The 64,981-nt window shown below is 44.6% G+C and overlaps 1 protein-coding gene across 1 annotated transcript; it reads left to right on the top strand.

Annotated features, from left to right (window-relative positions):
* Positions 1 to 20,765: 20,765 nt before the first annotated feature.
* Positions 20,766 to 56,671, top strand: LOC311114826 (NLR family CARD domain-containing protein 3-like; the record flags this gene model as incomplete). Its single annotated transcript, XM_084190058.1, has 9 exons — positions 20,766 to 20,782; positions 46,512 to 46,628; positions 46,908 to 46,992; positions 47,122 to 47,350; positions 47,775 to 49,569; positions 49,833 to 49,989; positions 52,943 to 53,112; positions 54,966 to 55,012; positions 55,400 to 56,671. 9 exons carry the CDS (start codon positions 20,766 to 20,768, stop codon positions 55,954 to 55,956), a joined length of 3,174 nt encoding a protein of 1,057 aa, XP_084046184.1. The 3' UTR covers positions 55,957 to 56,671.
* Positions 56,672 to 64,981: the final 8,310 nt, after the last annotated feature.

Genomic DNA, 64,981 nt, shown 5'->3' with positions numbered 1-64,981 from the left:
ACCGTGAGTGTTGCTTTACCACTCTCCATCACACCGTGAGTGTTGCTTTACCACTCTCCATCACACCGTGAGTGTTGCTTTACCACTCTCCATCACACCGTGAGTGTTGCTTTACCACTCTCCATCACACCGTGAGTGTTGCTTTACCAGCAGCTTCTGCCTTTGTTTGTTCACTGTTCTGAGCAGGATAGTCTTCTTTAGATCCCAGCTTTTTGAGAAAGTACAGTCTCTGTTGACTCTTTTTGTAAATCAGGTCTGTAGATTTACTCTACTGAAGCTTATTGTCTAAGTGGACAGTCAGATATTTGTATTCCTCTACAATCTCTATGTTCTGACCTCTGATAGATGTTGCAGAGGTGGGTGTTGTTCGCTTCCTGAAGTCTATCTATTCACATCTCTTTGATCTTGTTGGTATTGAGGACCAAGTGTGATTCATCACACCATCCTACAAAGTCATTTAGTACTGGGCCATGACAGAGGGAGGCCGTTCCTTCTCTTGCTAGAACAAAAATGGTACCTGCTGCGTGCCGACCCAGTAGCAACGAACCTACCGATTCTACTTGTAGAATAGCAATGCTTGTCAGTGGCCAATAACTTGACTTTGAGCCAGTCAGAGAGCACGAAACCCCATGTGGGGGAGCCAGCAATTATTTATTTTTAAAGAGGGCATTTTCTGCGTACATCCACAGATGAGCCAGTCACACTTCATATGCAATGTAGGCTATGGGATGGTAGCTAGATAAGTGCACAGACGCAATGCACACAACACTAAATACTTCCTCCAAGACAGCTAACCACTGTAGTTAGTATTGCCATTATAATTAAATCACAATGGATTAGATAGTTTCCATTAAACAGCTGCCTGTGTTAGCTGCCTAGTTAGTGCAATGTCCTTAGCTAGCTAGCTATGTTGTGCTAGCTAGCGAATATGCTAACATTAACTAGTTAGCTAAACATTTGGCTATGGGCTGGCACTGGCAATATGGGATTATGGAGAGTGCCTTAAATTGTTTCTTCATCATCTTGCTAGGTAGTTATCTAGTAGTGGCCATCTGGCTAGTATCAACAAGGGCTTTGTACAAAATAACGACATTAGCGCAGATAACTTGGAATCTAGACCATAAGCAATATGCACAAATATGCATTGCCAAACAACGCTACTACCACCTTCTGGTTTGGAGTATTTTAACAAGGCTGAGTGGCTGACGACTTCCAAGGTCTTTGCTGTGTGAACAAATACAGTGTGAATACATTAGTGAATACATAAAATATGTATTCACTAACTGTAAGTCGCTCTGGATAAGAGCGTCTGCTAAATGACTAAAATGTAAATGTAAATGAACACATAAGAGATTGACTGCCGACACTGTTCAGAGGTGCTAAGTACTAAATAAAGGTGAAATAAAAATAAATAAAAAACTGTCGGCAGGCAAACGTTTGACAATCCAACCGGTGTGTCTGAGCTTTTAGAGGAGGGGAGACACCCTTCTGTGCGTCTGTCACAGCTGAAGACTAACACAGAGGAAGAGGGCTGTTGGTCTGAGAGGAGGAGTGAAAAGGAAAGTAGGGGGAGAGATCAGGGCCTAAAGTGCTTAACAGTCAGGAGAGAGGAGTGTGAGAAAGCCATCAAGGAGACCACACCTCTGTTAAAATGAAGAAGCACCAGTAACTACAACCACAACCCCCTCTGCTTCCTCCCCTGGCCCCTCTCTACTATCCCCTCATTACCACTGGTGGTCCTGGAGGTAGAGCTCAGTGTTGCCAGATTGGGTAGTTTCACACCTAAAAGAAATGCGATGCAAGAAACATACAAATCCCGCCCACCCAGCTCACAGAGAAATCTGTTAAAATGTGGCTACTTTTTAGTGGATTGGGCAGGATTTTGGTTCTGATTGTGCTAGAAAGTGGCAATAGAATCTGGCAACACTGGTAGAGCTATACCGGCCTTGGGGTGGGGAAGAAAGCCTCCGAGCAGCCTCCAAGTATGCTTTTATATTTTCCTTTAAGTGGAAAACATCAGATTTGTTCATGTTTAGCCTCTGGAAGACTATACATAGACTGAAAACTCAGAATGGATCCTGCTGAACAACTAGCAGTGAGTAATGATAGGATGTGTCAACAGAACACTGAGGGATAGAGAGCAACTGGACATGCCTAGCTCTGGAACACAGTCCTAGTGGTGCTAGGCTTCTTCACTGGTTTATTTAGCTCTTAATGAAAGAAGAGAGAAGACAACGGAGGGAAAGACAAACAGAGAGGAAAGAGAAGGGGAAGCTGCTGGTACTTTGGGAGACGATGATGAGTTTGCTGAGGTGCCAAGATAATTCACTGTAGAACAGTAGAGGACTCCCACATACTCCCGCATAACTGACAGATCTCTGCTGCTAAGAGAGGCCCACACTCTCATACAGAGAGTACACACATAGAGCGTGATTTACCCTTTGGAGTCATGCACCGTATACCCTGACTGCACATGTACATATGCACGCACGCACGCACACACACACGCACACACACAGACAGAACTGATTTACTGGCTCCCTGAAGGCCTGATAAAACACTGTCTGCATGACCTCACTTCCTGTTGCTGCAGCCAGCGGGAGGATGGATAGACATTAACCCGCTGAGTGGTAGAGGAGATGAGGACACATACACACACATTTCCACTCAGGGTGTTTTACTGGCTGGGAATCTGCCCGCCTGACCTTTCCCGTGTCATGCTTTAGGGGAGGTGGTCTGATCCTGACCTGTGACCCCCACATTGGCCCTCGAACAAATTAAATCAATTTGAACTTGGGGGTTAATAATGTTTTCCATCCTATCTATCTATATACAAGTTATAAAACTGAACCTCAACTCTCAGTCTCAATTACAGTTCCAGCAAGTTTAAGAGTGATGTCTGACGTGATGACATCATGAGGTTTTCCAACTTCTATCCCTCGTCGCTTAAATCATCCTTCAATTTGAATTCATCTTAAATAATTGTTTGCCCGCTGATGTCTGCCTTTAAATTATAGTATGGCTATATAGGAAATGCCTTTTTGGAAGTGAACCCCATCACTCAAGCTTGTGGCGTAAAGCGAGTTTTAGAAGATACATTTTCAGTGGACAACTTTCTTCTTTAATCGGTGCAATGTGCCGAGGAGTGAGGAAATACCTGGCCACAATTCCTGGCAAGCCCTGGGAGAATCTACTTCCATATGGACCATGACTTCAGATCAGTCCTTAGCAAAGCTGCACTGTTGAAAATGGTCAGACGGTAATTACTACGAATGGCTTCTTCAAACAGGTAAGATGACAGAGGTACCGGGAGTCCAAGGACAGACTCAGCGAGATGACGGAGCACGTGGCACCCTATTCACATTGAACTACTTTTGACCAGTGCATTATATAGAGAATAGGGGGTTGTAGGAGCTATTCATCATGTTTGTGTTCTATTGATTTAATCCCTATATTTACCTGTTTAGCACCTGACTGCCCCGCTGATTTACATTTCCCCCCCATTGAATATATAAAAGGCTGCCAGGTGAATGAGAAAATTAGCTGCAATTTTTAAAGGAACCGGTTGACTTTGTCTTTTAGCTAGCTAGGTCTTTTAAATTTGCAAAATGTGTAAGAGTAGGGGTGTTAACCCCGGTGTCCTGGCTAAATTCCCAATCTGGACCCTCATACAATCATGGACACCTAATTAATATTAATAATAATAATATGCCATTTAGCAGATGCTTTTATCCAAAGCGACTTACAGTCATGCGTGCATACATTATTTTGTGTATGGGTGGTCCCGGGGATCGAACCCACTACCTTGTCGTTACAAGCGCCGTGCTCTACCAGCTGAGCTACAGAGGACCACATCCCCTGCTTCCAATTGGCTCATTCATCCCGCCTCCTCTCCCCTGTAACTATTCCCCAAGGCGTTGCTGTAAATTAGAATGTGTTCTCAGTCAACTTACCTGGTAAAATAAGGGTAAAATAAAAAATACATTAAAATTGTGTGGGTGGGAACTAGTGTGCCTGAGAGCACAGACAATTTTCAACCGTTTCATATCGTACTCTTTCTGTTAGTGACAATGATTTAAGAAAATAACGAAAATAAATGGACTAAAATTATTGGATTTCTCTCTTTTATTGGATTGTGTGCAATGGAATTATCCCCAGGTCACTAGTAAGTGGCATCAATAACTTTTTGTATTTGCCACTACAAACTGGATGGAGGAGAGGGATGGAGGAGTGGGAGCAGGAGAGGTGGCCAGAGAGGGATGGAGGAGAGGGGCCAGGAGAGTGGGCCAGAGAGGGATGGAGGAGAGGGGGCAGGAGAATAGGCCAGAGAGGGATGGAGGAGAGGGATGGAGGAGTGGGAGCAGGAGAGGTGGCCAGAGAGGGATGGAGGAGAGGGGCCAGGAGAGTGGGCCAGAGAGGGATGGAGGAGAGGGGGCAGGAGAGGTGGCCAGAGACGGATGGAGGAGAGGGGGCAGGAGACAGCCACTGATGGGGGATGAGGGGGTAAGAGCAGTGTTGCTCATCAGAGGCGTGTACCACTGACACATACACACACACACCAGAGGAGGCTGGTAGGAGGAGCTATAGGAGGATGGGCATATTGGAATGGCTGGAATGGAATTAATGGAACGGTATCAAACACATCAAACATATGGAAACTCTTCCATTTATTCCATTCCAGCCATTACAATGAGCCTGTCCTCCTATACCTCCTCCCACCAGCCTCCTCTGATACACACGTATACATAAACACACTAGGCATTCATGCACCTAAGGGTATTCTGTTGATGCCTCTCTCTCTCTCTCGTTGCATCCAATGGCAGTGTACGCGATAAGCTAATGCAAGGAGCTGCTTGTGGATTTGCCATCTCTAACGCAGTTCCACCTCCTATTTGATAGAATCTAGCCCTTCACATTGCATTATCCAGTAACCACATCAACCTTTAATCCACATCTTATACTTTTCTCATATTTTGTGTGTTCTTTCTTCCATATGGGAATGAATGCTGACAAATAAATGCTCATATTATTTTATTGATGAATTATTCCACTAAATGAAAGAAGATAGAAATGAACTTTTGACCAATGCTAGCTGATAATATTTACTCTTCCATATGCGTTGTGTTCTTACATCTTCTTCAGTATGAGGTCTGGGATGTACACCATGTGATTTTCTTTGCCATATGCCTTTTTCAACAGCTTTTCTCTTTCTTTCTCCCTCTGTTTCTTTTCGTTATAGTTCCTTGCCACCTCGTCCAGGTGGGCTTTCACCCTCTCCTTATTCTTCCTCACTTCTTCCTTACTCTCTGCTTTTCTAGCTCTGAGCAGTTATTTTACTTTGTTCTTCTCCAACAAGTCTCTTTCTTTCCTCTCCTTTTTCTCCTGCTTTGCCCTGACTCTCTGGGCGCATTTAGTTTCCATCTGAAAGAGAAAGTCCATACATGTTGGTCAGTGATCTGAAATATTATTATTACTCCTTCTCTAGCATGCAGTCAACTTAATCTGTTGAATCTGATAGTATAACCATTAGGAGGTGACTTATGACCTCCCTGAACTGTGACTGGTTAAATGGAGTACTGTACCTGTGCCTGCTCTTGCTCTCTGAACCTCAGGACAGTCTGCATCTGGTACAGCTTTATGTACGCCTCCTTCATCCTCTCCACCACAACCCTCTTCTCTATTGCCCATCTCTCTTTGTCCCTTTGCATTTTCTCAATTTCACTACTCTTTCTCTCCCGCTCCTCTGTAATCTTCCAGTTCTCCTTCTCCATCTCTCTCTTTTCCATCTCCCATCCCTTCTTCTCTTGTCCATTCAGGCACAGAATCCTCATCTTTTCTCTTTCCAGAGCCTCTATCGCTCTCTCCTTCTCTCTCAGCTCAATTATCCACTCCTCTGCTGCCTGCGTGCTCCTCCTCTTAATCTCCTCCTTCTCCTTCATCCATCTTTCCCCCCGTTGATCCAAGAGGCTTCGTAGGCCAGCCTTGGCCTTGGCCCATCTCCCCCTGTCCTCCTTCCAGGCTACTAGGGTCTGATTCCTCTCCTGGTCTGCTTTGGCCAAAGCTGTCTCCAAACCATTTCTTATGAGGTTCCATCCATTCCTCTCTCTCACCCTCTCCTTCCCCACCCTTTCATTCTCAGCTAACAGTCTCTTCTTGTTCTCCACTGTCACCTTCCATAACTTGGCCAAGGACATCTTCACCTTTGATATCTTGTCCACCATTGTTTGTTTGTCGGTCGCTGCGCTTTCTCTCTGTTTGTCCATCACCTCTCGCTGCCTTTCATTCTCAGCTAACAGCCTCGTGTTGTCCACGGTCAACTTCCCTATCTTGGCCAAGTGCAGTATGTTCTGCACCTTCAGCTTTGCCATCTTGAGCTCCATCTTTTTTCTGTCTGACACTGCGCTTTCTCTCTGTTTGTCCGACACCTCTCTCACCCTTTCATTCTCAGCTGACAGCCTCGTGTTCTCCACGGTCAACTTCCCTATCTTGGCCAAGTGCAGTATGTTCTGCACCTTCAGCTTTGCCATCTTGAGCTCCATATTTTTTCTGTCTGACACTGCACTTTCTCTCTGTTTCTCAAACAACTCTCTCTCCAGCTTCCATTGGTAGCAGTTTACCTCAATAGAAGCCTCAGTCTCCCTTATCTGTCTCAGCAACTCTTCAATTAGCCTTTCTCTTTCTTGCTCTGGTTCCACCCTCACCTTGTTGACTTCCTCCAACACCTCTCTCTGCAGCTTCCACCGGTAGTGGTCTACCTTGTTACAAGTCTCAATCTCCTTTCTCATTCTCAGCAGCCCCTCCATTTCTCTTTGTCTTTCTATCTCTCGTTCCCCCCTCATCTTGTTGCCTTTCTCCATCTCCTCACTTTCAGTCATCTCTTTCTCCATCTCAATGACTTCTCTCTGCATCAATATGTATGGAGAAACATGTATTCCTTATTTTTTTTATTTTGTGTGAATCTTTTCCATGTCATTTTCTTAAAACTGTCTGGCCATGCCAGTTTTCCAACTTCAGTTACCTTCAGGCTAACTGGTATAATTTATTAAATGGTAATAAGTAGGCCTACCTTCACTGATTTCCTTAGAAGTCAAACACTTTTACACATTATTATGTTCTAACTCACCTCTCCTCCGCGATGTCTGTCCACTTATGAAGATTTAAAAAGATATACACTTGAGTAGTTATGGTGTGGTGAATGGATATGCTGGTTGTTTTCTTTGGTTTGGAACTTGTTGTAGCCAAGTTCTAATTCCAAATTCTATGGTTGTAGCCTAGCTTAATTGTTGAGTCATAATGAGATTGGAATGTTGGCTTGAATTCTGTATTATGGACAAAAATCTCAGAATTCTGAAGATTTTAGAATTATATTTAAAAATGAATGTTTGTCATACATTCTATATACATCATTCTAGCCCTTGGATGCTCTCTCAGAGTTATAAGTCTTATATTCTCAGCCCAAAATAAATGTGGTCTATTTCAAATTATTCAAAATAAGGATTACTTTGTAAGTATTGGTTGTCATGGTGCCGTGAGGAAGCCTAGGCAGAGAGCTCTGTTAATATGTGACCGACCCCCCCCCCCCCCCCCCCCCGCCCCACACACACACACACACTCACTTAAAGACCTTGAAGTTTGGTTTGGAAACAACATCACTATTTGTCCTGGCAATGAAGGTCTGTCTTCTGGAACACTCATGAAAAAAGAGAATGGTTTTCGTTTAAGTTGTCCACTTTAAAAACCCTTCAGCTTCTTCTCGCTGAGTTGCTTGAGGACACGGTAGCGCTGTGGCGAGGAGGCACAAGATAGGTCCTTAAAATAACATAACTAAGGCTACTTAACACTGTAGAAACTCTGGAATCACACTTTGTTGGCATAAAGACACCCACAATCTCTCCTTCTATCTCGGTACATTCTGTGTTGCACCAACGAGTGTTCAGTCCTTGCACACCATATAATGGAGGGTGTCATTCCAAAATACCCCTTCGCTGCATTGAACCTGCTAATTACCGAGGCAGTTGAACGTTAAAATGATTGAGAATGACTTTCACCACTAAATAAACTTCCACAGTTTGACAAAGACACATCAGGGGAAAACAGCTACTCATATTAAAAACCTTTCATTATGGCGATAGCTATTTGCTGCAGTGACTGAGAGCCAATTGAGGCCCAGTATTCTCAGTGCTTCTGGGGCCTGTGCAGTGCAGGTGAATGGTGTGCGTGTGTGTATGTGTGAAATGTAGGATTGTCTGAGCACAAACAGAGCTACTTATTTTGGCTACGCATGAAGCAGAGTTAGCAAACAGCTTGAGTGATGAATGACAGGCTGCTAGGAGAGGCAGAGAACCCAAAGATCCTTCCTCACTCACACTCCCAGAAAAATATTTTGAGTTGCTGTGGATCCAGTGGTTTGTGTGTGTGTGTGTGTGTGTGTGTGTGTGTGTTTGTGTGTGTGTGTGTGTGTGTGTGTGTGTGTGTGTGTGCGCACGAGGCAGGCTGCCTCTGCCAACTCCTAATGAAAGTGTTGCTGAGGAGGAGAGTGATAACTCTAAGACAGATGTGCCTCAGCTCACCTGTGTGTTTGTATGTGTGTGTGTGTGTGTGTGGGGGGGGGGGGGGGGGGGGGGGGGACAGGTGAGAGCTCCAGCCTCTAGCCCAGCCAGACTAGAAAACACTCATCTGAAATTGGACAATAAACTACAGTTTGTAATGAAATACAGGAATGTGTCTTTACCGGTTACTGCCACATCACTGAGCTTTCTACATCTGAATGAGTTTTCTACAGAGATGAAGCACAGTGGTCAAACAGCAGTGTTGACACTGTGACTATGGTGGGGCTGTTAAGCATGAAACACACTGATAATCTCACTGCCGATATACTGCCGATGAGTACTTACTTTACATTACTGACTTTATTGTCCCCATGGGGACATTTTGTTGCACTATCATGCACATTTTTAAAGTGGCGTTTATACAGTAGACAACAAATTGACAATACAAACTCATAACAGTTACATACAGTATATTTCAATGAAAGAGACTAGCCTGCTGGCCTTACTGGTGGATAGGAACATTAGCCCAAGCTGTTTAGGAGGGATATCACACCTGGCACAAATGTTTGTCTAGTTCTGTTTTTCCTGCCGGGGTGTGCCCTATACCTGCACCCAGAGGGGAGTAGTTCAAAGTTCAGGTACGGGGGTGGCTTGGGTCTAAAATGTTTTTGTGAGCATTGCTGAGGGCTCTGAACTTAAAGATCTCATCACCTTGCTTGCTGTGGTGATAATCCTTCTCAGCATATTTTTCTGTCTGACAGTGGCATTGCCAAACCAACAAACAATGCAAAAAGTTTAAATACTAAGATTTGTAAAACACAGTCAGTATAGTACAGTTAACATTAAAAGATCCCAGCTTTTTGAGAAAGTACAGTCTCTGTTGACTCTTTTTGTAAATCAGGTCTGTAGATTTACTCTACTGAAGCTTATTGTCTAAGTGGACAGTCAGATATTTGTATTCCTCTACAATCTCTATGTTCTGACCTCTGATAGATGTTGCAGAGGTGGGTGTTGTTCGCTTCCTGAAGTCTATCTATGCACATCTCTTTGATCTTGTTGGTATTGAGGACCAAGTGTGATTCATCACACCATCCTACAAAGCCATTTAGTACTGGGCCATGACAGAGGGAGGCCGTTCCTTCTCTTGTTAGAACAAAAATGGTACCTGCTGCGTGCCGACCCAGTAGCAACGAACCTACCGATTCTACTTGTAGAATAGCAATGCTTGTCATTGGCCAATAACTTGACTTTGAGCCAGTCAGAGAGCACGAAACCCCATGTGGGGGAGCCAGCAATTATTTATATTTAAAGAGGGCATTTTCTGCGTACATCCACAGATGAGCCAGTCACACTTCATATGCAATGTAGGCTATGGGATGGTAGCTAGATAAGTGCACAGACGCAATGCACACAACACTAAATACTTCCTCCAAGACAGCTAACCACTGTAGTTAGTATTGCCATTATAATTAAATCATAATGGATTAGATAGTTTCCATTAAACAGCTGCCTGTGTTAGCTGCCTATTTAGTGCAATGTCCTTAGCTAGCTAGCTATGTTGTGCTAGCTAGCGCATATATGCTAACATTAACTAGTTAGCTAAACATTTGGCTATGGGCTGGCACTGGCAATATGGGATTATGGAGAGTGCCTTAAATTGTTTCTTCATCATCTTGCTAGGTAGTTATCTAGTAGTGGCCATCTGGCTAGTATCAACAAGGGCTTTGTACAAAATAACGACATTAGCGCAGATAACTTGGAATCTAGACCATAAGCAATACGCACATATATGCATTGCCAAACAACGCTACTACCACCTTCTGGTTTGGAGTATTTTAACAAGATTGAGTGGCTGACGACTTCCAAGGTCTTTGCTGTGTGAACAAATACAGTGTGAATACATTAGTTAATACATAAAATATGTATTCACTAACTGTAAGTCGCTCTGGATAAGAGTGTCTGCTAAATGACTAAAATGTAAATGTAAATGAACACATAAGAGATTGACTGCCGACACTGTTCAGAGGTGCTAAGTACTAAATAAAGGTGAAATAAAAATAAATAAAAAACTGTCGGCAGGCAAACGTTTGACAATCCAACCGGTGTGTCTGAGCTTTTAGAGGAGGGGAGACACCCTTCTGTGCGTCTGTCACAGCTGAAGACTAACACAGAGGCAGAGGGCTGTTGGTCTGAGAGGAGGAGTGAAAAGGAAGGTAGGGGGAGAGATCAGGGCCTAAAGTGCTTAACAGTCCAGAGAGAGGAGTGTGAGAAAGCCATCAAGGAGACCACACCTCTGTTAAAATGAAGAAGCACCAGTAACTACAACCACAACCCCCTCTGCTTCCTCCCCTGGCCCCTCTCTACTATCCCCTCATTACCACTGGTGGTCCTGGAGGTAGAGCTCAGTGTTGCCAGATTGGGTAGTTTCACACCTAAAAGAAATGCGATGCAAGAAACATACAAATCCCGCCCACCCAGCTCACAGAGAAATCTGTTAAAATGTGGCTACTTTTTAGTGGATTGGGCAGGATTTTGGTTCTGATTGTGCTAGAAAGTGGCAATAGAATCTGGCAACACTGGTAGAGCTATACCGGCCTTGGGGGGGGGAAGAAAGCCTCCGAGCAGCCTCCAGGTATGCTTTTATATTTTCCTTTAAGTGGAAAACATCAGATTTGTTCATGTTTAGCCTCTGGAAGACTATACATAGACTGAAAACTCAGAATGGATCCTGCTGAACAACTAGCAGTGAGTAATGATAGGATGTGTTGTCACGGTTTCGGCCGAGACTGCTCCTCCTCCTGGTTCGGGCAGGCTTCGGCGTTCGCCGTCCCCGGAGTACTAGCTGCCACCGCTCTATGTTTTCGTTATTTGATTGCTTTTGTCTGTCTGTTACACCTGTGTCCATTTGTGTGTTGATTACGCGTCGTATAAGTTCCTTGTTTTGCACTAGTATGATTGTGTGTTGTTTTCACTGTCATGCTGTTCGGAGCTACGTCTTTGCACTCTGTTTGTTTTGTGTTTAGTGTTTACGCGTGTATGCGTAATTCTCCCTATCCTCTTGTTTTGTCGAGGTCGTGTTACTTTTGGACATTTGGCTTTGGATTATTAAAGTCTGTTGGACTTAACCTCTGTGTCCTGCGCCTGACTCCTCCACCACATCCACATCGGTTCCCTCCTGACAGAACAACACACCAACATGGAGTCAGCAGGAACAGCGGCGGCACCCGAATCCCTGGAAGACCGGATCAACTACCAGGACACCATGATCCGGCAACTCAGGGCCGCCATGGAGGATGTGTCCAACACTCTGCGCCGATTGGTGAATCGAGAGGTGCCCACGCACTCTTACAACATCCCATCACCAACGGCCAGTCCTCCTCTCTCAGCACCGGAACCCAGTGGCATTCGGCTCTCGCTCCCGAGGGCATATGACGGTTCTGCAGCCGGGTGTCAGGGATTTCTCCTGCAGGTGGAACTTTACCTGGCCACCATACACCCGGCGCCCTCGGGATACGAGAGCGTCTCCGCCCTCATCTCCTGTCTATCCGGCAAGGCGTTGGAGTGGGCCAACGCCGAATGGAGGGGAATAGACGCCGCAACCATCACCTACGCAGAGTTCTCCCGCCGCTTCAGGGCTGTCTTCGATCATCCACCTGAGGGGAAAGCGGCGGGAGAGCGTCTGTTCCACCTCCGACAGGAGAAGAGGAGCGCACAGGAGTTCGCACTGGAGTTCCGGACACTAGCAGCGGATGCGGGGTGGAATGAGAGGGCCCTCATCGACCACTACCGGTGTAGCCTACGAGAGGACGTTCGTCGTGAGCGGGCCTGCAGGGACACCAACCTGTCGTTCGACCAGTTGGTGGACATTTCCATCCGTCTAGACACCCTGCTGGCTACCCGCGGACGTCCCGAGTGGGGGTCGTCCATTCCGCCCTCCAGCACCTCCGGGCCGATTCCTATGGAGCTCGGGGGTGCTGGCGCTAGAGAGAGGAGGAGAGGTAACCCGAGGGGGGCCATCCCCTGCACCACCTGTGGTCGTGGAGGACACACCGCGGCCAGGTGCTGGGGAGGGTCTCCTGGGAGAGGTGACAACAGGCCACACACTGGGGAGTCATTTCAGGTGAGCAGGCGCCCCACTTACCCAGAGCTTTCTGTTGGTCACATGAGTATTCCTGTGAGATTTCCACAGGTGGCACCTCATTCCCAGCATAAGGCGCTAGTAGATTCAGGCGCAGCTGGGAACTTTATTGATCGGGCATTTTGTTGTAGGTTAGGAATTCCCCTTCGGCCGGTAGAAGCTCCATTTCCTGTCCACGCATTAGACAGCCGGCCGTTGGGGTCGGGCCTGATCAGGGAGGTCACAGCACCACTGACGATGACGACGCAGGGGGGTCATGAGGAGATCATTCAGTTTTATCTGATTGACTCTCCTGCGTACCCCGTGGTGTTGGGCCTTCCCTGGTTAAGCACCCATGATCCTACCATAGCGTGGCAACAGAGAGCTCTTATGGAGTGTCTGCCCAGTGTGTAGGGAGATGTTTAGGTGTTTCCGTAGGGGCGACCTCGGTAGAGAGTCCGAACCAAGTGCCCGCACTGCGCATTCCCCCTGAGTATGAGGATTTAGCACTTGTGTTTAGCAAATCGAGGGCAACACGGCTACCTCCTCATAGACAGGGGGACTGTGCGATAAATCTCCAAACAGGAGCGGCTCTGCCACGGAGTTGTGTGTATCCCCTGTCTCAAGAGGAGACAGCGGCTACGGAGACTTACATAGCCGAGTCCTTGGCACAGGGATACATACGGTCCTCCACTTCCCCGGTCTCCTCGAGTTTCTTCTTTGTGAAGAAGAAGGACGGGGGATTGCGCCCGTGTATTGATTACCGTAGTCTCAATCAGATCACAGTTAAATACAGTTACCCACTTCCACTGATTGCGACGATGACGGAATCGTTACGCGGAGCGCGGTTCTTCACAAAGTTGGATCTCAGGAGCGCGTATAATCTGGTGCGCATTAGGCAGGGGGATGAATGGAAAACAGCATTTAGCACCACCTCGGGTCATTACGAGTATCTCGTCATGCCATACGGGTTAATGAATGCTCCTTCAGTCTTCCAATCCTTTGTTGACGAGATTTTCCGGGACATGCATGGGCAGGGTGTAGTAGTTTACATCGACGACATCCTAGTGTATTCTTCTACACGAGCCGAGCATGTAGCCCAGGTGCGCCGAGTGTTGAGAAGACTGTTGGAGCATGACTTGTATGTCAAGGCAGAGAAATGCCTGTTCTTCCAGGAGTCCGTCTCCTTTTTGCGTTATCGGTTGTCCGCGTCTGGTGTGGAGATAGAGGTAGACCGGGTATCGGCCGTGCGTAATTGGCAAACTCCAACAATGGTAAAAGAGGTGCAGCAGTTCTTGGGTTTTGCTAATTACTACCGGAGGTTTATTCTGGGTTTTGGACAGGTTGCAGCTCCCATTACGTCCCTGCTAAAGGGGGGTCCGGTTCGTTTGCAGTGGTCGGTTGAGGCGGACAGGGCATTTGTCAAACTAAAGAACCTGTTCACCTCGGCTCCTGTGCTGGCGCATCCGGATCCCTCTTTGCCATTCCAAGTAGAGGTAGACGCGTCCGAGACCGGTATTGGGGCAGTTCTGTCACAGCGGTCCGGCACGCCACCTAAACTCCGCCCCTGTGCGTTCTACTCCAAGAAGCTCAGCTCGGCGGAGCGCAACTATGGTGTTGGGGACAGGGAGCTGTTAGCCGTAGTCCAGGCCCTAAAGGTGTGGAGGCATTGGCTTGAGGGGGCTCAACACCCTTTCCTCATTCTGACTGATCACCGTAACCTGGAGTACATCCGGGCAGCTAGGAGATTGAACCCTCGTCAGGCTAGGTGGAACATGTTCCTAACCCGGTTTGTTTTTAAGATCACATACATCCCTGGGTCCCAGAATGGTAAGGCAGACGCCCTGTCCCGGCGGTATGACACAGAGGAGAGGTCCAACGAGCCTACTTCCATATTGCCGGAGTCTTGCTTGGTGGCTCCGGTGGTATGGGAGGTCGATGCGGAAATCGAGCGGGCACTGCGTACCGACCCTACTCCCCCCGAGTGTCCTGTGGGGCGGACGTACGTGCCGCTCGAGATTCGTGATCGTCTTATTTATTGGGCTCATACATCACCCTCCTCTGGACATCCAGGTATTGGCCGGACCGTGCACTGTCTTAGCATGAAATACTGGTGGCCCACGTTAGCTAGGGATGTGAGGGTTTATGTCTCCTCCTGCTCGGTGTGTGCCCAGTGTAAGGCGCCTAGACATTTGCCCAGGGGTAAGCTACATCCCCTGCCCGTTCCACAACGACCATGGTCCCACCTATCGGTGGATTTCGTAACCGACCTACCCCCCTCCCAGGGGAATACCACCATTTTGGTCGTAGTGGATCGGTTTTCCAAGGCCTGTCGTCTCCTTCCCATGCCGGGTCTCCCTACTGCCCTACAAACCGCTGAGGCCCTATTTACCCATGTGTTCCGGCACTATGGGGTCCCTTGAGGATATAGTGTCTGACCGAGGTCCCCAGTTCACCTCCCGAGTTTGGGGGGCGTTCATGGAACGGTTGGGGGTCTCGGTAAGCCTTACCTCGGGGTATCACCCAGAGAGCAATGGGCAGGTGGAACGTGTCAACCAGGATGTGGGTAGGTTTTTGAGGTCCTATTGCCGGGACCGGCCGGAGGAGTGGTCTAGGTTCATTCCCTGGGCAGAGATGGCCCAGAACTCTCTCCGCCACTCCTCCACCAATTTAACACCTTTCCAGTGTGTTTTAGGTTATCAGCCGGTCCTGGTACCATGGCACGAGAGCCAGATCGAGGCCCCTGCGGTGGACGAGTGGATTCGGCGCTCGGAGGAGACGTGGGACGCCGCCCATGTCCATCTGCAGCATGCCATCCGTCAACAAAAGGCGAGCGCCAATCGCCACCGCAGTGAGGGACCGGTATACGCACCGGGAGATCGAGTCTGGATCTCGACTCGAAACCTGCCCCTCCGCCTGCCCTGCCGGAAGCTGGGTAAGGGTTTGTGGGGCCCTTCAAAGTCCTGAGAAGATTGAACGAGGTGTGTTATAGGTTACAACTGCCTATAGAGTATAAAAATATTAACCCCTCGTTCCATGTGTCTCTTCTCAGGCCGGTGGTAGCTGGCCCACTCCAAGAAGATGAGATAGGAGAGACCCCTCCGCCCCCTTTGGACATCGAGGGGGCCCCGGCGTACAGAGTCCGGACCATCTTGGACTCGAGGCGCCGGATGAGTGGTCTCCAGTATCTCGTGGAGTGGGAGGGGTACGGTCCGGAGGAACGGTGCTGGGTGCCCAGGAGGGAAATACTCGATCCATCCCTCCTGACTGAGTTTCACCGTGGGCATCCCACGCGCCCGGGTCCGCGTCCTCCTGGCCGTCCCCAAGGGGGGGGTACTGTCACGGTTTCGGCCGAGACTGCTCCTCCTCCTGGTTCGGGCAGGCTTCGGCGTTCGCCGTCCCCGGAGTACTAGCTGCCACCGCTCTATGTTTTCGTTATTTGATTGCTTTTGTCTGTCTGTTACACCTGTGTCCATTTGTGTGTTGATTATGTGTCGTATAAGTTCCTTGTTTTGCACTAGTATGATTGTGTGTTGTTTTCATTTCATTCCGATCTCCTCTGCATTATTGTAGCCATTTGCTACAGCCTGTCAACTATGCCTCTGCCTATCCCTGTTCTCTCCTCTCTGCACAGGCTACACAAACGCCTCACACCGCGTGGCTGCTGCCTCTCTAACCTGGTGGTCCCTGCACGCACCCCACACCTGGAGTTCCAGGTCTCAGGCAGCCTCTGGAACTGCCGTTCTGCTGCCAACAAAGCTGACTTCATCCCAGCCTATGCTAACCTCCAGTTCCTCGACTTCCTGGCGCTGACGGAAACATGGATTACCACTGAAAACACTGCTACTCCTACTGCTCTCTCCTCGTCTGACCATGTGTTCTCGCATACCCCGAGAGCATCTGGTCAGACGGGTGGTGGCACAGGAATCCTCATCTCTCCCAAGTGGACATTCTCAATTTTTCCCCTAACCCACCTGTCTATTTCCTCATTTGAATTCCATGCTGTCACAGTCACTAGCCCATTTAAGCTTAATATCCTTGTCATCTATCGCCCTCCAGGTTCCCTTGGAGAGTTCATCAATGAGCTTGACGCCTTGATAAGTTCCTTTCCTGAGGATGGCTCACCCCTCACAGTTTTGGGGGATTTCAACCTCCCTATGTCCACATTTGACTCATTTCTCTCTGCCTCCTTCTTCCCACTCCTCTCCTCTTTTGACCTCACCCTCTACTCACATACGCTTGACCTCATCTTTACTAGATGCTGCTCTTCTACTAATCTCACTGCAACTCCCCTCCATGTCTCCGACCACTACTTTGTTTCCTTTTCTCTCTCGCTCTCCTCCAACACTACTCACTCTGCCCCTACACAGATGGTAATGCGCCGCCGCAACCTTCGCTCTCTCTCTCCCACTACTCTCTCCTCTTCCATCCTATCATCTCTTCCCTCTGCTCAATCCTTCTCCCTCCAATCTCCTGATTCTGCCTCCTCAACCCTCCTCTCCTCCCTTTCTGCATCCTTTGACTCTCTGTGTCCCCTATCCTCCCGGCCGGCTCGGTCCTCCCCTCCAGCTCCGTGGCTTGATGACTCATTGCGAGCTCACAGAACAGAGCTCCGGGCAGCGGAGCGGAAATGGAAGAAAACTAAACTCCCTGCCGACCTGGCATCTTTTCACTCCCTCCTCTCTACATTTTCTTCATCTGTTTCTGCTGCTAAGGCCACTTTCTACCACTCTAAATTCCAAGCATCTGCCTCTAACCCTAGGAAGCTCTTTGCCACATTTTCCTCCCTCCTGAATCCCCCCCCCCCCCCTCCTCTCTCTTTGTGGATGACTTCGTCAACCACTTTGAAAAGAAGGTTGACGACATCCGATCCTCGTTTGTTAAGTCTAATGACACTGCTGGTCCTACTCACACTGCCCTACCCTATGCTTTGACTTCTTTCTCCCCTCTCTCTCCAGATAAAATCCTGCGACTCTTGACTGCAGGCCGCCCAACAACCTGCCCGCTTGACCCCATCCCCTCCTCTCTTCTCCAGACCATCTCCGGTGACCTTCTCCCCTACCTCACCTCGCTGATCAACTCATCCTTGACCGCTGGCCATGTCCCTTCCGTCTTCAAGAGAGCGAGAGTTGCTCCCCTTCTCAAAAAACCAACACTCGATCCCACTGATGTCAACAACTACAGACCAGTATCCCTTCTTTCTTTTCTTTCCAAAACTATTGAGCGTGCCGTCTTTAGCCAACTCTCTTGCTATCTCTCTCAGAATGACCTTCTTGATCCAAACCAGTCAGGTTTCAGGACTGGTCATTCAACTGAGACTGCTCTTCTCTGTGTCACGGAGGCTCTCCGCACTGCTAAAGCTAACTCTCTCTCCTCTGCTCTTGTCCTTCTAGACCTGTCTGCTGCCTTTGATACAGTGAACCATCAGATCCTCCTCTCCACCCTCTCCGAGCTGGGCATCTCCGGCGCGGCTCACTCCTTGATTGCGTCCTACCTGACCGGTCGCTCCTACCAAGTGGCGTGGCGAGAAGCTGTCTCCGCACCACGTGCTCTCACCACTGGTGTCCCCCAGGGCTCAGTTCTAGGCCCTCTCCTTTTCTCCCTATACACCAAGTCACTTGGCTCTGTCATATCCTCACATGGCCTCTCCTATCATTGCTACGCTGACGATACACAACTAATCTTCTCCTTTCCCCCTTCTGATAACCAGGTGGCGAATCGCATCTCTGCATGTCTGGCAGACATATCAGTATGGATGACGGATCACCACCTCAAGCTGAACCCTGGCAAGACGGAGCTGCTCTTCCTCCCGGGGAAGGACTGCCCGTTCCATGATCTCGCCATCACGGTTGACAACTCCGTTGTGTCCTCCTCCCAGAGTGCGAAGAGCCTTGGCGTGACCCTGGACAACACCCTGTCGTTCTCCGCTAACATCAAGGCTGTGACCCGCTCCTGCAGGTTCATGCTCTACAACATTCGGAGAGTACGACCCTGCCTTACACAGGAAGCGGCACAGGTCCTAATCCAGGCACTTGTCATCTCCCGTCTGGATTACTGCAACTCGTAGTTGGCTGGCCTCCCTGCCTGTGCCATTAAACCCTTACAACTCATCCAGAACGCCGCAGCCCGTCTGGTGTTCAACCTTCCCAAGTTCTCTCACGTCACCCCCCTCCTCCGCACACTCCACTGGCTTCCAGTTGAAGCTCGCATCCGTTACAAGACCATGGTGCTTGCCTATGGAGCAGTGAGGGGAACGGCACCTCTGTACCTTCGGGCTCTGATCAGTCCCTACACCCAAACGAGGGCATTGCGTTCATCCACCTCTGGCCTGCTGGCTCCCCTTCCTCTGCGGAAGCATAGTTCCCGCTCAGCCCAGTCAAAACTGTTCGCTGCTCTGGCACCCCAATGGTGGAACAAGCTCCCTCACGACGCCAGGACAGCGGAGTCACTCACCACCTTCCGGAGACATTTGAAACCCCACCTCTTTAAGGAATACCTGGGATAGGATAAAGTAATCCTTCTACCCCCCCCCGCCCCCCCCCAAAAAAATAATAATTGTAAAGTGGTTATCCCACTGGCTATAGGGTGAATGCACCAATTTGTGAGTCGCTCTGGATAAGAGCATCTGCTAAATGACGTAAATGTGCCCTTGAGCAAGGCACTTAACCCTAATTGCTCCTGTAAGTCTCTCTGGATAAGAGCGTCTGCTAAATGACTAAAATGTACATGTAAATGTAATGCTGTTCGGAGCTACGTGTTTGCACTCTGTTTGTTTTGTGTTTAGTGTTTACGCGTGTATGCGTAATTCTCCCTCGCCTCTTGTTTTGTCGAGGTCGTGTTACTTTTGGACATTTGACTTTGGATTATTAAAGTCTGTTGGACTTAACCTCTGTGTCCTGCGCCTGACTCCTCCACCACATCCACATCGGTTCCCTCCTGACATGTGTCAACAGAACACTGAGGGATAGAGAGCAACTGGACATGCCTAGCTCTGGAACACAGTCCTAGTGGTGCTAGCCTAGTTCACTGGTTTATTTAGCTCTTAATGAAAGAAGAGAGAAGACAACGGAGGGAAAGACAAACAGAGAGGAAAGAGAAGGGGAAGCTGCTGGTACTTTGGGAGACGATGATGAGTTTGCTGAGGTGCCAAGATAATTCACTGTAGAACAGTAGAGGACTCCCACATACTCCCGCATAACTGACAGATCTCTGCTGCTAAGAGAGGCCCACACTCTCATACAGAGAGTACACACATAGAGCGTGATTTACCCTTTGGAGTCATGCACCGTATACCCTGACTGCACATGTACATATGCACGCACGCACACACACACGCACACACACAGACAGAACTGATTTACTGGCTCCCTGAAGGCCTGATAAAACACTGTCTGCATGACCTCACTTCCTGTTGCTGCAGCCAGCGGGAGGATGGATAGACATTAACCCGCTGAGTGGTAGAGGAGATGAGGACACATACACACACATTTCCACTCAGGGTGTTTTACTGGCTGGGAATCTGCCCCCCTGACCTTTCCCGTGTCATGCTTTAGGGGAGGTGGTCTGATCCTGACCTGTGACCCCCACATTGGCCCTCGAACAAATTAAATAAATTTGTCCTTGGGGGTTAATAATGTTTTCCATCCTATCTATCTATATACAAGTTATAAAACTGAACCTCAACTCTCAGTCTTAATTACAGTTCCAGCAAGTTTAAGAGTGATGTCTGACGTGATGACATCATGAGGTTTTCCAACTTCTATCCCTCGTCGCTTAAATCATCCTTCAATTTGAATTCATCTTAAATAATTGTTTGCCCGCTGATGTCTGCCTTTTAATTATAGTATGGCTATATAGGAAATGCCTTTTTGGAAGTGTACCCCATCACTCAAGCTTGTGGCGTAAAGCGAGTTTTAGAAGATACATTTTCAGTGGACAACATTCTTCTTTAATCGGTGCAATGTGCCGAGGAGTGAGGAAATACCTGGCCACAATTCCTGGCAAGCCCTGGGAGAATCTACTTCCATATGGACCATGACTTCAGATCAGTCCTTAGCAAAGCTGCACTGTTGAAAATGGTCAGACGGTAATTACTACGAATGGCTTCTTCAAACAGGTAAGATGACAGAGGTACCGGGAGTCCAAGGCCAGACTCAGCGAGATGACGGAGCACGTGGCACCCTATTCACATTGAACTACTTTTGACCAGTGCATTATATAGAGAATAGGGGGTTGTAGGAGCTATTCATCATGTTTGTGTTCTATTGATTTAATCCCTATATTTACCTGTTTAGCACCTGACTGCCCCGCTGATTTACATTTCCCCCACATTGAATATATAAAAGGCTGCCAGGTGAATGAGAAAATTAGCTGCAATTTTTAAAGGAACCGGTTGACTTTGTCTTTTAGCTAGCTAGGTCTTTTAAATTTGCAAAAATAAAAATAAAAAGACACAATTGATGAAGGACGATGATTATGAAGACTAAATACATAAAATGTAAATGTTTGAGGACAGGGTTTTGTTCTTTCTGGATTCCACTAGAATGACGCTATTAGAGATCTCGCACATGAAGCCCTACCTAGACTGCAAGTGCCGGCATTTTTTCCTCTGGTCTAAAATAAAATATCGCAATGCCCCAGGGCAGTGATTGGGGACATTGCCCTGTGTAGGGTGTCGTCTTTCGGATGGGATGTTAAATGGGTGTCCTGACTCTCTGTGGTCACTAAAGATCCCATGGCACTTATTGTAAGAGTAGGGGTGTTAACCCCGGTGTCCTGGCTAAATTCCCAATCTGGACCCTCATACAATCATGGACACCTAATTAATATTAATATGCCATTTAGCAGACGCTTTTATCCAAAGCGACTTACAGTCATGCGTGCATAAATTTTTTTGTGTATGGGTGGTCCCGGGGATCGAACCCACTACCTTGGCGTTACAAGCGCCGTGCTCTACCAGCTGAGCTACAGAGGACCACATCCCCTGCTTCCAATTGGCTCATTCATCCCGCCTCCTCTCCCCTGTAACTATTCCCCAAGTCGTTGCTGTAAATTAGAATGTGTTCTCAGTCAACTTACCTGGTAAAATAAGGGTACAATAAAAAATACATTAAAATTGTGTGGGTGGGAACTAGTGTGCCTGAGAGCACAGACAATTTTCAACCGTTTCATATCGTACTCTTTCTGTTAGTGACAATGATTTAAGAAAATAACGAAAATAAATGGACTAAAATTATTGGATTTCTCTCTTTTATTGGATTGTGTGCAATGGAATTATCCCCAGGTCACTAGTAAGTGGCATCAATAACTTTTTGTATTTGCCACTACAAACTGGTGAGATGACAGAGAGGTACCGGGAGGCCCAGGTCAAGGCCAGACTCAGTGTAATAATTGATGGAGGAGTGGGAGCAGGAGAGGTGGCCAGAGAGGTGTCCAGAGAGGGATGGATGAGAGGGGGCAGGAGAGTGGGCCAGAGAGGGATGGAGGAGAGGGGGCAGGAGAATAGGCCAGAGAGGGATGGAGGAGAGGGATGGAGGAGTGGGAGCAGGAGAGGTGGCCAGAGAGGTGTCCAGAGAGGGATGGATGAGAGGTGGCAGGAGAGTGTGCCAGAGAGGGATGGAGGAGTGGGAGCAGGAGACGTGGCCAGAGACGGATGGAGGAGAGGGGGCAGGAGACAGCCACTGATGGGGGATGAGGGGGTAAGAGCAGTGTTGCTCATCGGAGGCGTGTACCACTGACACATACACACACACACCAGAGGAGGCTGGTAGGAGGAGCTATAGGAGGATGGGCATATTGGAATGGCTGGAATGGAATAAATGGAACGGTATCAAACACATCAAACATATGGAAACTCTTCCATTTATTCCATTCCAGCCATTACAATGAGCCTGTCCTCCTATACCTCCTCCCACCAGCCTCCTCTGACACACACGTATACATAAACACACTAGGCATTCATGCACCTAAGGGTATTCTGTTGATGCCTCTCTCTCTCTCTCGTTGCATCCAATGGCAGTGTACGCGATAAGCTAATGCAAGGAGCTGCTTGTGGATTTGCCATCTCTAACGCAGTTCCACCTCCGATTTGATAGAATCTAGCCCTTCACATTGCATTATCCAGTAACCACATCAACCTTTAATCCACATCTTATACTTTTCTCATATTTTGTGTGTTCTTTCTTCCATATGGGAATGAATGCTGACAAATAAATGCTCATATTATTTTATTGATGAAGTATTCCACTAAATGAAAGAAGATAGAAATGAACTTTTGACCAATGCTAGCTGATAATATTTACTCTTCCATATGCGTTGTGTTCTTACATCTTCTTCAGTATGAGGTCTGGGATGTACACCATGTGATTTTCTTTGCCATATGCCTTTTTCAACAGCTTTTCTCTTTCTTTCTCCCTCTGTTTCTTTTCATTATAGTTCCTTGCCACCTCGTCCAGGTGGGCTTTCACCCTCTCCTTATTCTTCCTCACTTCTTCCTTACTCTCTGCTTTTCTAGCTCTGAGCAGTTCTTTTACTTTGTTCTTCTCCAACAAGTCTCTTTCTTTCCTCTCCTTTTTCTCCTGCTTTGCCCTGACTCTCTGGGCGCGTTTAGTTTCCATCTGAAAGATAAAGTCCATACATGTTGGTCAGTGATCTGAAATATTATTATTACTCCTTCTCTAGCATGCAGTCAACTTAATCTGTTGAATCTGATAGTATAACCATTAGGAGGTGACTTATGACCTCCCTGAACTGTGACTGGTTAAATGGAGTACTGTACCTGTGTCTGCTCTTGCTCTCTGAACCTCAGGACAGTCTGCATCTGGTACAGCTTTATGTACGCCTCCTTCATCCTCTCCACCACATCCCTCTTCTCTATTGCCCATCTCTCTTTGTCCCTTTGCATTTTCTCAATTTCACTACTCTTTCTCTCCCGCTCCTCTGTAATCTTCCAGTTCTCCTTCTCCATCTCTCTCTTTTCCATCTCCCATCCCTTCTTCTCTTGTCCATTCAGGCACAGAATCCTCATCTTTTCTCTTTCCAGAGCCTCTATCGCTCTCTCCTTCTCTCTCAGCTCAATTATCCACTCCTCTGCTGCCTGCGTGCTCCTCCTCTTAATCTCCTCCTTCTCCTTCATCCATCTTTCCCCCCGTTGATCCAAGAGGCTTCGTAGGCCAGCCTTGGCCTTGGCCCATCTCCCCCTGTCCTCCTTCCAGGCTACTAGGGTCTGATTCCTCTCCTGGTCTGCTTTGGCCAAAGCTGTCTCCAAACCATTTCTTATGAGGTTCCATCCATTCCTCTCTCTCACCCTCTCCTTCCCCACCCTTTCATTCTCAGCTAACAGCCTCGTGTTCTCCACGGTCAACTTCCCTATCTTGGCCAAGTGCAGTATGTTCTGCACCTTCAGCTTTGCCATCTTGAGCTCCATATATTTTCTGTCTGACACTGCACTTTCTCTCTGTTTCTCAAACAACTCTCTCTCCAGCTTCCATTGGTAGCAGTTTACCTCAATAGAAGCCTCAGTCTCCCTTATCTGTCTCAGCAACTCTTCAATTAGCCTTTCTCTTTCTTGCTCTGGTTCCACCCTCACCTTGTTGACTTCCTCCAACACCTCTCTCTGCAGCTTCCACCGGTAGTGGTCTACCTTGTTACAAGTCTCAATCTCCTTTCTCATTCTCAGCAGCCCCTCCATTTCTCTTTGTCTTTCTATCTCTTGTTCCCCCCTCATCTTGTTGCCTTTCTCCATCTCCTCACTTTCAGTCATCTCTTTCTCCATCTCAATGACTTCTCTCTGCATCAATATGTATGGAGAAACATGTATTCCTTATTTTTTTTATTTTGTGTGAATCTTTTCCATGTCATTTTCTTAAAACTGTCTGGCCATGGCAGTTTTCCAACTTCAGTTACCTTCAGGCTAACTGGTATAATTTATTAAATGGTAATAAGTAGGCCTACCTTCACTGATTTCCTTAGAAGTCAAACACTTTTACACATTATTATGTTCTAACTCACCTCTCCTCCGCGATGTCTGTCCACTTATGAAGATTTAAAAAGATATACACTTGAGTAGTTATGGTGTGGTGAATGGATATGCTGGTTGTTTTCTTTGGTTTGGAACTTGTTGTAGCCAAGTTCTAATTCCAAATTCTATGGTTGTAGCCTAGCTTAATTGTTGAGTCATAATGAGATTGGAATGTTGGCTTGAATTCTGTATTATGGACAAAAATCTCAGAATTCTGAAGATTTTAGAATTATATTTAAAACTTATTGTTTGTCATACATTCTATATACATCATTCTAGCCCTTGGATGCTCTCTCAGAGTTATGTCTTATATTCTCAGCCCAAAAGAAATTTGGTCTATTTCAAAAATATTCAAAATAAGGATTACTTTGTAAGTATTGGTTGTCATGGTGCCGTGAGGAAGCCTAGGCAGAGAGCTCTGTTAATATGTGACCGACCCCCCCCCCCCCCCCCCCACACACACACACACACACACACACTCACTTAAAGACCTTGAAGTTTGGTTTGGAAACAACATCACTATTTGTCCTGGCAATGAAGGTCTGTCTTCTGGAACACTCATGAAAAAAGAGAATGGTTTTCGTTTAAGTTGTCCACTTTAAAAACCCTTCAGCTTCTTCTCGCTGAGTTGCTTGAGGACACGGTAGCGCTGTGGCGAGGAGGCACAAGATAGGTCCTTAAAATAACATAACTAAGGCTACTTAACACTGTAGAAACTCTGGAATCACACTTTGTTGGCATAAAGACACCCACAATCTCTCCTTCTATCTCGGTACATTCTGTGTTGCACCAACGAGTGTTCAGTCCTTGCACACCATATAATGGAGGGTGTCATTCCAAAATACCCCTTCGCTGCATTGAACCTGCTAATTACCGAGACAGTTGAACCTTAAAATGATTGAGAATGACTTTCACCACTAAATAAACTTCCACAGTTTGACAAAGACACATCAGGGGAAAACAGCTACTCGTATTAAAAACCTTTCATTATGGCGATAGCTATTTGCTGCAGTGACTGAGAGCCAATTGAGTCCCAGTATTCTCAGTGCTTCTGGGGCCTGTGCAGTGCAGGTGAATGGTGTGCGTGTGTGTATGTGTGAAATGTAGGATTGTCTGAGCACAAACAGAGCTACTTATTTTGGCAACGCATGAAGCAGAGTTAGTAAACAGCTTGAGTGATGAATGACAGGCTGCTAGGAGAGGCAGAGAACCCAAAGATCCTTCCTCACTCACACTCCCAGAAAAAGCTTTTGAGTTGCTGTGGATCCAGTGGTTTGTGTGTGTGTGTGTTTGTGTGTGTGTGTGTGTGTGTGTGTGTGTGTGTGTGTGTGTGTGTGTGTGTGTGTGTGTGTGTGTGTTTGTGTGTGTGTGTGTGTGTGTGTGTGTGTCCAGTGTGTGTTTGTGTGTTTGTGTCCAGTGTGTGTGGGGGTCCAGTGTGTGTGTCTGTATGTGTCCAATATGTGTGTGTTTGTGTGTACAGTACACATACTGGACAAACACACACACTGGACAAACACACACACACACACATACACACACACACACACACACACACTGGACACAAGCACACACACACACTGGACACACACAGACACAAACACTGCACACAAACTGGACACACAAACACACTCAAACTGGACACACACACACACACACACTGGACACACACACACACACACACTGGACACGCGCAAACACACTGGACACACACACAAAAACACACACAAACACTGGACACACACACTGGACACACACACACACACTGGACACACACACACACACTGGACACACACACACACAAAAAGAAAACACACACCGGACACACACACACTGGACCCACACACACACACACTCGACCCACACACACTGGACACACACACACACATTGGACACACACACACTGGACACACACACACTGGACACACACTGGACACACACACGGACAAACATTCTTACCACCGCTTGTACAAAGTTATATGCTGAATGTGTGTGTGAGTGTGTGTGTGTGTGTGTCCAGTGTGTGTGTGTGTGTGTGTGTGTGTGTGTGTGTGTGTGAGTTCAGGTGTATCCCTCAATGACTGTCTGTTCTTCTGCTTACTGCTACAGTGTGGAACATGGTGGAGCGAACACAATGAAACCTGGACTTAGAAAATGTGAGTGTTGACTGCTGTGAAGAATATGACTAAGAATAAGTCTTAATTCAAGTGAAGTCAAAGTCAAAGACCACTATCATTACTTACTTGGTCATATTAAATATCAGCTGTAGTTCTACAGAAGCACAAATCAGGGACACCAAAGTTTACAAAGAGTTGCTTTGACAATGTGTGTGTGTGTGGCGTGTTCCTGTTACATTAGAAATGTGTGTGTGTGTATTCAGTGTGTTTGTGTGTGTGTGTGTGTGTGTTCAGGTTGTGTGTGTGTGTGTGTTCAGGATGTGTGTGTGTGTGTTCTGTGTGTGTGTGTGTTCAGGATGTGAGTGTGAGTGTGTATCCGGTGTGTGTGTGTGTTTGTTCAGCATGTGACTGTGAGTGTGTATCCGTTGTGTGTGTGTGTGTGTGTGTGTGTGTGTGTGTGTTCAGGATGATGATGATTTCTAAAATTGTGTCTGGTTTCATCCATCAGATGTCTGTGATCTCACACAGGACCTAAACACAGTAAACAGACGCCTCTCTCTGTCTGAGGAGAACAGAAAGGTGACATGTAGGAGAGAGAAGCAGCCGTATCCTGATCACCCAGAGAGATTTGAGGGCTGTGGACAGGTGCTGTGTAGAGAGGGTCTGACTGGGCGCTGTTACTGGGAGGTAGAGGGGAGTGGGAGTGGGGCTGTTATAGGAGTGGCATATAAAGGAATCAGCAGGAGAGGAATGGGTAAGGACTGTGGGATTGGATACAATGACAAGTCCTGGAGTCTGTTCTGCTCTGGCAACAGTTACTCTGCCTGTCACAATAATAAGTCCACTACCATAGACGTCCCCTCCTCCAGCTCCCACAGAGTAGGAGTGTATCTGGACTGGCCAGCCGGCACTCTGTCCTTCTACAGAGTCTCCTCTGACACACTGACCCAACTGAACACATTCCACTCCACATTCACTAAGCCCCTCTATCCAGGGTTTCATCTTTGGGATCATGGCGCCTCAGTGTCTCTGTGTCAAACATAACATGATGTTTCACTCTAATCATGGTCATGTTCAGTAAGACACACTGGAGCAACAATGTAGAATAGCTCTCTAGTGTGTAAACATATATTGTAAATATTCATTAATACACACTTTTATTTTTCATTTTTTTATTTAACCTTTATTTAACCAGGTAAGCCAGTTGAGAGCAAGTTCTCATTTACAACTGCGACCTGGCCAAGATAAAGCAAAGCAGTATGATAAAAACAACAACACAGAGTTACATATGGGGTAAAACAAAACATAAAGTCAAAAAATACAACAGAAAATATATATACAGTGTGTGCAAATGTAGTAAGTTATGGAGGTAAGGCAATAAATAGGCCATAGTGCAAAATAATTACAATTAGTATTAACACTGGAATGCTAGATGTGCAAAAGATGATGTGCAAATAGAGATACTGGGGGTGCAAATTAGCAAAATAAATAACAATATGGGGATGAGGTAGTTGGGTGGGCTAATTTCAGAAAGGCTGTGTACAGGTGCAGTGATCTGTAAGGTGCTCTGACAACTGATGCTTAAAGTTAGTGAGGGAGATAAGAGTCTCCAGCTTCAGAGATTTATGCAGTTCGTTCCAGTCATTGGCAGCAGAGAACTGGAAGGAATGGCGGCCAAAGGAGGTGTTGGCTTTGGGGATGACCAGTGAGATATACCTGCTGGAGCGCAGACTACGGGTGGGTGTTGCTATGGTGACCAGTGAGCTAAGATAAGACGAAGATTTGCCTAGCAGTGATTTATAGATGGCCTGGAGCCAGTGGGTTTGGCGACGAATATGTAGTGAGGACCATTGAAGTTGACAGACATTGTCAACTAGAGTCATTCAGTAATAGAATGAATCACCATACTGTGTTGTAAAAACTGGTTTCATTTAGAAATCATTGATCTTGTTGTTATTGGGCTTCTTGGAGTTTGTAAATATTGTTGTCTGCATAATGTTTATTTGTCAAATTCTTGACACAACAATCTTGTTTCTGTATGAACTCAATTCCACTGAATGAAATGTACATGTGACAGATTTGACTAATAAAGGTTCATCAAACAGATGAAAGAAGAGGTTGAAATGTTGTCATATTGATCAGAATATGGCAGGACAGGAAATGGAATACAGTACTAGGGGTTGTGTTCAGTCCATAGAAATGGGTCTTATTCAGGTGAAGAGGAAGGCTTGATGTCACATGTCTCTCCCTCTCCCCCTCTCTGGCGCTAGACGTCACCGGTCTACTAACCACCGGTCCTGGCAACCCATCATTAGACACACCTGGCAACCTTCATTACTCACACCTGCTCCTCAACATTACACACACCTGGCAACCTTCATTACTCACACCTGCTCCTCAACATTACACACACCTGGCAACCTTCATTACTCACACCTGCTCCTCAACATTAGACACACCTGGCAACCTTCATTACTCACACCTTCTCCTCAACATTACACACACCTGGCAACATTCATTACTCACACCTGCTCCTCAACATTACACACACCTGGCAACCTTCATTACTCACACCTGCTCCTCAACATTACACACACCTGGCAACCTTCATTACTCACACCTACTCCTCAACATCAGACACACCTGGCAACCTTCATTATTCACACCTGCTCCTCAACATTAGACTCACCTGGCAACCTTCATTACTAACACCTGCTCCTCACCATTAGACACACCTGGCAACCTTCATTACTCACACCTGCTCCTCAACATTAGAAACACCTGGCAACCTTCATTACACACATCTGGCAACCTTCATTACTCACACCTGCTCCTCAACATTACACACATCTGGAAACCTTCAGTACTCACACCTGCTCCTCAACATTAGACACACCTGGCAACCTTGATTACTCACACCTGCCCCTCAACATTAGACACACCTGGCAACCTTCATTACTCACACCTACCCCTCAACATTAGACACACCTGGCAACCTTCATTACTCACACCTGCTCCTCAACATTACACACACCTGGCAACCTTCATTACTCACACCTGTTCCTCAACATTACACACACCTGGCAACCTGCATTACTCACACCTTCTCCTCAACATTAGACACACCTGGCAACCTTCATTACTCACACCTGCTCCTCAACATTACACACACCTGGCAACCTTCATTACTCACACCTACTCCTCAAAATTAGACACACCTGGCAACCTTCATTACTCACACCTGTTCCTCAACATTACACACACATGGCAACCTGCAATACTCATACCTTCTCCTCAACATTACACACACCTGGCAACCTTCATTACTCACACCTGTTCCTCAACATTACACACACCTGGCAACCTGCATTACTCACACCTGCTCCTCAACATTAGACACACCTGGCAAACTTCATTACTCACACCTTCTCCTCAACATTGCACACACCTGGCAACCTTCATTACTCACACCTGCTCCTCAACATTAGACACACCTGGCAACCTTCATTACTCACACCTTCTCCTCAACATTAGACACACCTGGCAACCTGCATTACTCACACCTGCTCCTCAACATTGCACACCTGGCAACCTTCATTACTCACACCTGCTCCTCAACATTAGACACACCTGGCAACCTTCATTACTGACACCTGCTCCTCAACATTACACACACCTGGCAACCTTCATTACTCACACCTGCTCCTCAACATTAGACACACCTGGCAACCTTCATTACTGACACCTGCTCCTCAACATCTCCTCTCTGATGACTTCCCCTTTATCCAGCACTCTGTTGGACGGGGTACCACCACTCAACAAACCCTGGAACTCTTCTGAACGCTAAGAAGACAAACTGACTTAAGCAATAAGGCCCTAGGGGGTGTGGTATATGGCCAATATACCACGGCTAAGGGCTGTTCTTACGCACGACGCAACGCGGATATTGGCAATATACCACAAACCCCTGAGGTGCCTTATTGCTATTATAAACTGGTTACCAATGTAATTAGAGCAGTAAAAATAAATGTTTTGTCATACCCTTGGTATGATTGGCTTTCAGCCAATCAGCATTCAGGGCTCGAACCACCCAGTTTATAATGAAGCATATATCACTCGTCAGCCTATCCCTCTGTGCTGGCACAGATCTACTCCTTACAGGAATCCTCTCAGGATGCCTCACCCTTGACCCTTGACCCATCCTCCTCTACTCTCTTCACTGCCTCAGCATAAGACACCTTCTGCACTACTCTGACTCTGGCCACCTCAACCTGCCTCTCTCGCACCGGACACTTCCGATCCCCAGCAACAGGGGCTGCCCTACAGTTGGCACACACAACTTTATCCCCCAAACTACCCAATCCTCTGTCCCACGCCCTCCTGCACACTTCCCACGTCTTGGAATCTCCCTCCTACACCCTGCTGTGACATGCCCATAACCGTTGCTCCTGAAACAGGGCAGTGGATTCGGCACAAAAGCTCTAACAGGATAACTTCTATATCCAAACATGACTTTGTCGGGTAAATACTCGGACTAAAAACTCAAAAGAACTGACAGTGACTCCTCTGTTTCACCACGCTCACCACCGGGTCTGCGTCCCACCAAACGGCATGCTCACCACCGGGTCTGCGTCGCAACAAACGGCAGGCAATACAAACACCAGGAATCTTCAACTTCAATTGCTCCACCTCCACTCTTAACACTACCCCAGAAATCACTCCTTTCAATGGTGTCCTGTTCCTAAGAGCAAAGCAAGAAACGGATCTTAACCCAAGTTCCGTGACACTGAGTGCCCGCTCCCTCTGGGCTGAAGAAACACAAACAACTATCACAAGTCCACTATGGGTTTCCCTCACTGATTCAAATGCACCCAACTCCTTTCCCACCCTGAAACTACAACTGGATCAGCCGAAAAGAAAGGATCCACTCTCTCCAAAAATGTCACTCCTACTGGACCAGATTCTTCTTTATCAGGTCCATCGATGCAAGGCTCGGACTCCAAGCTCTTCACAACACCTTCCACCTCACTTAACTCTCCCTCATTCACTTCCATTTCCCCTCCAGAACTCAGTCTGGCATACAGCTCACTCTGTTTGGACTTGACAACCACTTGACAACACAATCTGTCTTTTTTTATTTTCCTCCATATTCAGATTGACTCAACGTCTCTCTCTTCATCCTGTTCTTCCTCTCTTTTCCCCTCCATTCCTCCTCCCAAATACAATTAAACGATTTCTTGTAAAAGTACTAGACTTTTCCCAATATAAATATCTTTCTTGCCTCCTCAAGCGACGACATCTATCAAAAAGCCAGCGTCCACTGAGTTTACCAATTCCAAACTCCCGACCCAGCCTCCCCAATCTTCTATCCATCCTGTTGATAAAGATCTCTTTATCCATCCTCTGGCTGCTTTATAAGGAAATGGAGACTTTTTCTCGTTTAATTCACATTTTCTACCCATTTCTTGTGTTCTGACAAACCAAACCAGGTTGTAAAATACAAACCAACTGAAGGAGACTATCCAAAAACTGTATTTTAAAAAAAGTAACCAAATCCCACTGGTCCGGGTACCGTTTCATCTGGCAACTAGCGATGCCCATTCCACTATGCACCTGGGGTTATGGTACTGTTTCATCTGGCAACTAGCGATGCCCATTCCACTATGCACCTGAGGTTATGGTACTGTTTCATCTGTCAACTAGCGATGCCCATTCCACTATGCACCTGGGGTTATGGTACTGTTTCATCTGGCAACTAGCGATGCCCATTCCACTATGCACCTGAGGTTATGGTACTGTTTCATCTGGCAACTAGCGATGCCCATTCCACTATGCACCTGAGGTTATGGTACTGTTTCATCTGTCAACTAGCGATGCCCATTCCACTATGCACCTGAGGTTATGGTACTGTTTCATCTGGCAACTAGCGATGCCCATTCCATTATGCACCTGAGGTTATGGTACTGTTTCATCTGGCAACTAGCGATGCCCATTCCACTATGCACCTGGGGTTATGGTACTGTTTCATCTGTCAACTAGCGATGCTCATTCCACTATGCACCTGAGGTTATGGCAGGTAGCCTATATCTAGGCTACAATAGCAGCCAACAGTTAGTAGGACACATTGTTATGTTCCAGTGTGGTATGAGGGGAAATGGCTTAGCCTCAGGCTTAGGTTCAGCACCAGGTCCATTATCAGATCCGACCCAAATGATTGAGTCATTGAAACCCATGTCACCTTCAAACGCCTTCACACACAGCACTCCCTTAATGGGTTTGAGAAGGGTCAGGGCTTGACTGTTGAACGTGAGCTCAAGGTCAGCTCTTTAGTTGGCCAAACTCTCTTTATTAATTACTATTGTTAGTGTTGTTTTTATCTCACAACGTCGCTGGTGCATTGCATCAGTCAAGGTTGTGTGTATAGGGCTATTCTTTCTGATATCCACCTTTCATACAGAATGGCTCCTGGCTCCACCTGTAAGCTTTGTCCTAGCTGTAAAACTTCAATACGAGTAGTGTCAAAGAAATGCTAGTTCTGTGGTACAGCTAAAGGTAATGTTAGAGGACAAAGAAATGAAGGAAACATATGAATGGGCAAATAAGAAAATGAAAGAAAGAAGATATGAACCTTGGTTAATGCAGCAAACAAGCTGGTCCACTTTATTACGTTTTCCTCTAAAAATATTTCTGCATTTCCAGCGTTGGGAAATTATAGGTCCCTATGCACTTATTTTTAATTGTTTCATTTAAGACGGTATATCTAAATGTCATTATTTGACTGATATGTGTTGTTTCTGGAACTGATTTAGTCATTAATGATTCCAGGTACATAGGATTGTACCCCCTGCTACTCCTCAGCAAGAGGAAGAAGGATAACATTTAGTCGTCGCTCATCAGGTACGGGGTGTGTCTGTGTGTGTCTGTGTGACCCCTGATGTATACCTAGAGTTAAAGGACTAGTCATCACAATGGGATGATGAATCAGACGTCAATGGCAGCGATCCAAAGGTTATATGAGGCAATTGTGAAAGGTATTTGGACAGAAATATGCGTCTGTCTATCTAAAAATCTTATCCTTCAACCACCACATCTGTCAGACTGTAAAAACCTAATTATTCCACTTACGCAATATGTGACTTGTTTCAGGAAACTAGGCATATGTCGCGCGTCACTAGTTCACAGGAGAGGCATTTGAACGTAAACTTTTTTTAAAATCGAAATGCGTTTTTGGGCAGAAATTAACTTTCATGTGCCTTAATAACAAACTAGTATGCCATCTGTAAAAAAAAATACAATTGTTAAATTACGAGCCTAGTTGGTTTAGCCTTGGAAAAAGACAGGAACCTTCCCGCTAGCCATGATTGGCTGAGATAATGGATGGGCTGGACATGCCGAGAGATGAGTTTGGATTGGTCTGCCATGTAGCACGGCTCTCTCTATAACATGAGCTGGTAAGTATGTGTAGGTAATCCTTTCTAACGTGGCTTTTAAAAATATATATATCATGTAGAACTGCAACTTGTTGCTCTCCACTTTATGGAGGAACAAGTTTTGAAATCAGTGGAATGCTCGGTGGAAGCAGAGTATGACAGCTAAGGAGATGGAGAAAATTCTCGCTTTTGATTGCAAATATGCAGAGGGAGTTGAAAAGAGAACACAAAAGGCTGTTGTATAAAACACTTGTCTCCGGATTACATCTTCAAACTAAGGGCAACCATGGCATCCGTGACAGAGAGGGAGAAGCGTTCAGTAAATAAAAACAGAACTATAAGTATTCAGACCCTTTACTCAGTACTTTGTTTAAGCACCTTTGGCAGTGATTACAGCCTCAAGTCTTCTTGGGTATGACGCTACAAACTTGGCACACCTGTTTTTGGGGAGTTTCTCCCATTCTTCTCTGCAGATCCTCTCAGGCTCGGTCAGGTTGGATGGGGAGCGTCGCTGCACAGCTATTTTCAGCTCTCTCCAGAGATGTGGTTCATTTGATCGGGTTCAAGTCCGGGCTCTGGCTGGGCCACTCAAGGACATTCAGAGACTTGTCCCGAAGCCACTCCTGCGTTGTCTGGGATGTGTGCTTAGGGTCGTTGTCCTGTTGGAAGGCGAACCTTCACTCCAGTCTGAGGTCCTGAGTGCTATGGAGCAGGTTGTCATCCCAGATCTCTCTGTACTTTGCTCCGTTCATCTTTCCCTTGATCCTGACTAGTCTCCCATCCCCACAGCATGATGCTGCCACCACCATGCTTCACCGTAGGGATGATGTCAGGTTTCCTCCAGACTTGACGCTTTGGCATTCAGGCCAAAGAGTTCAAGCTTGGTTTCATCAGACCATAGAATCTTGTTTCTCATGGTCTGAGAGTCCTTTAGATGCCTTTTAGCAAACTCCAAGCGGGCTGTCATGTGCCTTTTACTGAGGAGGGGCTTCCGTCTGGCCACTCTACCATAAAGGCCAGATTGGTGGAGTGCTGCAGAGACGGTTGTCCTTCTGGAAGGTTCTCGCATCTCCACAGAGGATCTCTGGAGCTCTGTCAGAGTGACCATCGGGTTCTTGGTCACCTCCCTTACCAAGGCCCTTCTCCCCCGATTGCTCAGTTTGGCCGGGCGGCCAGCTCTAGGAAGAGTCTTGGTGGTTCCACACTTCTTCCATTTAAGAATGATGGAGGTCACTGTGTTCTTTTGGGACCTTCAATGCTGCAGAAATGTTTTGGTACCCTTCCCCAGATCTGTGCCTTCGACACAATCCTGTCTCGGAGCTCTACGGACAATTCCTTCGACCTCATGGCTTGGTTTTTGCTCTGACATGCAATGTCAACTGTGGGATCTTATATAGACAGGTGTATGCCTTTCCAAATCATGTCCAATCAATTTAATTTACCACATGTGGACTCCAAACAAGTTGTAGAAACATCCCAAGGATGATCAATGGAAACAGGATGCAAATGAGCTCAATTTTGAGTCTCATAGCAAATGGTCTGAATACTTATGTAAATAAGGTATTTCAGTTTTTAAATTTGAATACATTTGAAAACATTTCTAAAACCCTGTTTTCACTTTGTCATTACGGGGTATTGTGTGTAGATTGATGAGGAAAAACCTTAATTTAATCAATTTTAGAATAAGGCTGTAACGTAACAAAATGTGGAAAAAGTCTAGGGGTCTGAATACTTTGTTTATTCATAAGTCTTATTGATGTCAATAACTTTAATGTTTTTAATCAATGAACACAAAAATGCCTGTGATTGATGATCCCCTACTTAGCAGGAGGCTGGCATAGTCTAAGGCTAGGTGGAGATGTAAAGTTAATACTGCTAATGACTGGCACTTGATTCATGTTCAGATGGGGGTGATTGAAATACTTTATTTATTGTTTCAGTGTCCAGTGCATCCGGAGGCAAACCATTTTCCCCATTCTAGAAATGATTGCCAATAGAACTTCCAAGGAGGTAAGTCATCTGCAGTACATTGAAATGATTGCCAATAGAACTTCCAAGGAGGTAAGTCATCTACAGTACATTGAAATGATTGCCAATAGAACTTCCAAGGAGGTAAGTCATCTGCAGTACATTGAAATGATTGCCAATAGAACTTCCAAGGAGGTAAGTCATCTGCAGTACATTGAAATGATTGTAACTGTACTTACTGAGCCTTTACAAGTCCTTTATTAACACACTGATGTAACCGTCTGTAGCGTGGGCTAAATATTTTTTTTCAGCCTCCCCACAATTATTTTCATAATTCTTCAAACTCTGTCAAGATGTTTGGGATCATGACAGCAGTTTCAAGTCTTACCATGGATTTTCAATGAGATTTAAGTCGAAAATCTAACTTGGCCACTCAGGAACATTCACTGTCTTCTTGGTAAGCAACTTAGATTTGGCTTTGCGTTGTAGGTTATTGTCTTGCTGAAATGTGTATTCCTCTCCCAGTGTCTCAGGAATGTGTTATGTTGGATTTGCCCCAAACATAAGGCTTTGCATTTAGGCCAAAACGTGTATTCCTGTCACGCCCTGGCTCTGGGGACACTGTTATGTTGAGCCAGGGTGTGTAGATCTATGGGTTTTGTTTCTATGGGTGTTTATTTCTATGTTGGCGAGAGTGACTCCCAATCAGAGGCAACGAGTGTCAGCTGTCGTGGGTTGTCTCTGATTGGGAGCCATATTTAACTGTCTGTGTTTCATTCGGGTTTGTGGGATTTTGTTCGTGTTTGGTTTGTTTATTGACCATTGACTGTCACGTCATCGTTTTGTTGTTTTGGTCGTGTGATCATTTATTAAATAAATATGTTCACATTCAACGCTGCGCCTTGGTCCTCCTCTATGAATGACGATCGTGACAGAAAATCCCACAAAGACTGGACCAAGCAGCATGTCCAGGAGCCATCGCCAGGGAGATCTCTAGCAGATCTCCTTCGCCTCCTCGACTGGGTCAAGCCGGGTGAGGAAGAGAAGGGATTGACATGGAAGCAGAAGGGCGAAAGGCTGGCGAGGGACATGGAGACATGGTCCACGGGTAGGAGAGACGCCCAGAATTTTTTTAGGGGGGGGGCTAACGCCGTGGACGACGGGCCAGCAGGAGACCGCGGCAGAGCGGCCCAGCGGGTTGGCAGAGGAGGCCGCCAGGTTACGGGGGCCACTGGTCGAAGAGGGGATGGAAGGTGTAGAGGCACGGCGAGAGGTACTGGCGTGTGTTGCCAGTCCGGTCCGGCCTGTTCCTGATCCCCACGTAGGGCCAGTGGTGTGTGTTCCCAGTACGGTCCGGCCTGTTCCTGCCACTCGCACCAAGTCTACGGTGCGCGTCGCCAGCCCAGTCCGGCCCATTCTTGCTCCCCGCACCAAGTCAAGGGTGCGCTTCGACAGCCCGGCTCGGCCCGTTCCTGCTCCCCGCACCAAGTCAGGGGTGCGCTTCGACAGCCCGGCTCGGCCCGTTCCTGCTCCCCGCACCAAGTCAGGGGTGCGCTTCGACAGCCCGGTTCGGCCCGCTCCTGCTCCCCACACCAAGCCAGTGGTGTGCGTCATCAGCCCGGCTCGGCCCATTCCTGTTCACCGCACCAAGTCAGGGGTGCGCTTCGACAGCCCGGTTCGGCCCGCTCCTGCTCCCCACACCAAGCCAGTGGTGTGCGTCGTCAGTCCGGCACGGCCCGTGCCTGTTCCACCGGTGGCTGGTCCGGCACCGGTCAGATGCTTCACGCCGGAGCTAGAGCAATCCGCTCCACCAGTGTGCAGTCCAGCTCCGGCCAGCAGGGCCAGACCGGACCAGGGGTACTTTGGGGGGTTGGAGAGGGAGCGGGGATCAGGCCCGGAGCCGGATCCGCCGCCTAGGCGGAGTGCGCACCCGGTCCCTCCCCTGTGGGTTTTGGTTGACGCGGTCGGAGTCCGCGCCTTTAGGGGGGGGTACTGTCACGCCCTGGCTCTGGGGACACTGTTATGTTGAGCCAGGGTGTGTAGATCTATGGGTTTTGTTTCTATGGGTGTTTATTTCTATGTTGGCCAGAGTGACTCCCAATCAGAGGCAACGAGTGTCAGCTGTCGTGGGTTGTCTCTGATTGGGAGCCATATTTAACTGTCTGTGTTTCATTCGGGTTTGTGGGATTCTGTTCGTGTTTGGTTTGTTTATTGACCATTGACTGTCACGTCATCGTTTTGTTGTTTTGGTCGTGTGATCATTTATTAAATAAATATGTTCACATTCAACGCTGCGCCTTGGTCCTCCTCTATGAATGACGATCGTGACAATTCCTTTGCAGGGTGTTTCTTGCAGTATTACTTTAGTTCCTTGTTGTACCAGATGCATGTTTGGGAGTATTTCTATTCTGTATATTTCTATCCTTCTTTTCAATCTATCATCAAAGTCAGTATTGTGGAGTCACTACAATGTTGTTGATCCATCCTCATTTTTCTCCCATCACAGCCATTGAACTCTGTAACTGTTTTAAAATCACCAATGGCCTCATGGTAACATCCCTGAGCAGTTTCATTCCTGTCCTGCAGCTCAGTTCAGAAGGACGACTGTATCTTTAATGTGTCTGGGTGGTTTAATACATATTTATTAACTTGACCATGCTTAAAGAGCTATTCAGTGTCTGATTTGTTATTGTTACCCATCAACCAATCACTGCCCTTCTTTATGAGGCTTTCGAAAAGCTCCCTGGTCTTTGTAGTTTAATCTGTGCTTGAAATTCAATACTTGACTGAGGGACCTTACAAATAATAATAATAATAATAATAAGCCATTTAGCAGACGCTTTTATCCAAAGCGACTTACAGTCATGCGTGCATAAATTTTTTTGTGTATGGGTGGTCCCGGGGATCGAACCCACTACCTTGGCGTTACAAGCGCCGTGCTCTACCAGCTGAGCTACCAGCTGAGCTACAGATGCTATATGTATGGGGGACAGAGGAAGGGGTAGTCATTCAAAAATCATATCAACCACTATTATTTCACAGAGTGAGTCCAGGTAACTTATTATGTGATTTGTTAAGTCAAATCTTACTCCTGAACTAATTTAAGCTTAAACAAAAGGGCTGAATACTTATGCAATGACTATATCTAATTTGTATTCATCTTTTTAAAACAAAAATATCTTCCACTTTGACATTACAATTTAATCTGACTTTGTAACACAATAAAATATGAAGAAATCCAAGGGGTCTGAATACTTTAGCAAGACACAGTAGTTTAAAACAAATACAGTATTTGAGAGGAGAAGAAGGCGTCAGACCGACGTGAGACAAGGTGCAACCAAAAATCATAAAACCCCTTGTAAGGAATAGGTCCACAACTTGCTCACGATTAAATATTGAATTATTTATTTGCAATTTCTGCTTAAAAACTTTACTTTACTTTTTATGTTTTCTTGCTAGTCTTACAGTGGCAAGACAAGGGACAATGACTGGATCAAGGCCGAGGACTGGGTTTCTCCAGTTTAATCTATACTTTACGCACAAATGTATTGCTCACCCTCCCTTCACATTTATCACAGTCAATCGTGAATGATATGGTAAATTCTTCATGATTTACCGGTGAAACGTTCCTGGAGCATATGCATGCCAACCAATGTCCCCTCTAAGCTGTGCACTTCCTCCAGGACTGCCGCACAGAAGAAATGCCTTGTGTTGTTAACATGTTAGTTTTTTATATATAAATAAATGTGGGACACAAAAAAAGTCAGTGTAGAACACCGTTGCCCATCATGCATTGCTCTAATAACTTTCAAAAGGTTGTTCTGAAGTTTGCCCCCAGAAAATGTATTTTCCTATGAATTAAGACACATGAAAATGTGTGTATTTTCATATGAATTAAGACACACAAAAACTCACAAAAACACACAAAATCTGCTAAAATACTTTTTGTACATATTTGCACGAATTGAGTGTGAGATTGTGTTGCAACACACATATCGGCTACTGTAGGGTATCCTGTATCATAGAAATCAAAAGCTACTTCCTCCACGACTGCTGTGCAGAAGAAATGCCTTGTGTTGTTAACGTGTTTGTTTTATATATATATATATATACATATAGGCTACTGTAGGGTATCCTGTATCATAGAAATCAAAAGCTACTTCCTCCACGACTGCTGTGCAGAAGAAATGCCTTGTGTTGTTAACATGTTTGTTTTATATATATATATATATACATATAGGCTACTGTAGGGTATCCTGTATCATAGAAATCAAAAGCTACTTCCTCCACGACTGCTGCGCAGAAGAAATGCCTTGTGTTGTTAACATGTTTGTTTTATATATATATATATATACATATAGGCTACTGTAGGGTATCCTGTATCATAGAAATCAAAAGATACTTACTCCAGGACTGCTGCGCAGAAGAAATGCCATGCTGCACAGAGACGCAAGAGATTGAACTTCACTGCGTTTGCCCCATTCGTTTGCACTATATTACAGATCAACCTTTTTTCTGTGATCGAATCAACATTATATCTGCCCTTTTTTAAAGCAACAAACCAAAACAAATATAACTTTGTAAGACTGAGTGTGTGATTTAGTTGTAGGCAGAGCCAGAGCGCAACGGAGTAGAATTCTATTGGCGGGATCAGCTCAGATCGGAGCACATTTGTCGACATTCTTTTCTAGCGAGTTATTATCCCCGTTATAGATAAGTACAGGTCGGCAATGAGGAGTTACTGCTCCCTACAAGAGCACAAAACGTCTAGGCTACATTTCAAGCTGTCTTTGAAAAGCCAGTCAGGGAAAAAGCTTATGTCTTAATTAAAGGGGCAGTGTTGTATTTTGAGACATTGTCTAATTCTCTGTCTGGTAATAATAATTAATTGTATTTTGTAAAGTGGTTTCTTGCATCATACAACACAAAACAATGCAATTTACAATCAGCTATTTGGCCCATGGAGTTACAGACCAAGTAAGAAATAATTAATTTCAAGCCCTTCATAATGTGAAAACGTTTTTAAAAGGTCAGAGAGATGCTTCCAAGTCAATCTAATGGGATGAATGTTCAACCCCATTTAAATCACCATAAGGTCTATATAGTACCTTTAAGTTAAGACCTCACAGATCTGTTCATGGCAAAGCAGTTCATTTAATGATGTTAATTGATTCTTAAAGAATATAACTTATAAATCATGAGCCTCATCTTGAGGAGTCACCTGTGACAGTATTCATAAAGAGTAGGAGTACTGATCTGGGATCAGTTTAGCCTTTTAGATCATAATGAAACAGATTAAATGGACAGGGGGGACCTGATCCTAGATCAGCACTCCTCCTCTGGGAAACTGCATGTATGAAACCGAACACATAGTCGTAGTCTAGTTACAGCAGGTGGTTACTGCCATCTAGTGGAAGATACCAATAAAACACTTTATTATCAGGATAGGGAGATGGCTGAGCTGAAACTGAAAGTACAGGATCCATTTGGAGATGACAGAGCAGAAAACACTATATGGAGAGAACTGAATAATAAAGTAAGTATTTCTGAACAATAATCTGAACAATAATCTATTCTAATGGACAGAGTAAGAGAATGAATACCTGGAATGAGATATAAGGTAGACTATTATACATGTTATTTAGATTGTCATTATGGAGACACCTATTTTACAACCCTTATTCCATGAAACATATTAACGCTGTAGAACTGATGCACATCAAGAAATAAGGTGACAAATCACAGGAAAACTACTTTAGGCGGTCTAGAGCACGTTAGATACATTCTGTCGGAGGTGGTTTAAACTGCATTCTAATGTCGACTTTGCTTATGGAAAACCATATCATGCCAAGGTTTTTACACATGCTCAGGTCTTGTGTTTCATTCTTGGGTTTTGTTATCAGCAAAACGTCTGGTGAAGATGGTGCAGGAGCTTTTCAATGATATGGTTTGATGTTTATCTCAGGGTTTCTCAATCCTTTTGTTCTTGCCCAGGACTTACACACCTGATTCAACTAATCATCAAATATTTTAAGACAGTTTATTTGAGGACTGTTAACAATTATTATAGGCCTACAGTAAATCGTTTTTTGGAGAGAAAAAAACACAACTAAACCTGGTTTCGAGTAAATTATAAGTTTAGCTAAAATAATTTAAGAGATGTCTTGAAGAAGGACTATAAAAAAAATTGAAGCAAGCTTTGGCACAATGTCAGGAGTTACTGCAATCACATGCAACTGACTGTTAGTGCCACCCTCTGGTTACTATTGGTATATAAACGGGTGAGGCCATGACTGCAGTTGAAACTGAAAATAACAAAGTATCTGTACAGGGGCCATTTTGAGATGACAGAGCAGCTCATAGTTTAATCTCTAAACTGCAACGCAGTTTGAAAGTAAAGTGAGTATTTCAGGTTAATAATCTAGAATAAAGGGAACATTTGGAATTCACCAAACTAGTGTTGGAGTGCTGCTGGGCCATTCCTACCATGCAGAGCCTTTTCTGGCCCCAGGAAATATCACTTCTTCTTTAGTGTAAAATGTGTATTCCAAAAGGCTTTAAATATAAAGTCAGGTGTCCTTTACCTGAAACTGGAGGCGAAAGAAACGCACACCTGTTTAGGAGAGGTGCTGGCTAGCAGAGTAGCACACCTGTTTAGGAGAGGTGCTGGCTAGCAGAGTAGAACACCTGTTTAGGAGAGGTGCTGGCTAACAGAGGAGAACACCTGTTTAGGAGAGGTGCTGGGTAGCAGAGTAGAACACCTGTTTAGGAGAGGTGCTGGCTAACAGAGTAGAACACCTGTTTAGGAGAGGTGCTGGGTAACAGAGGAGAACACCTGTTTAGGAGAGGTGCTGGGTAGCAGAGGAGAACACTTGTTTAGGAGAGGTGCTGGCTAACAGAGTAGAACACCTGTTTAGGAGAGGTGCTGGCTAACAGAGTAGAACACCTGTTTAGGAGAGGTGCTGGTAACAGAGTAGAACACCTGTTTAGGAGAGGTGCTGGCTAGCAGAGTAGAACACCTGTTTAGGAGAGGTGCTGGGTAACAGAGTAGAACACCTGTTTAGGAGAGGTGCTGGCTAACAGAGGAGAACACCTGTTTAGGAGAGGTGCTGGGTAACAGAGTAGAACACCTGTTTAGGAGAGGTGCTGGCTAGCAGAGGAGAACACCTGTTTAGGAGAGGTGCTGGCTAGCAGAGTAGAACACCTGTTTAGGAGAGGTGCTGGCTAACAGAGTAGAACACCTGTTTAGGAGAGGTGCTGGGTAACAGAGGAGAACACCTGTTTAGGAGAGGTGCTGGCTAACAGAGTAGAACACCTGTTTAGGAGAGGTGCTGGGTAACAGAGGAGAACACTTGTAAAATAAAAGGAGAGCCTTAAACTCTATGATCTCAGATGAAATAATGTAATAACCTGATAACCAACGTTTCAACAGACAGCAGTCGTCATCATTTACCTTAAAAATACCAAAATATGGATCCTGAAAGGGAATTTTATGCATTTTTGTCAGAAGATGTAAGTCTATTGTAGTGTCGAGTCAAATATTGCTAATAATGCTGTAACAAAGGAGTCCGCTTATACTGAACTTTGATCATAAGTTTTATTCATATCACAAGATTTCAGCATAAGTGTACAGATGTATATATCATCCGGAGAGCAGTGTTTCCCAAATTGCAATGTCTGCTCTAACGTTTTTTGTCTCTAGCCTATACTTATAAGATATACAAAAATATGGGTGGCTCTCTCTACTGTCCAATCACCTGTCTCCAACCAACAGGTGTGTCACTACAAAATGGCTCCCTTTCTGCTAAATAAACATCCTCTCAGGTTCCACTTAAAACCTTATCAAAGTCATAATTCTTCATATACTACAGTATTTGGCCCCAGGTGTTTTTTATCAACTTCCACAAGAAATATAAGCTATAAAATAACAAAATGTTGAACTATTTCTTCATTGTTTCTTCAAAGTCTCTTTCATCAATAACGCTTTTCATGATTTTTGTATTCATTATTATTTAATTTAAAATGTTCTGTGTGTCCGTAATATCACTTTACACCCTGTTAGTTTGTTGTAAATCCTAGAGCAACAAGACTCGTGAGAGTCTCAGCCTTCAACAGATGGGTCATGTTAGTGTGTAGCCCAAACCGTTCGGACGCTACAGACAGACGTTGGCAGAAGAGACTGTACCGACTTCAGACGAGTCTCAGCTAACAATAGAGTGGTATCATAATAGTTTGTTGGCCAAACCGTTCGGACGCTACAGTCGGTTTTGTGAGAAGACCAATTTTCGGGATGTCTCATGGTCTGACAAACACCTCTCTAGCTCTGCCCTCTTTCACCACAGATGCGTATCAGATGGGTGATATTAGAGGATGTGGTGCATTGAGATGCAGCCCATGCAAAAAAACAGACATCTCTTGCTTAAATAGATGGATTTTGATGAGGATTTATTTCTTATGTTAACTACTTTAGGCTCTCTAGAGCACGTTAGATACATTCTGTCGGAGGTGGTTTAAACTGCATTCTAATGTCGACTTTGCTTATGGAAAACCATATCATGCGAAGGTTTTTACACATGCTCAGTTCTTGGGTCTCGAGTGGAAATTTTGAAAATGGAAGTTATGGAACTCCATCATGTGCTTCTGTTATGAGGAAAACTCCACAATGAAACAGACATTAAATGTGGAGAATGATAGATCTGTTGGCCATCAAGTAGCATATTCATTGTTATGCCTGTCTAGGCTACTGTAGCCTGCCATTTTATACTATAAATATGTTGAAATGACTGGAGTCGTTGCAAATCATTTTGTGCCACTTGTGTAGCCAACCTGGAGCTGGCAAACAGATGTAATAAATAGCCTTTAACTTCAGTTTATTGTTGTTGTAGCCTTGTGTTATTATGTAATTAATAATGGCCGTGTTTAGTTAATTCAATTGGAAGTTATCAAGTGTCACCATGGTCACAGTTCTATCTCAATTGCTGATCAGATTTTAGAATGCATTAGATTGAAGGTAACAGTCAGCCAGATTAGGCTACAGGTAAAAAAATAACCTGGCTGTTGTTGACAAGCACAGGCCTATTCAGTTCATATCCATATTATTAATATTTGATTCATTGATTGAAATTACGACCCCATCCTCAGTAGCCTATTCCAGCAGGCTACTGGGCAACAGAAGCACTTCCTACCTCAACATCGTCTTGCTATTCATGTTAAATAAATGAATCTGTCAATTTCAACTAAGCAAGCTGCTAAATCATTCAGCTTACATCTTGCCTACATCTTGCCCAGGCTACTGGAGGCTATCTGAAATAAGATGTTGGCCTATCAGGGGCTATGATTTGGCCTAGTTTTCAGGCCTTGTTGGTGGGTTTTGAGGTGTCATTGGGCTCGAAAAAGTAATTGCATTAAATAACCTGACTGTTTGGATGTGTCTGTTAGTTAATGTTTTATTTCTGAGAGATCATGAATAAAAGAGAACAATGGATATTCAATAATTAGTTGTCACTGTGTTCACCACAACCAACATGCTGCATCTCTGTTTAGGGGTCAGTGGTCTAAAATGAGTCTTTCTGGGGAGAGAGAGGAGGTGGGCCCTGCCTCTAAAATGAGTCTCTCTGGGGAGAGAGAGGAGGGGGGCCCTGCCTCTAAAATGAGTCAATCTGGGGAGAGAGAGGAGGGGGGCCCTGCCTCTAAAATGAGTCTCTCTGGGGAACATGACACCAAAACTAAGAGGTGAGCTGAAAATATTGTTTAAGAATTTATATTAGAAAATGCTATATAGGAGAAAAGAAAATCACATTTGTGATTTTTCATCAGAAATGATTACTAATAGGTACCTTCAATGTAACTATTGTAGATTTTAGATGTGATTTAAAACCATTGTTTAGCTGGAATGTAATGTTCGTATCCTGTATATTTGACTGTGATACGTGGTTATCTCACCTAGCTACCTTAAGATGAATGCATTTACAGATGCCATATCTTAATTTGACCCAGTTTCTCACAGCAGGAACATAATCCTGCAGCAATAGCAAATGTGTATTTTTCGGTGGATTATAATTAAGGGATATTTTCTGTAGGGGTTCATACATTTTTCATCAGGGAAAATCAAGTCTGACATTTTAAAGTGGAAATTACACACTTTAGACACCTTTATAAAGCCTTGTAGTGGTTTAATAATTTCTTTAAACAATAAAAGCTAATTGACCAACATTTCTGAAAATGGATATATAGCGTTTTGGAATGAAACTCTTCTTTCCCCATCTGAGCTCAGAGTAGATGAGAGATGTAATATTTGTCTCTGTTGTGTTGAAGTCCAATCAAGCAGGAGAGACCAGCCTCCCCTGTACCCAGCTGTGTGTCCATGAAGAGTGACAAGTCTATGAATCCTCCTATATCCTTCAGAGAGGGAGACTTTTCTACTGAACAAAGGTAAGAAGAACTCATGGGTCATGGTCAGTGAGTTAAACAACACTGTCTCTAGTCATTTCTCCTCTCCCATTTTCCCATTTATTTTTGTTGTTTTCATAATCCATAGGCTAAACCTTTTTTCCATTTTCATAGTCCTGAAACAATATTAAACTAACACAACATTCCCTCCCTGTGTGTGTGTGTGTGTGTGTGTGTGTGTGTGTGTGTGTGTGTGTGTGTGTGTGTGTGTGTGTGTGCACTCCCTGGATGAGGAGATCTAATCTGATGTTTTGTCCACAGAAACCAACAGGAGAGATCAGAGTCAGAGATTCTCAGTGGTCAGTTTTCCCAGAGTCATCAAACAGACCTGGCCTCCATATTCAGTGTATGTGGTCCTGTTATGTACATTTGTTTTTGTTTACCTCAAGTAAAGTTGATCTGTCAATCATTCATTCATGTGTTAATGAGAAAGCATTTCTTCTCTTGCTTAACTTATTTACTTTATTTATTTCAGTTGCTTGAAGAGAATATTATGACATTTGTGAAGAACGAGCTGAAGATGTTCAAGAGGATTCTTAGTCCAGAACTCCCAGAAGGATTTGAGAGTCAGAAGCAGGATGAGGAAGTGGTGGATGCTGAAGATGAGAAGCAGGAGAGCAGTGCCAGAGAGGGGGCTCTGAAGATCACACTGCACGTCCTGAGGAAAATGAACCAGAAGGAGCTTGCTGACACACTGGAGAAAAGTAAGAGCTGTCTGCCTCATGTTGAATGCTGTTTTAGAACATTTAAAAGCTGTAGCTAAAGTACAGCTAAAGTAGCTGTGTAACTCAATGATATTGTAGCAGCCTTAACACAACACCTAGTGACCTCATCAAGTAGCAGAAGAATGTGTTGTGTTGTGTGAGAGAGAGAGAGAGAGAGAGAGAGAGAGAGAGAGAGAGAGAGAGAGAGAGAGAGAGAGAGAGAGAGAGAGAGAGAGAGAGAGAGAGAGAGAGAGATCATAATAATGTAATCAGTCACACCAGTCTGTAATGCATTATGAAAACATGTATACAGTCAGTTAAGCAAAAAAAATATTATAATTTAAAATGTCATAACAGTCCTAGAATACTGTAGGCTTTAAAACATACGTAATATTAATATCCTCTGTGTTATTTCTTCATTCAGATGAGCTTGCTGTGATTTGCCAACGTGAACTCAAATCTAATCTAAAGAAGAAGTTTCAATGTGTATTTGAGGGGATCGCTAAACAAGGAAACCCAACACTTCTCAATAAGATCTACACAGAGCTCTACATCACAGAGGGTGGAACAGGAGAGGTCAATAATGAACATGAGCTGAGACCGATTGAGACAACAACCAGGAAACAAGCAAGACCAGAGACTGCAGTCAAATGTAACGAAATCTTCAAACCCTTAACTGGACAAGACAAACTCATCAGAACTGTGCTGACAAAGGGATTCGCTGGCATTGGAAAAACAGTCTCTGTGCAGAAGTTCATTCTGGACTGGGCTGAAGGAAAAGCAAATCAGGATGTCCAATTTGTATTTTCATTCCCTTTTCGGGAGCTGAATTTGATGAACAGGGAAAAAAACACTTTCATTGAACTTCTCAATCACTTCTCAATGGAAACCAAAGAATCAAGAATCTCCAACTACGACAAGTACAAAGTTCTGTTCATCTTTGATGGTCTGGATGAGTGCCGACTGCCCCTAGACTTCCAGAAGAACAAGATATGTTGTGACGTCACAGAGTCAACCTCAGTGGATGTTCTGCTGACAAATCTCATCAAGGGAGATCTGCTTCCCTCTGCTATCCTCTGGGTAACTACCCGACCTGCAGCAGCCAATAAGATCCCTTCAGGGTGTGTTGACCAGGTGACAGAGGTACGAGGGTTCAATGACCCACAGAAGGAGGAGTACTTCAGGAAGACATTCAGTAATCAGGACCTGGCCAGCAGAATCATCTCACACATAAAGACATCAAGGAGCCTCCACATCATGTGCCACATTCCAGTCTTCTGTTGGATTTCTGCAATAGTCCTTGAACCCATGCTGAAACATAAGAGAGAAGAGATGCCCAAGACTCTGACTGAGATGTACTCACACCTTGTGGAGTTTCATACAAAACAGAAGAATGAAAAGTATATTGGGAAAGAAGAGACAGGTCCACACTGGAATAAAGAGAGCATTCTGTCACTGGGAAAACTGGCTTTTCAACAGCTTGTGAATGGCAATCTGATTTTTTATGAAAAAGACCTGAAAGATGCTGGCATTGATGTCAATGAAGCCTCAGTGTACTCAGGATTGTGCACACAGCTCTTTAAAGAGGAATGTGGGCTGTACCAGGACAAGGTGTACTGCTTCGTGCATCTGAGCATTCAGGAGTTTCTGGCTGCTGTATATGTGTTCCTCTCATTCATCAACAACAATGAGAATCTAATGGATGAACCTCAATCAACGGCCAGCAACTTTTCTTCGCTGTTCAGAGACTACAAGCCTGAAGTTACTGTCTACAAGAGTGCTGTGGATAAAGCCTTACAAAGTCAGACGGGAAACCTGGACCTGTTCCTCCGCTTCCTTCTGGGCCTCTCACTGGAGTCCAATCAGAAGCACTTACGAGGTCTACTGGCAAAGACAAGAAGCAGCTCACAGAGCCATGAAGAAACAGTCAACTACATCAAGGAGAAGATCAGGGAGAATCCCTCTACAGAGAGGTGCATCAATCTGTTCCACTGTCTGAATGAACTGAATGACCATTCTCTAGTGGAGGAGATCCAAAGCTACCTGAGATCTGGAAGTCTCTCAGAAGACAAACTGTCACCTGCACAGTGGTCAGCTCTGGTCTTTGTGTTGCTGACTTCAGAAAAGGAGCTGGATGTGTTTGACCTGAAGAAATACTCCAGATCAGAGGAAGGTCTTCTGAGGCTGCTGCCAGTGGTCAAAGCCTCCAGAGCTGCTCTGTGAGTACATAAAATGACATTTAAGTACTAATCATCAGGAAGAAATATTCAGTTTAGAGAAATATATGTATTATTGAAAAACATATTGAATCAATGCATTGATGTTCACATTAGTATAACAATATGACCATACAATTCTAGGAGACGGAAGATGAATCTATATGTTGTTTGAGAGAATAAACCAAATGCATCTGCCATTGTCCTTCTACACTACTGGTTAAATTAACAGTGTGTTTGTGAAATTATGATGATCTCTCTGTCAGGCTGTCAGGCTGTGGAGTCACAGAGGAAGGCTGTGCTTCTCTGGTCTCAGCTCTGAAGTCAAACCCCTCACACCTGAGAGAGCTGGATCTGAGTAACAATGACCTGAAGGATTCAGGAGTGAAGCTGCTCTCTGCTGGACTGGGGAATCCCCACTGTAAACTGGAGACTCTGAGGTCAGTATTCCTGTAGTTGGTCAACAAGTGATAACTGTTCACCAGATCCACATGTGTTTACCTGGCACACATAGTCCACACCATATGTGTTTGGACAGTGAAGTTTACAGTTTTAAATTTGGCGCTATGCTCCAGCATTTTGGATTTGAGATAGTAAGTTTCATATTAGGAGACAGTATATAATGTCACCTTTTATTTGAGGATATTTTCATACATATCTGTGTTACTGTTTAGAAATGAAAGCACTTTATGTATCTAGTTCTCCCATTTGAAAAAGTCGTAATAATTTGGACATATTAACTTATATTGTATTAAAGTAGTCATAAGTTTAGTATTTGGTCCCATATTCCTTACCTGCAGTGATTACATCAAGCTTGTGATTCTACAAACTTGTTGAATGCATTTGCAGTTTGTCTTGGTTGTGTTTTGGATGATGTTTTTCCTAATATAAACTGAATGGTGAATAATGTCCTGTCATTTTGGAGTCACTTCTTTTGTATTGTAAGTAAGAATAGAAGATGTTTCTGGACACTTTTACGTTCATGTGGACGCTACCATGATTATGAATAATCATGAATGAATCGTGAGTGATGATGAATGAGAAAGTTATAGAGGAACAAGGATCATACCCAATCTGTTATTGGTAATGGTGAGAGGTTAGCATGTTTTGTTGTAACCTCTGTAACTTTCTCACTCATTATTATTCATGATTCATTCATGATTTTACTTAATCATGGCATCATCAGGATTCCTTTAGTAGTGTTTAGAAACCTGTTATCTACTCACTTAGACAGAAATTTACTCCAGTCATCATCCACCATTCAGTTACTATTGGGCAAAACATAACCCAAAACACAACCAAAACGAACTGTAAATGCAACCAATGAGTTTAGAACAAAATACTAAACTTTGAACTACTTTAATACACTATTAGTGAATTGGTCAGAATACTTATGACTTCTTCAAATGGGGGGACTAGATACATAAAGTGCTTCATTTCTAAACAGTGAAACAGATATGTATTAAAATACCCTCAAATAAAAGGTGACATTATATACTGTCACCTCATATCAAACATTTGATCTCAAATCCAAAATGCTGGAGTATAGAGCCAAATGTAAAATGTTAGTTTCACTGTCAAAATAGATATGGTCTGGACTGTATACTCAATACAATCTAAATCTGATACCTCACTGTCTGTCTTTTGACTGATACTGCTTTTTAAACTGCTCTGGTCAGTCTACTCAAATATTTGTAACATGCATTTTTTTATCTGCAGGCAATACTTTCATAATTTGTTTGTCATTTATAATAATGAAACATCCATTTATGAATAGATATGGCAGGTTTCAGGACACATTTAATCAGTGCATTGATGTTCACATTAGTATAACAATATGACCATACAATTCTAGGAGACGGAAGATGAATCTATATGTTGTTTGAGAGAATAAACCAAATGCATCTGCCATTGTCCTTCTACACTACTGGTTAAATTAACAGTGTGTTTGTGAAATCATGATGATCTCTCTGTCAGGCTGTCAGGCTGTGGAGTCACAGAGGAAGGCTGTGCTTCTCTGGTCTCAGCTCTGAAGTCAAACCCCTCACACCTGAGAGAGCTGGATCTGAGTAACAATGACCTGAAGGATTCAGGAGTGAAGCTGCTCTCTGCTGGACTGGGGAATCCCCACTGTAAACTGGAGACTCTGAGGTCAGTATTCCTGTAGTTGGTCAACAAGTGACAACTGTTCACCAGATCCACATGTGTTTACCAGGCACACATAGTCCACACCATATGTGTTTGGACAGTGAAGCTTACAGTTTTAAATTTGAGATAGAATGTTTCATATTAGGCAACAGTACAGAATGTCACCTTTTATTTAAAGGTATTCATATATATATATATTTTACCGTTTAGAAATGAAAGCACTTTATGTATCTAGTTCTCCCATTTGAAAAAGTTGTAATAATTTGGACATATTCACTTATAATGTATTAAAGTAGTCATAAGTTTAGTATTTGGTCCCATATTCCTTACCCACAGTGATTACATCAAGCTTGTGATTCTACAAACTTGTTGAATGCATTTGCAGTTTGTCTTGGTTGTGTTTTGGATGATGTTTTTCCCAATAGAAACTGAATGGTGAATACTGTCCTGTCATTTTGGAGTCACTTCTTTTGTATTGTCAGTAAGAATAGAAGATGTTTCTGAACACTTCTACATTCATGTGGATGCTACCATGATTATGAATAATCATGAATGAATCGTGAATGATGATGAATGAGAAAATTACAGAGGAACAAGGATCATACCCCCTCTGTTATTGGTAATGGTGAGAGGTTAGCATGTTTTGTTGTAGCCTCTGTAACTCTCTCACTCATTATTATTCATGATTCATTCATGATATTTCTTAATCATAGCATCATCAGGATTAATTCAGTAGTGTTTAGAAACATGTTATCTACTCACAGAAAAAAAGTGCTTTAATTTCTAAACGGTGAAACAGATATGTATTAAAATACCCTCAAATAAAAGGTGACATTATATACTGTCACCTCATATGAAACATTTGATCTCAAATCCAAAATGCTGGAGTACAGAGCCACATTTAAAATGTTATCTTCACTGTCAAAATAGATATGGTGTGGACTGTATACTCAATACAATCTAAATCTGATACCTCACTGTCTGTCTTTTGACTGATATTGCTTTTTAAACTGCTCTGGTCAGTCTACTCAAATATTTGTACTATACATGTTTCTCTCTACAAGCAATATTATGATAATTTCTAATAATGATACATTCATTTATGAATAGAGATGTCAGGGTACAGGACACTGATATATCTGAATATGTTGAAAAAATATACTGCCACTATTTTCACCACCAAAGAATAGCAGTGTGATTTTAATATGATTTGACTCTTTGCAGGCTGTCAGGCTGTCTAGTCACAGAGGAAGGCTGTGCTTCTCTGGACTCAGCTCTGAAGTCAAACCCCTCACACCTGAGAGAGCTGGATCTGAGCTACAATCACCCAGGAGACTCAGGAGTCAGACTGCTCTCTGCTGGACTGGAGGATCCACACTGCAGACTGGAGAAACTCAAGTATGTAGAGGGTTTATGTCAATGTTCATATCAGACATGTTGGAGTTATCAGGCTAGTTAAGACAAACATTCTGACCACCACTTGGACTAAGTTATATAAAGACTGTGTGTGTGTGTATGTGTGTGTGGGTACAGTTTGTGTGTGTGTCCAGTGTGTCCTGTGTGTGTCCAGTGTGTTTGTGTGTGTTTGTGTGTGCACGTGTATCAGTACACACACTGGACACACACACACTCACACTGGACAAACACACACAAACACACTGGACACACACACACATTGGACACAAATACACACACACACACACTGGACACCCTGGACATACACACACACACACACACACACACACAAACACACAAACTGGACACACACACACACACACACACTCACACTGGACAAACACACACACACACTGGACACACACACAAACACACTGGACACACACACAAACACACTGGACACAAACACACACACACACTCACACATTGGACACACACTGGACACACACACATACTGGACTCACACACACACTGGACACATACACACACACATACTGGACTCACACACACACACACACACACACACACACAAACACACTGGACACACACACACACTTGACAGACAAACACACACACACTGAACACACACACAAACACACTGGACACACACACAAACACACTGGACACACACACACTCACTCACTCACACTGGACACACACACACACACACACACACTCACACTGGACACACACACACATTGGACACACACTGGACACACACACACATACTGGACTCACAAACACACTGGACACACACACATACTGGACTCACACACACACACACACACACACACAAACACACTGGACACACACACACACACACACACACACATTGGACACACACAAACACACTGGACACACACACACACACATTTGACACACACTGGACACACACACATACTGGACTCACACACACACACACACACACTGGACACAAACACACACACACTGGACACCCTGGAGACACACACACACACACACACACACACACGCTGAACACACACACACACACTGGACACACACACACACAATAACACTGGATACACACACAAACACACTAGACACACACACACACACACACTCACACTGGACACACACACACACACACTTGACAGACAAACACACACACAAACTGAACACACACACTGGACCCACACACGCACACTCTGGACACAGACACACACACACACTGGACACACACACACACACACACACTAGACACACACACATATACACACTGGGCACACACAAAGATGACACAAACTGAACACACACACACAAACACACACACTCTGGGCACACACACACACACTGGACACACACACACACGACACACACACACTGGACACACACACACATACACACTGGGCACACACAAAGAGGACACACACACAAACTGAACACACACAGACAAACACACACACACACTGGACACACACACACACACACTGGACACACACACACACTGGACACACACAAACTGGACACACACACACACAAACAGGACACACACACACTGGACACACACACATACCACACACACACTGGAGACACACACACACACACACACACATACACACAGACACACACACACTGGACACACACATTCTTACCACCGCTTGTACAAAGTTATATGCTGAATGTGTCTGTGAGTGTGTGTGTGTGTGTGTGTGTGTGTGTGTGTGTGTGTGTGTGTGTGTGTGTGTGTGTGTGTGTGTGTGTGTGTGTGTGTGTGTGTGTGTGTGTGTGTGAGAGTATCCCTCAATGACTGTCTGTTCTTCTGCTTACCGCTACAGTGTGGAACATTGTGGAGAGAACACAATGAAACCTGGACTTAGAAAATGTGAGTGTTGACTGCTGTGAAGAATATGACTAAGAATAAGTCTTAATTCAAGTGAAGTCAAAGTCAAAGACCACCATCATTACTTACTTGGTCATATTAAATATCAGCTGTAGTTCTACAGAAGCACAAATCAGGGACACCAAAGTTTACAAAGAGTTGCGTTGACAATGTGTGTGTCTGTGTATGTGTGTGTATAATTAATGGGAATAAGTGTGTTTTATATTACCATACAGTATAACATATGATCATTGAACAAGTCTCAAGTTACCTTAACTTCTCCTTTTGATACCTAGAAACATCTACATTAAATGAATTAGTGAAAAGTGAGTTAACATTCTAATGTGAATGATGATGATTTCTAATATTGTGTCTGGTTTCATCCATCAGATGTCTGTGATCTCACACTGGACCCAAACACATTTTACAGACACCTCTCTCTGTCTGAGGAGAACAGAAAGGTGTCACATAGGGGAGGGTACCAGCCGTATCCTGATCACCCAGAGAGATTTGAGGACTGTGGACAGGTGCTGTGTAGAGAGGGTCTGACTGGGCGCTGTTACTGGGAGGTAGAGTGGAGTGGGCACAGGGTTGATATAGGAGTGACATATAAAGGAATCCGCAGGAGAGAAGTGGGTAGTGACTGTTGGCTTGGATGTAATGACAAGTCCTGGAGTCTGATCTGCTCTGACAACAGTTACTCTGCCTGTCACAATAAGAAGTCCACTACCATAGACGTCCCCTCCTCCAGCTCCCACAGAGTAGGAGTGTATCTGGACTGGCCAGCCGGCACTCTGTCCTTCTACAGAGTCTCCTCTGACACACTGACCCACCTGTACACATTCCACTCCACATTCACTGAGTCCCTCTATCCAGGGTTTCATCTTTGGTATGATGGCGCCTCAGTTTCCCTGTGTCAGGTGGTCTCTGTGTCAAACACAACATGATGTTTCACTCTGATCATGGTCATGTTCAGTAAGACACACTGGAGCAACAATGTTGAATATCTCTCTAGTGTGTAAACATATATTGTAAATATTCATGAATACACACTTTTATTTTTTATTTATTTATTTCACCTTTATTTAACCAGGTAAGCCAGTTGAGAACAAGTTCTCATTTACAACTGCAACCTGGCCAAGATAAAGCAAAGCAGTACGATAAAAACAACAACACAGAGTTACATATGGGGTAAAACAAAACATAAAGTCAAAAAATACAACAGAAAATATATATACAGTGTGTGCAAATGTAGTAAGTTATGGAGGTAAGGCAATAAATAGGCTATAGTGCAAAATAGTTACAATTTCGTATTAACACTGGAGTGATAGAATGTGCAGAAGATGATGTGCAAATAGAGATACTGGGGTGCAAATGAGCAAAATAAATAACAATATGGGGATGAGGTAGTTGGGTGGGCTAATTTCAGATGGTCTGTGTACAGGTGCAGTGATCGGTAAGGTGCTCTGACAACTGATGCTTAAAGTTAGTGAGGTAGATAAGAGTCTCCAGCTTCAGAGATTTATGCAGTTCGTTCCAGTCATTGGCAGCAGAGCACTGGAAGGAATAGCGGCCAAAGGAGGTGTTGGCTTTGGGGATGACCAGTGAGATATACCTGCTGGAGCGCAGACTACGGGTGGGTGTTGCTATGGTGACCAGTGAGCTAAGATAAGACAGGGATTTGCCTAGCAGTGATTTATAGATGGCCTGGAGCCAGTGGGTTTGACGACGAATATGTAGTGAGGGCCATTGAAGTTGACAGACATTGTCAACTAGAGTCATTCATTAATAGAATGAATCACCACACTGTGTTGTAAAAACTGGTTTCATTTAGAAATCATTGATCTTGTTGTTATTGGGCTTCTTGGAGTTTGTAAATATTGTTGTCTGTATAATGTTTATTTGTCAAAATCTTGACACAACAATCTTGTTTCTGTATGAACTCAATTCCACTGAATGAAATGTACATGTGACATATGTGACTAATAAAGGTTCATCAAACAGATGAAAGAAGAGGTTGAAATGTTGTAATATTGATCAGAATATGGCAGTACAGGAAATGGAATACAGTACTAGGGGTTGTGTTCAGTACATAGAAATGGGTCTTATTCAGGTGAAGAGGAAGGCTTTATGTCACATGTCTCTCCCTCTCCCCCTCTCTGGCGCTAGACGTCACCGGTCTACTAACCACCGGTCCTGGCAACCCATCATTAGACTCACCTGGCAACCTTCATTACTCACACCTGTTCCTCAACATTACACACACCTGGCAACCTACAATACTCACACCTGCTCCTCAACATTAGAACCACCTGGCAACCTTCATTACTCACACCTGCTCCTCAACATTACACACACCTGGCAACCTTCATTACTCACACCTGCTCCTCAACATTACACACACCTGGCAACCTTCATTACACACACCTGGTCCTCAACATTACACCTGCTCCTCAACATTACACCTACCTGGCAACCTTCATTACTCACACCTGCTCCTCAACATTACACAAACCTGGCAACCTTCATTACTCACACCTGCTCCTCAACATTACACACACCTGGCAACCTTCATTACTCACACCTGCTCCTCAACATTACACACACCTGGCAACCTTCATTACTCACACCTGCTCCTCAACATTAGACACACCTGGCAAACTTCATTACTCACACCTGCTCCTCAACATCTCCTCTCTGATGACTTCCCCTTTATCCAGCCCTCTGTTGGACAGGACTCCACCACTCAACACACCCTGGAACTCTTCTGAACACTGTCACGGTTTCGGCCGAGGCTGCTCCTCCTCCTTGTTCGGGCAGGCTTCGGCGGTCGTCGTCTCCGGAGTACTAGCTGCCACCGTTCTTTGTTTTCGATGTTTGTTTGGTTTGGTCTGTTTGGTACACCTGTTCATGTTTAGTGTTGATTACGTGTCCTATAAGTTCTTGTTGTTTCTGTCATGTGTGTCCGGTGTGTTGTGTGTAAGTGTTTCACCGGTCAACAGGAGCTGTGATTTGATTCTCTCCATTTTGTTTATTGAGAGTGTCCGCACTTGTGTGCGCATTAGTTTGTACTTTGTGGTTTACACAGTGTGCATAATTTTCACTTGCCTCCGGCTCGTTTGTTAGCCGTTTGTTTTTTCGTGTCTTTACTAAAGACTTTTTGACGAAGCCTCTGTGTCCTCCGCTTGATTCCCACACCACATCCACGCTCGGACTGACAAACGCTAAGAAGACAAACTGACTTAAGCAATAAGGCCCTAGGGGGTGTGGTATATGGTCAACATACCACGGCTAAGGGCTGTTCTTATGCACGACACAACGCGGATATTGGCAATATACCACAAACCCCCGAGGTGACTTATTGCTATTATAAACTGGTTACCAACGTAATTGGAGCAGTGAAAATAAATGTTTTGTCATACCCGTGGTATGATTGGCTTTCAGCCAATCAGCATTCAGGGCTCGAACCACCCAGTTTATAATGAAGCATATAACACTCGTCAGCCCATCCCTCTGTGCTGGCACAGATCTACTCCTTACAGGAATCCTCTCAGGATGCCTCACCCTTGACCCTTGACCCATCCTCCTCTACTCTCTTCACTGCCTCAGCATACGACACCTTCTGCACTACTCTGACTCTGGCCACCTCAACCTGCCTCTATCGCACCGGACACTTCTGATCCCCAGCAACATGGGCACGCCTACAATTGACACACACAACGTTATCCACCAAACTACACAATCCTCTGTCCCACGCCCTCCTGCACACTTCCCACGTCTTGGAATCTCCCTCCTACACCCTGCTGTGACATGCCCATAACCGTTGCACCTGAAACAGGGCAGTGGATTCGGCACAAAAGCTCTAACAGGATAACTTCTATATCCTAACATGACTTTGTCGGGTAAATACTCTGACTAAAAACTCAAAAGGACTGACAGTGACTCCTCTGTTTCACCACGCTCACCACCGGGTCTGCGTCCCACCAAACGGCAGGCAATACAAACACCAGGAATCTTCAACTTCAATTGCTCCACTTCCACTCTTAACACTACCCCAGAAATCACTCCTTTCAATGGTGTCCTGTTCCTAAGAGCAAAGCAAGAAACGGATCTTAACCCAGGTTGCGTGACACTGAGTGCCCGCTCCCTCTGGGCTGAAGAAACACAAACAACTATCACAAGTCCACTATGGGTTTCCCTCACTGATTCAACTGCACCTAACTCCTTTCCTACCCTGAAACTACAACTGGATCAGCCAAAAAGAAAGGATCCACTCTCTCCAAAGATGTCACTCCTACTGGACCAGATTCTTCTTTATCAGGTCCATCGATGCAAGGCTCGGACTCCAAGCTCTTCACAACACCTTCCACCTCACTTACCTCTCCCTCATTCACTTCCATTTCCCCTCCAGAAACTTACCTCTCCCTCATTCAGTTCCATTTCCCCTCCAGAAACTTACCTCTCCCTCATTCACTTCCATTTCCCCTCCAGAAACTTACCTCTCCCTCATTCACTTCCATTTCCCCTCCAGAAACTTACCTCTCCCTCATTCACTTCCATTTCCCCTCCAGAAACGTACCTCTCCCTCATTCACTTCCATTTCCCCTCCAGAACTCAGTCTGGCATACAGCTCACTCTGTTTGTACTTGACAACCATCTTCTTCTTTGACACAATCTGTCTTTTTTTATTTTCCTCCATATTCAGATTGACTCAACGTCTCTCTCTTCAACCAGTTCTTCCTCTCTTTTCCCCTCCATTCCTCCTCCCAAATACAATTAAACAATTTCTTGTAAAAGTACTAGACTTTTCCCAATATAAATATATTTCTTGCCTCCTCAAGCGACGACATCTATCAAAAAGCCAGCGTCCACTGAGTTTACCAATTCCAAACTCCCGACCCAGCCTCCCCAATCTTCTATCCATCCTGTTGATAAAGATCTCTTTATCCATCCTCTGGCTGCTTTATAAATAAATGGAGACTTTTTCTCGTTTAATTCACATTTTCTACCCATTTATGGTACCGTTTCATCTGGCAACTAGCGACGCTCATTCCACTATGCACCTGAGGTTATGGTACTGTTTCATCTGGCAACTAGCGATGCCCATTCCACTATGCACCTGAGGTTATGGTACTGTTTCATCTGTCAACTAGCGATGCTCATTCCACTATGCACCTGAGGTTATGGTACTGTTTCATCTGGCAACTAGCGACGCCCATTCCACTATGCACCTGAGGTTATGGTACTGTTTCATCTGGCAACTAGCGATGCCCATTCCACTATGCACCTGAGGTTATGGCAGGTAGCCTTTATCTAGGCTACAATAGCAGCCAACAGTTAGTAGGACACATTTTTATGTTCCAGTGTGGTATGAGGGGAAATGGCTTAGCCTCAGGCTTAGGTTTAGCACCAGGTCCATTATCAGATCCGACCCAAATGATTGAGTCATTGAAACCCATGTCACCTTCAAACGCCTTCACACACAGCACTTCCTTAATGGGTTTGAGAAGGGTCAGGGCTTGACCGTTGAATGTGAGCTCAAGGTCAGCTCCTTAGTTGGCCAAACTCTCTTTATTAATTACTATTGTTAGTGTTGTTTTTATCTCACAATCTTGAGTTCTCCTTGTCAATTCAAGCCCCATGCCAGAGTGGACGTCGCTGGTGCATTGCATCAGTCAAGGTTGTGTGTATAGGGCTATTCTTTCTGATATCCACCTTTCATACAGAATGGCTCCTGGCTCCACCTGTAAGCTTTGTCCTAGCTGTAAAACTTAAATACGAGTAGTGTCAAAGAAATGCTAGTTCTGTGGTACAGCTAAAGGTAATGTTAGAGGACAAAGAAATGAAGGAAACAGATGAATGGGCAAATAAGAAAATGAAAGAAGGAAGATATGAACCTTGGTTAATGCAGCAAACAAGTTTGTCCACTTTATTACGTTTTCCTCTAAAAATATTTCTGCATTTCTAGTGTTGGGAAATTATAGGTCCTGTGCACTTATTTTTAATTGTCTCATTTAAGACGGTAAATCTAAATGTCATTATTTGACTGATATTTGTTGTTTCTGGAACTGATTGAGTCATTAAAGATTCCAGGTACATAGGTTCCACAAAATAGGATTGTACCCCCTGCTACTCCTCAGCAAGAGGAAGAAGGATAATATTTAGTCGTCGACTGTCCTCACAATGGTATGATGAATCAGACGTCAATGGCAGCGATCCAAAGGTTGTATGAGGCAATTGTGAAAGGTATTTGGACATATATAATATGTGTCTGTCTACCTAAAACTCTTATCCTTCAACCACCACATCCATCAGACTGTAAAAACCTAATTCTTCCACTTACGCAATATGTGACTCGTTTCAGGAAACTAGGCATATGTCGCGCGTCACTAGTTCACAGGAGAGGCATTTGAACGTAAACTTTTTTTTAAATCAAAATGCGTTTTTGGGCAGAAATTACCTTTCATGTGCCTTAATAACAAACTAGTATGCCATCTGTAAAAATACAAATAAAATTGTTAAATTACGAGCTTAGTTGGTTTAGCCTTGGAAAAAGACAGGAACCTTCCTGCTAGCCATGATTGGCTGAGATAATGGATGGGCTGGACATGACGAGAGATGAGTTCAGATTGGTCTGCCATGTAGCACGGCTCTCTCTATAACATGAGCTGGTCATTATGTGTAGGTAATCCTTTCTAACGTGGCTTTTAAATATATATATATATATATCATGTAGAACTGCAACTTGTTGCTCTCCACTTTCTGGAGGAACACGTTTTGAAATCAGTGGAATGCTCGGTGGAAGCAGAGTATGATAGCTAAGGAGATGGAGAAAATTCTGGCTTTTGATTGCAAATATGCAGAGGGAGTTGAAAAGAGAACACAGAAGGCTGTTGTATAAAACACTTGTCTCCGGATTACGTCTTCAAACTAAGGGCAACCATGGCATCCGTGACAGAGAGGGAGAAGCGTTCATCTATGTATATGGTTATGAGATTCTAGCTAGCTACATTTTCAAATATTATGCTTTTCTAATTTTGTCAGAAAGTCGTTTTCATTGCAAGTTAAAGTGTACTGTTAGCTAGCTAACGTTAGCTTGCTGGCTCGCTAGCTAACATTGCATGTATGATTTGTTTAGTAATAAAAGGTGTATTTCAGAGCCATTTGCATTGCTAGTTATAGCCTAATGTTAGCTAGCTTACATTGAACCTGGTTGGTTAGCTACCAGCAGATTCATGCAGGGTAGTAACGTTATGATTTGGGATTATGGTTCATTGTTTAGCTAGCTAGCTAGCTACATGTCTAAACAAAAGACTCCACTATGCAAGAAACCATTTCAGTGTACTATTTACACCTTATTCATCCTGTTCATGTGACACATAAACTTTGATTTTGTTTGATATAGTGTGTGTGTTTACCAGAGACGGCAATGTGAAGAACAACATGACCTGCACCAAAGTCAAATTAGGGTATAATGTTAGGCCAAGTTATATAATCCTCTGCTAGAATGCCCTGCTTTTATTTCGTCACACTCACAACCATGAGCTATTTTCTGTAATTAGCTCGCCATTAACTTGTAAAATAATGATTTAGTTGTGAGTTTATTTTCCTGTAATAAGGAATATAAATGAGTTAAAGGGAAGACGTTGTCAGCTATATGATATGGTCATTATTGGAACTGGCTAGCCAGCTAACTTAACGTTAGTTAGCCAGCTAACAAGCAAGAAACAAACCAAAACATTGTTTAGAAAGTTGCTTTTAGTCAACTGGTTTGCTAGTTTGACATTCATTTTAAACAGGTGGGTTTATTGGTGTTAAAGAACACTAGTTATGCTATTTTGGACCACCAGGCTGCTGATGAACAGGAGACCAGATACACCACCATCATCAACCAGGTTGAACCCTGATAGCCCCCAACCCCCAGGAGACCAGATACACCACCATCATCAACCAGGTTGAACCCTGATAGCCCCCAACCCCCAGGAGACCAGATACACCACCATCATCAACCAGGTACATAGGTTCCACAAAATAGGAGTGTAACCCCCTGCTACTCGTCAGCAAGAGGAAGAAGGATAATATTTAGTCGTCGACTGTACTGTCCTCACAATGGGATGATGAATCAGACGTCAATGGCAGCGATCCAAAGGTTGTATGAGGCAATTGTGAAAGGTATTTGGACAGAAATATGTGTCTGTCTACCTAAAAATCTTATCCTTCAACCACCACATCCGTCAGACTGTAAAACCTAAATATTCCACTTATGCAATATGTGACTCGTTTCAGGAAACTAGGCATATGTCGCGCGTCACTAGTTCACAGGAGAGGCATTTGAACGTAAACATATTTTTTAAATCAAAATGCGTTTTGGGGCAGAAATTAACTTTCATGTGCCTTAATAACAAACTAGTATGCCATCTGTAAATCCAAATGAAATTGTTAAATTACGAGCCTAGTTGGTTTAGCCTTGGAAAAAGACAGGAACCTTCCCGCTAGCCATGATTGGCTGAGATAATGGGTGGGCTGGACATGCCGAGAGATGAGTTTGGATTGGTCTGCCATGTAGCACGGCTCTCTCTATAACATGAGCTGGTCAGTATGTGTAGGTAATCCTTTCTAACGTGGCTTTTAAAAAAGATATATCATGTAGAACTGCAACTTGTTGATCTCCACTTTCTGGAGGAACACGTTTTGAAATCAGTGGAATGCTCGGTGGAAGCAGAGTATGACAGCTAAGGAGGGAGAAAATTCTGGCTTTTGATTGCAAATATGCAGAGGGAGTTGAAAAGAGAACACAGAAGGCTGTTGTATAAAACACTTGTCTCCGGATTACGTCTTCAAACTAAGGGCAACCATGGCATCCGTGACAGAGAGGGAGAAGCGTTCATCTATGTATACGGGTATGAGATTCTAGCTAGCTACATTTTCAAATATTATACTTTTCTAATTTTGTCAGAAAGTCGTTTTCATTGCAAGTTAACGCATACTGTTAGCTAGCTACCGTTAGCTTGCTGGCTCGCTAGCTAACGTTGCGTGTATGATTTGTTTAGTAATAAAATGTGTATTTCAGAGCCATTTGCATTGCTAGTTATAGCCTAATGTTAGCTAGCTAACATTGAACCTGGTTGGTTAGCAACTAGCAGATTCATGCAGGGTAGTAACGTTATGATTTGGGATTATGGTTCATTGTTTAGATAGCTAGCTAGCTAGCTACATGTCAAAACAAAAGACTCCACTATGCGAGTAACCATTTCAGTGTAACGTTTACACCTTATTCATCCTGTTCATGTGACACATAAACTTAGATTTTGTTTGATATAGTGTGTGTGTTTACCAGAGACGGTAATGTGAAGAACAACATGACCTGCACCAAAGTCAAATTATGATATAATGTTAGTGTCACGATCGTCTTCAAAATGAGCGGACCAAGGCGCAGCGTGATAAGCGTACATACTTTATTATAATAAAGCGCACACACGAAAATGAAACAAAACACGATCGTAACGTCCTCAGTGATAAAAACACGGAACACTGGAACACAGGAACAACAGGAACACAGGAACAAAAACCCACAAACAAAAGGTGAAAAACACACAGATTATATATGGCTCCCAATCAGAGATAACGAGCCGACAGCTGACACTCGTTACCTCCGATTGGGAGTCACCAGACCAATTACCAAAACACAAACAAATGAAACACACCCATACCCAACACCACCAAAAGAAATACAACCCTGGCTCTAATTACACAGTCCCGGAGCCAGAGTGTGACAGTACCCCCCCCCAAAGGCGCGGACTCCGACCGCGTCTAACCCAAAAAATGGGGAGGGCTGGGTGGGTGTTGCTCCACGGAGGCGGCTCTGGCACCGGTCGTGGTCCCCACCCCACCATAGTCACTACCCGCTTTAGTAGCCTCCTCCTACTGACCACCCTACAACTTAACCCCACTGGATTAAGGGGCAGCACCGGA

Source organism: Coregonus lavaretus, assembly GCF_964263955.1.
Source record: "Coregonus lavaretus genome assembly, contig: HAP1_SCAFFOLD_233, whole genome shotgun sequence".
Lineage (NCBI taxonomy): Eukaryota > Metazoa > Chordata > Actinopteri > Salmoniformes > Salmonidae > Coregonus > Coregonus lavaretus.
Note: the sequence above shows the minus strand (reverse complement) of the source record. Positions and strands in the feature narration are given on the sequence as shown.